This window comes from Abrus precatorius, unplaced genomic scaffold (genome assembly GCF_003935025.1).
Source record: "Abrus precatorius isolate BTA unplaced genomic scaffold, Abrus_2018 Scaffold2, whole genome shotgun sequence".
Lineage (NCBI taxonomy): Eukaryota > Viridiplantae > Streptophyta > Magnoliopsida > Fabales > Fabaceae > Abrus > Abrus precatorius.
This window is the reverse complement of record NW_020874362.1, coordinates 7,040,021-7,112,109: the sequence shown is the minus strand read 5'-3', so window position 1 is coordinate 7,112,109 and position 72,089 is coordinate 7,040,021. Positions and strand designations below refer to the sequence as shown.

Genomic DNA, 72,089 nt, shown 5'->3' with positions numbered 1-72,089 from the left:
AAAAATTAATTTTATAAATTAAGATTTAAAACTTTCACTTCCCGCTATTCAATCTGTAAAGATTTAGTAATATTAAAAATAATGGGATTTAAAAACACAGTTAAATGTTTCTCATTGCAATGCAACTTGTTAATTAAAATGAAATTTAAACAACAGTGAATAGTTAATATATTTAATATTACTAAAATACTCCAGTTCAATATTTATAAGTCATAATCAAAATATATTAAGATTTAATTTAAATAATTACTAAATTAAAATACATCAAGTCATAATGAGAAGATTGTTTTCACACCAAAAATCCTGAAAATATAATCTAAGTCTGGATCAGTCTTCATCAAACCAGCCTTCTATTTCTTCCATTTATTCTTATGTCAAGTCATCATCGTGATGATCTCTAGTGTCAGTTATGACTTTTTGTGCCAGTTATTTACTCTCGACTAAAACTAACTAATTTTTCCAAATGATCGTGGTTATGGATGTGTAAACATAATTTATCGCAGCTGGTATTCTATCAGTTCCTTTATATATGTTCAAATTAAGGATATGATGGATCTTACCACTAATAGGTTAATTAAAAGCAATATTGTACCCTAGTGCGATCTCTACAATAATAATTTCATTGGATTCATTTGCACTAGTTATAATAAACTTACAATGACAAATTCTCTATTATTTCCTAAATATATTAAGTCTTCTCCACTCAATTAACCTAACTAGTTTTTGAGGGGTGGTCATTTTTATTTTCTAAAAATATAAGTAAGGATAAGTCTTCTCCCACCATTAAAACATGACTAAAAATAATCAATTTGAATTTTACAACAAACACAATGATAAATATATTAGCAATACCATAACACATATACTTTAATCACATAGTGCAATGTATCACTCTCTCATTACGCAATTCTTCATGCATTGTAATCACAGTCAATTGTTGTCTCCTATATTCCATAAGGTTTTACACATGTAGTTGAATAGTCGCCGATTAGCTCATATACATGGATACAAAGTATACAATACTGAACCCTCTAGCAAAAGTATAGTCAAGAGTTTAATTAGGAAATAAGTGTGTGGCCTATGATACTTTCGCTCTCATTAAATTACGCATAACCATAAATAACATTCACCACCCTGTATTTCTCCTAGATTTTCAAAATCGTCTCTATCTTCCATACTCAAAGTGTATCTCTGTAACTATCCACACTAATTCCTTTCATCATCATATTTGTTGATAATATATTTTTCCTCTATTTATTTCCCATCTTACATTTAAACAAGTCATGTGGAAAGTCAGACACTTCTGAACTCAATCAAAAATGTATATTTTTAATGAATCATATTTTAGTCATTCAATAAGCAATAAAATGCATTTCATCTAATTCATCAACTCAAAGAATCTATTTTAAACTTGTACAAGATAATAAAATTTCGCTAACATTTACTAAGTTATACAAGATAAACACAATTATTACACATAGCTATTAGGAGACCTTAGAGCCCTAATTAGCTTCATTTCCTTACATTTCAACAAATAGAAATTACAGATACAAGAATTACCTTGGTTGCTTGTATTAGTTAACACATTGTTCATTGAGCAACTTATTAGTGCTTGTTTCTGGCCAACCCAACTATTCAATCAACACCTCTTTTGGATAGCACCTTGTTTTGATTGGTCAATGATATAACAAGATCATAGTAACTTTTATAAAAGTAAGCATTACTAGAACACAATATATCAATTTTATAGAGACAATGAGTTATAACTACTAGTTAATTACTGTTAAATTTATAGGATTAAATATTTAAGATAAATGTTAAGAAATCAAAATTGGGCCGCAAAAAGCTCGCAGTTTTTTTGGATTTAACTCATTTAAAATTATGACTCATTTAAAATACATAGTACATAAAATAAGAAAATAAAAATTTATTTATTGTTAGTTTAAAATTAATTATATCTAAAAAAATATTTTTAGTGAAATTAATATTAAATCAACCCTTTTATATGTCTTTCAACTTTAAGATGCAAAATCTCAAGTTATTGGCCGTCAGAGGAGACTTGGGCCAATTTCAACATTATTAGCTCTTCAATATTCAATTGTAATATTTTTTTATTCAGAATATAATTCATATTTTTATAAAATTAATCAATTAATATTTTTTTAATTTAATACAATAATAAAAAATTTAATTAACATTACATTAAAGGATAAATTATCCTTTAATTAAGATCAAAGTAAATATTGTATAAACTAAAATTACGTAATAATAATTTAAATTCTATAATGTTGTTTTAGTGGACAATAGCTCCTATTGTGATCCTTGATTTGGTATAATTCACATTTTTAATTTAGCTTGACTAACTGTATCCAATTCATTGTGAACATGTGATGTTTTTGGTGGTTCACATGTATATTATCTTTTAGAAGGATATGATAGATAAATAGGTCTTAAGTATTGAGGTCAATATTTTTATTTCTGTGGATGAAACTCTGATAAACCTTGAATATATTTTTCAATTTATAAACAAGATTTATGTATTGTGAAATACCCAAGCTATTAAATTGACAACATACAATTATATGAGAGCATGAATATTCATTAATTTAAAATTGTCCACAATCCCACCACCATTCGTTCAATTTTATGAGGGTTGGTTGAAAGACGACGTTATTCTATCATAATAGTTGTCAATTCTTCACAATATATATATATATATATATATATATATCACACTTATCCTGTTCATTGTGCTCTTTAGAACTAAAGCGACTATTGAAAAATCTCATATTCCTTCAAGATTGAATTTAAACGTTCAACAAGATTAGTGGTCATATAATTGTATCACATTCATCCATCAACTGCTTGCATCAACTTGTCTTTCAAAAAAGAAATTTCTAGCCATCCTACAACATGGAAACATTCTATATGTAAAGCAAGATGGTTTGTTCCTCATCTTTAGTTGCCTTTAGTCATATGCTGTTGAGTAAAAAAAAAAGAGTTAAAAATGTTACAGTGAAAATATCTAATTTAGAGTAATATAGAAAAATATACAAAACTAAATACTATATAATTTAAAAACAATAACAATTTACCCATGTTATAATATATTTCTTAAGTTCATTGTTTCCAAACTCTTTAAAATTGCTAGCTATTGTCTAATGCAATACATAGAATGTGCATGTGATTTCACCCATCTAACTTGTTTGTTCTGCAATGCTGTAAACAAAAATATTTTCTTGTCTAAAAAATTATGCAGAGATTCGGTTATGTTGTCACATATCTACGTAAATTATATAAAAATCAAGCCTTTGAACTTTGTTATGAATCTTTTGCAAACAAAACAAAATGATTATTTATTATTATTTCAATCATGGGCATGTTACAATTCATAATTTACTTTGATGTATTTTCTATCTTTTTATGACAATATCACATAAAGCATGTCTTTTTCTTAGTGTCTAAGTACAAATTTTTTATGATTTTATCCAATTATAAATTAATTTTCCAGTTTTTTTACTATTCAAGTTATTTGAACTTTTAATGTTACCTTAATTATTTGTTAACAAATGCTCTTGAGGTTTAACTACAATTGATAGTGTGGTCATGCTTATAAAATTATTTGTTTAAATATTGACCATTTAAAAATAAATGAAGTATTCTCAAATAATTTGTACAATAAATTATATATAATACGAGTATTAAAACAATTTCTTCAACTTTACTCATATTCATTGTTTAAGTAGTTTATTTGTAGACTATATGATACACTTCAAATAGTATGATTGAATCTTCTTAATGTCTCTCCTATAGGTTATACAATAGTGCCATTTGAGACGACCCTGTTATTATTAAAAATTTCATTCTAATTATTATATTATTAGGTCAAACTTAGAGATTAAAATAAATTTAATTTGCTAAATAGATAGATAAAGGCATATATCACACTCATAATATGTATCTGCATACATATAGCGTTATTCTTTAGCAGTAGAAAATATGATACAGACCTCCTATCTTTTCTAAATTATTAAGGTATTTTACAAACTAAAGAAAAATGAAGGCCAGGTGAAAAGATCCTAAGCACTCATAATTTACATATACCCCTATTTTAACAAACAAATCATTTTTATCTAGTTCTCGAGCGCATTCAAAGGAGGATCAACATGAAAGCCCAAGTAAGCTGCTACACAGTACATGGGATATGGTATCTCAACTCTAACAAGGCTCTGCATAATTATGGGAGCAACATGGGGTTATTAACGGTAGTAATAGTTAGCATCACATGTAACACCCTCAATTTTGTGGCTCTTGTATAGAAAAATATGAGTTTTGGGTACAGAGTATCTCGCTGTAGCGAGATATCTCTTGCTGTAGCGAGAAAGATGCGTCCAGAATCAGGCATTCTGATGCTTTCTAGCTATAGTGAGGATGCTCTCGTTATAACTAGAATGACAGATAGCAAAGAAAAATTTTGATTTTTTTTGCTGTAGCAAAAAGAGAGCTCACTGTAGCGAGAATCTCTCTCGCTGTAGTAAGAATTAGCTCATTGTAGCGAGAATATCGCGAGTTAAGGGATATATAAGGGCCTTCAACTAAGAAAACTTATATTACAATCCAAAATTTTGACCTTCCCGTCTCTGATTTCTCACCCTCTCTTCTTAAAAATCTTCCTCTAAACTTCAATCTTGCTTCAACTCCGAGCTTGAGAGCTCAACCATTCAGATCTAAGTAAGTTTCTTTGAGTTTGATTCTTCAACTTTATTCTTATTTCTCCTTTTTTATCTGATCTAAAGGTTTGTACTTTGTGATACTCAAGGAAACCTTAACTCCTAAGATGATATCCTTTACCAGGATGTTGTGCCTCTCCCTTAGATCTCTAGGAAAGCTCGATCTAAGAGACCCATTTTCAGTTAAGGGGAGTTGATTCCAAACTTTAACTCCTTATTGGTATTTTGGTTCAAAAATGCTAAGTTTCTTGGGACCCTAAAATACTAAGATCTTCTTACAAATCTAATGTGTAGGATAGAAAGTTTGATACAAAAATCCCTTTTGAACACTAACTTCAGTATTTTGTTTTGGATAATAGAATTCCAATAATTCTCTAAATTGTATTACTACAAATGAAATTTTGGGTACGAGGAACCAATAATTTAATCCAAAGATCATCTAGACAAAATTATATGGTAAAAAGATGAATAACTAAGCTTCTATGAATTTTTTAAGATTTTACTATTATTTATGTATAAACAACTGATATTGAACTTTAGGATATACCACTTTATTATTACTGAGAAAGTGTGTATGTTGGGTTGTACGATTGGGCTGAGTCTAGAGGTGTCCAACCTCTGGCACATTGTATTGATTTGTATGGTGTGAAATTATTTGAAGATCTTTTGTGTTAGATGAATGTTTGTTGATGACTGAGGTATGTTGAAATGGATGAAATTAGGTTATTGATGAAAAGTGTTATATTGTTCTCAAAAGAAGAAAGAGTTTTATGTATAAAAGTAAATGATATGACATGATGAAGAAATTATGAGAGATGTGGTTGTAATACGTGAGTTGGATAGATTGATGATTGTTATTAGGATACAAGTGTTGTCATACATCGAAAGATATACTCATAATACATGTATTGTAATACATTAAGTTGTGTAATCAAGATTCACGTATTATGACACGTTGATATATGAGAAGGACTTAGAGAAGAATGAGAATAAAATGAGAAATGTTGAGAAAGAGAAAGAGAAATGGAACAAGTATAGATAGCCATAGAGATACACTGGGGGTGTGGGAGAAGGGGCGATTGAGAGATCTGAGAGAAATAAGGGTCGTGGATGTCTTTCCATGATTGCACAAAAGTTAATCAAAATAGAGTGAAAAGACATCATAGACCTCACACTCATTTCTTAACATAAACCCCTGACTACACCTTTGCTAAAAGGGGCCGGGTCGACACATGTGTGTATCTGTGTTACTGCAGCTAACCAGCAGCTATCTATGCTATGAAGTCCTCAAGGGATCTCAGGGGCAATGAATATGAAAGTGTAATGAATGTAAAATTGTGATGAACATGAAGTTGTATAGAGATTGTATGATTATAATATATGCATTGTAACATATCGATTAATGTTGTCATGATATATGTGTTACAGTACATCGACGAGCGCGATTAGGACACACGTATTATGACATATTGATTGATGTGATAGAATACATGTATTATGACATATAGGTTAGTGTAGCAAATGTATGTCATAAATAATTACAAAAATGATTGATTTGTTAGATGTGTGCTCTGCTCTGATGATGATTTGTGTGTTTTGATTGTTATTGTTAATTGATGTGTGTTAGAAATGTATTAGCCAATATTTTCTGTATTATATAAATTTTGTGTCGAGCAAAAAGATTTAGTGGGGCGGGAGATACTCATTCTTATTAATATTGTTAGGTAATGAAAGTGAAGAGATAAAGATGACTGGTCCATTTTAGAATCATAATCCAGTGGCATTGGAAAGAAGGCTGCTCTGTAGGGACTAGAACAGTTTGAGAAATTATAATATTTTATCCAAATTACATTTCATGTTGACTAAGTTATGTAAATATTTCTTTAATGTCAAATTTTAGAATTTATAATGTTTTGGTGAATTTTGTTGTAATAAATACTTTTGGAGATGTAAATTTAAGTTTTATTTATTACTTTAAAGTCTCACATTTATTCCTTTGAAGTTTTAAATACTTTAGAATCTTATAAATTTTTCATGAGAGAAATATAAGTTTTGTTTTTATTTAATCCTTAAATTTATAAAATAGAACAAAAGTTCTTCTATTTTTCTCTTTTGCTATAAAATTTATTTATTTTGAAATAAGAAATTAAAGATGTTACATTACACAACTCGTAAAGATAATAGTTTGATTAGCATTATTATGACTCCATGTTCAAGACCTTATACTAAAAGTCATGTTTTGCTCATAAATAGGGATATTTCCAGTACTCATTTGGTATCTATAACATAGTTAATAGATACAAAATAGAAAAAGGTAAGTAAATCATTCATAAATTATATTATAAAGCAATATTAATTACTTAATAAACATAATAAACCAATAGATATAATTTATGGATTGAAGATTGAGAGTTTTGTGCTCGTAATTCAGATTGTTGCCATAGGTACAACATCCTAAATAAGGAACTAAGTAACAATGTACAAATCTAATATAGTCACTCGCAGTGGTTCACACTCTAACCAAACATGGTATGCTATAGTGTTTGTCAGGATAATTTAGCATAATTTTTTACTGCATGTGAAATAAACTAGCTAGGTTTGATCTCTTAGTAAGACTTGATTACTTTGTTTTCCCTTATGGTAAAACCAACATTATTTGTCTCTCGCTTGTACATGACATTTTCAACTTTGTTATCCCTTATGGTAAAACCAACATTATTTATCTCTCGCTTATACCTAACGTTTTCAACTACTATCCTTATGAATTATTTCATAATCACAACACAAATTCTAGCTATTAATCTTTTCATTGGGTATGTATTTATCATAATCATTCATCCCTCAAAACGAGAGAATCATCCATTTTATGGATATGGCTATTTTTAGATTTTTTCAGATTTTATGCACCAACTTATAAAATTCATAACTAAATCAATACAAATCCAAAAATTATTAAATAACTTGGTCTTCTTTATTTACATGTCTATTTTCATATAAAAATATAAGAATAAATCATTCAATTATAGATAGCCCTTCAAAACTTAATTTTCCTCTATTGTGCTCAAAATACCATTCCCAGCATCGGAATAATAAACAAATTGTAATTAAATTATTATAAATTAAAATATCATGAAATCAATGTGATTTTCCTTATTTAAGTATCTACTTTTCAACCAAAATACACACATAAATCATTCTTCCATTGAAAGTAAAACTTAACTTAATTTCTCTTTACTGTTCACATAATGTCATTTTTAAAACCCAGCAAATGGAAAAATTCATAACTAATTTATAACACCAAAAGTAATAGAATTTCATCAAAAATAATAAAATTCATGAAATTCTATTACTATAAGTATCTACTATAATGAAAAGATACATTCTCAGGACACATCATTACATATTCTAATTTGAAATCTATTTTCTGTAAGCAAGTCACAAGTTACTTTATTTCAATAATCGATTCTTAGAAAAATTATAACTTATTCATTTTAAATAAAAATATGATGAAATTAATGGAATTTTTCTCCTATATATATCTATTTTCAAGGAAAAATACCTGATCAAATTTAAGGCTCTCAAGTTAATCTGTTGAGAACAAATTTCCTCTGTAGATCACAAGACTTTATTTTTCACCCAACATTGGGTTAGAAATTTCATATCTTACTCATTTTTAGTCCAAAAAAAATAAAACAAGTGAGGATATTCTCCTCTATGTGTCTATCTTTAAAAAAATAATAATAAAAATTTAAACACTTACAAAGCCTTGCATGTGACAAAATTTTCCTCTATAGGTCATATAGTTTACTTTTATCTATCAATAACTTAGTTTAACAATCATCATTAATTCAATATAAATCAAACTTTAGTGAAAAAATTGGTAAATTATTCCTAATAAAATCTTCTATCTAAATAAAGTACTTCTATTAATTTTTACAAAACATTCCCTATAATTTTTAGAATTTGTAGTTTAGTCTCTACTTTAATTTATTTATAAAAAGGTCCTTTTACCAAAACTTGAAGATTTTTAAGTTATTCAGCACATTTTTCCCTTACCTTTAAGTCATTGTCCAAGTTTTAATATGGTTAAAATCATTCCTTTAGTCCTACCATTCGTGTAATTAATTATTTTAAATTTTTTAAGTCTACTTATGGCCAATTCATAGTATTTTCTTATTTAAAGGTCTAATCTTTCAAATTTAATTCAATAACTTAGTTAAATTCACATACTTCTCGTACTCCAGAGGTTCCAAAAGTTTCCATGAGTCCAAAAATTCATTTCTTAGTTATTTTTCATTTTTAGATCATTTTTTTTAACTCTTTTACTCAAAATTTTCAAAAATACATTCAAAATATTATTTAAATTCAAAATAACTCCAAAATAATAAAATCATGTTTGCTAGCCTTCAGGAAATTTGTTTGTGATTTTTATAATTTTATAAAATAAAAAGTAACATAAAAGAGTTCTAACTATTTCTCTTTTATGTTTTACCAAAGCCCAGTCACAAATTTTTCACTAAGGTTGGTGTATTTATGCCATATAAAAGTCAAACAAAGAAATACAACTCATATTATGTATCAAAAAGGATATTTATAGAAACAACAAATAATTTATATCAAAAAATGTCCAATTTTTGCAAAAAAATTTAGAAGAATGTTCAAACAATTCTAACACATAGATTCACTTGTAATCATCATAATATCATGATAATAATAATACATAGAAAGCAAAGTCATTAACAAAATACCCATTTATAGTTTGTTAAGATTTTTTTTGCTGAATTTGTTGTTTTTACTGTTTTTAATAATTTATTTGGATTTTCTTCTTTCAAATCAATTTTATTTTCATGTATCAACTAGACCTACAAAATTTTCATTTAATATAAAGGGTCAAGGGTCACCTTGACTCAAAAATCAATTAGCAAAATTATTCTCCCAATTTATGAATTATACTCTCCTCCCTTACTTGACTTTGTTTTGTCCTTTTGGTGGGATTGCAAGTGTATGTTATCTCCTCTTCCTCCTCTTTTCCTTGGTTTGGTTTGAGCCTCTTTACTGTCTTTCCAAGTCATCTTTGAGTGTGCCCAAAAAGATCCTCAAATATTGAGTTCTTTTGCTCAGTTTTAGTAGTGAGGTTATTAATATTTTTAGAGTTTCTCCTATTTTTTTTTGGCCTGGAGGATGATATGGCTGAGTGGTGGGGTTTATTTTTGGTATGTTTTGGATGTGATCAAGTGTTTAAAAGATATTGGCTTGGCTGGATTTAGAATTTTTGGTTAAGTCTTCAAGTTTTGCTATATTTCACATATGAAATTGGCCTTGTCTTTGTGGGTATTTTTCAATTTTTTTTTCTTGGCTTTTATGGGGCAAGGAGTTTACGATCAGCTAGAGAGGTCTAATTGGAGTAACTTTGTTTCTAAACTCTCCCAAATTTAGATTTTATCATTGTGAAAAGTGGTCCCCAAAAATCATGCTCAATGTGTAAAATTTGACCCTTACGATGTCATCTAGTTTGTCTAAGTGTACTTGCTTAGTTTGCCTTTAATTATTTCTTGTTCACTTCAAAATTTTTTCTCGTATAATAATATTTGTTGGCTGAGTTTGGTTGACATTTGGTTACACTTCTTAGTTAGGGATTGAATCATTGACTCAAGGTCATTTTCAATGAGTTTTAGTAAATCAAACTTTCTTCCCTGTTGGTCTTCTTCACTTTAGCTTATCCCTTGCTTAATTATTGATAAAATTAGGTCTTTTTTTGTGCCAAAAACCGTGCCAATTGGGTTGGGTAAGATAAGATTACAAAATTAAAAATTTTGTCCAATTTGTCTAGCCCTTTCACACTACTTTGAATGCTAAATTTGAAAATATTTTTTTGAATTTTCTATTTGAGGTTGGGGTCTAGTTCTTGAACAACTGTAACCTCATCTGGCCCAATAATTTTTCATAAAAATTTCATAATTTTTTATGATCATTTTCTTGTCTAATTTGTGTCATCATTTTAGGCCTATTATAGGAGTATTTTAGTCTTTTTAACTAATTTTACAACCAATATTTAATTTTCTATTTTTATTTCTTCCTAATTTATTATAATTTTTGTAATCCCTAAACAATTGCTCTTATCCTACGACAGTAGGAACGATTACTTTTAGATGGTCTAAAATCATTTAGAAAAATTTGATAATTAATCTATATTAAAATTGAGTTACTCTATAATTATTTTACCTGATTTTTTTTTAATTTTCTTATTTTTGGATAAATTTTGTTAAGTGTGTTTAGTTTCTACTTTTTTATATATGATCTAATTCTAATTTATTTACATTGATATAATTAGTAATTATTTTAGAAGTAGTAAAATTTTAGAGTGTTACACCATTGATTCTTTTGTAATGACCAAATCACATTCAATTGATCGTGTTATGTGCCAATTTGAAATTTAACAAAATATACTAAGAGGCTTATGAAATTTTGATCAGTTTCACAATGTTGACATGAGAGGAAAATCTAATGTATATTGGCCTCATCAATGTTAGTAATGGATTGAACCGTGGAATAATAGTTGCAATTGAGTATAGATAGATGAAGCATACACCTAAATTTTAACTAACTAATATGTGTATATGTAGTGATTCATTCATTACACCTGACGTTATATACAGCGTTATAAGCTAGCGTGGTATAACCCTTTCATAACATTTTCATTTTTTCCATTCTTTTAATTTAATTATACCAAACTAACTTACATTCATATTATTTTGTGTGGTTGTTTGTACACTTAATATGTAATTATATTGAGTCTCCAACTATTCTTTACAATGATATCCAATGCATACATTATGTTAAACTGGAAATACAATGATATATGAACAACATGACTGATTACCAAGCTTGAATGTAGAAACCAATGCCTTTTCAATACCTCACTACAAACATTATCCTCGTATGCACCTCAATTTTCTTTCTAAAATATGTCTCCTTCAACTTCACATGCTTTTGAATTACAAGTTAGCGTCCTACCATTGACTTCTATGCAAGAATCAATCACTCCATATTATTTTCCATCAATGTCTTTACACAGCACTAATGGAGATGATAATAATATTGATGAATATGAAAACAACGACAATAGTGTTGCTTAAAAGTTTGAATAATACTTTTTTCTCAAAGATGTCAAAGCTGAGAACTAAACGTAAAACACAACAAATGTTGAAAAAAAGAAAAATTCAACCATCAATAACTAGGGCTTTTTTATTTTAATATTGTAATTTAAAAAACTATTTATCAAAATATATTAAATTTAAAATTATTTTTCTATTTGGGGTGAATCTGCCAACGTGGCAAAGGGTTTCGTCAAAAAGACTGGCGAAAGTAATTGATTTATAATTATTTTATATATTATTTTGCCAGAAAAAGCAAAAAACTTAAAGATGAAAACACATGTCAAACTATGATTAGTTTCGCCATTTGACTGACAAAATGAAGACAAATTTTTGTCACCACCAGCACGAAAACAATTGGAAACAACATGTGGTGGTAGACAACAGTTTTGCCACTCGAATGGCGAAAGTCACTAAGTAAAAATTCTAAAAAGAGAAAAAATCATGTAATGAACAACTAGGGAGTTTATAGGACACGTGGCATAATCCTAGCCATTTTGCATTTCTTATGGCGAATGAGTGTTTCGCCAGAACAGTGGCGAAACCAATGATGTGCTGACACGTGTCCTGCCACAGTAACCGTCTATGCCCTTCTTCCTCTTCTCCTCCTCCATTTCTATTTTCGTTTTGCCTTCTTTGTTTTCTTGGGTCGTCTGCTGAAAATCTCATTCCCTTGTCCAAAAATTTCATTTGTGATTTGCATTTTTTGTCTCAAAATTTTCAAAATTTACACGTATTTTAAAGGTATATATGTATTTGTATATTGATATTCTATTTATAAATTGATTTTTGTTATTTAAAAAATTTAAGAAATGATAAAAATTGAATTTTAAATGTTTATAAATTTTCTGCAGGTAATTAAGTGGGTGGTAAGTACTAAAATAATTGGCCTGAAGGTTTATTGAGGTTAGTAAAAAAAATTTACAGATTTAAATATTTTTATATTATTTGTAGATATTAATATGTTGTATAAAAAATTTAGTTGTATTTTAGGGTAGTAAATTAAACTGTAAAATTATAATTAACTGTTAAAAAAATTTTGCTTAAATTTCATTTCATATAATACGTTAGCATAATATTATTAATATTATATATATTATATTAGTTATATAATTGTAAAAATAAAGAATAATAAAAAATTAGTTAATTAAATTATTTTAATAATTATTTATATTCTGTTTTTTGTAATACATAATTTTTACACCTATATATGAATTTAAATAAAATTAAGAAAATATAAATTTTTATATTCAGTAATAATATAAAATGTTATGACATATTTAATTATTTATATAAATTGTATTAAGAACATTTTTAGGAGAATATTTATTTATAAAATAAAATTGATATTACATAAATTATAATTTATAATGAGATTGATATTGATGTGATTATAGTTGATATTAATGTTTAGAATATATTCCATTGAATATATATTCATGTCATTACAATGTTCTAATATTTAGTTTGTAAATGTGTTTAACTATTATAAAATATGTAATATTAATTATGTTAGTAAAATATAAAGGCATTATTATAGAATGAAATTTTATTCGTTATAGTAATTTTGTTGTATAGATGGCATCATCTTAACGACAAAGTAGGATTATTAATCCCGGGCCAGAAGATCTATCACTCCTTCGGTTTCAGAGTATTCATATTTCTGAACATACGTGGGATGGACGTGATCACCCGATATTGAGGGTCAAGAAGAGTCAGAATTCCCGGTGGAATAGAGGGTGTTCCAGAAGAAATTATTCTGCATTTGGAGTTAGTAGGTTTTATTGGAGTGGCAAACTTGTCCTAGTTTTCCCTAGATATGGGATTGATTACTGCTTTAGTAGAGAGGTGGAGGCCCGAGACGCACACCTTCCACATGCCCCCTAGAGAGTGTATTATTACTCTTCAGGATGTTGCTATCCTCTTAGGATTATTACGTATAGATGGGAAACTAGTTATAGCACCCACTAGAGGTGATTGGGCGCAAATTGTGGAAGACAGTCTAGGTATCAGACCAGGACCTGAGCATTTTGTAGGGAGTTTCTTAAAGATGAGCTGATTGGATGAGCACTTCACTCATATTGCCATGCATAATCATACTCCACTACAAATTACTTGATTTGCTAGGGCATATATATTGAGGCTTATTGGAGGGTTTATGCTTCCTGATCACTCCAGCAGTAGAGTATCTGTGAGATACTTGCCTTTGTATGAAGATTTTGAGTTGACCGGTCAATATAGTTGGGGTTCTGTAGTTCTAAGTTATTTGTACTGAGAGCTATGCATGGCCACCAACATTGATCGTGTTGCTATTGGAGGACTTGCTACGTTGATTGTGATATGGGCTTGGGATAGATTTCCCCAAATAGCACCTATGAATCCCTCCCATACACGTCCGTATCTTCCCTATGGTGTTAGGTAAGTTGTTATTATCAGTTTTTTCTGCGTATTAGGAGTGTATGTATAATGTTATTTGTTTGAATTAATATTTTTATGGTCAAAATTATTTGCAGATGGTTATCGCAGGGTATAAGAAAGGGAAAGAAAGATGTGCAGTACTATAGATATATTTTTTATCGTCTAGCACGTGATGAGGTATTATAGTCTACTTTTATACTTTAGTTTTGATTACAATATAGAACTTTGATTCGTTATTAATCATATTTTTATGTCATGATACAGATTGTATGGGTGTCATACAATATGGAACTCATCAACATTCTTTCACCTATCTGTAGAGACGATATGGATTTATGGAGGGCGATAGTGCCACTGATATGTTTTTAGGTATGTGAAGTGGCATCAACCTGATCGAGTAATGCGTCAATTTGGTATGGTACAACACATACCTCCGGCTCCTTACTAGCCTGACTAGCTACATGACCTTACCCTTAGAGGAAAGACTGGAGAAGATTGGTCATCAAAGTTTAGTTCTATGTTAGAGATTTGGGAGAGTAAACGACTTTGGGTAATGACTAATGAGCCTCAGTATGATTTTCTGAGTTCAAATTCAGAATACATGCGATGGTATATTAGTCACACTCATCGTTGGATGACCAGGGATGCAGCTATATCAGCTTTATCGGTATGTTGAAATTTGACTCACTCTTTTCACTATTATGTTTTTTTATTAGCAACATTTAAAAGGAAACATTTTTGTCATTTTAAGGTGATGTAATGGAGAGATTGCACTACTTGAGCACTGATGGACAAGATTGCTTTACCTTTCATGAATTAAAGGACTTGTCTGAGACGCTCCTATCACTTAAGAAAGAGCAAGATCGCATATTAGAGCCTATGTCATCTTCAGATCCTCCTGTACAGAGTGGTAATCCTGTCCAACCAGACTTACATATAGACCAGCCACAACAATGAAGAGAAGGAAGGGGTTTGGGACGTCGACGAAGACAAGTACAGGCAGCAGAGTGGGTTGTCTCGCCTATGCCAGAGCGACCTGATGGTGTCTTCCCTGTACCATCACAGTTTCCCTTTCAGTCTAGTCATTTGCTGATTGGTCCCACTTATTTCCATTCATCACAGGGTAACTCACCAGGCATCACAACCCCCATCTTCACCATTTACAGGGACAGAAGATTACAGCCCACGACCTGATTTCTTTATGACACCTCCTCATGAGCACCATTCTCTTTTGACACCAGGTGCCCCATACCTCCAAGCTGAGCCTGTACCATCATTCATGCATTGTATAGAGTCAAGTATTGATCTTAATGCAGAGTTTGGTGCGGCTGCTGATTTAGGAGAGGTTCGTCGGAATCCCCATCAAGGAGCTTGAGATAGACAGAGACAATGCATCTTGACTCAAGAGGATCACGATCATCATGTACATCGGGGGGGACCAGGGATGACATGATTATATATTGTATGTTATTTTAGAAGGAATTTTACCTTTTGCTGACTTGTAAAGAATTTACTTTAGTTATTAAAAATATTCTCTTTTCATTGATACAAGATTTTGATCGTCATTGCATATCAAGTGATAATTACGATAAATTACATTCCAAATAAACATTAAAACATTATGAAGGAACACATATTGTATGCATTTAAAGTTAAAACTACAAGTTGCCAACATATTTAACGGACATTGTTATGTTGAGGACAATGGCGTCGATTATGACCTACTTTGTTACATTTGGAACACATTTGTCTTATTTGTGACTCAACCCAGTCCACTTCAGTCCTAATACGAGTTGACTTTAGTCGGCCCTTACCTCTTGCTCTGTCCACATCAGGCACCAACTTCCATTCACTATTTGTAACAATATTGCATTCATTTCCAAGGGAGAACCACTGTGGCCAGTACGCATTTACAACATATTACAGGGATTACACTGGGTCAACATATTGCCAAAAGTCAATACTCACAGCTATACAGGCCGCTATCACATGTGAACCAGGAATTTAGTAAGACTGGAATCTTCCATATTCACAATATCTCTTATCCAAGATAAATGTCCATTTGTGTCCACCCCTTTGAGTTATTGGATTAAATGCTTCTTCAACCTCAAAACTTTTTCTTTGTATATCATACTGACGAACTTGGTGTGATGAAGCTTCTTGTTAATTTTTTTGAATTTGCAAAATGACTTTACGACAAAACATCCTTCCATTATGAAAGTCAGACATGGCCTCTTCCCCACGCTTCACAAAATATTCAACCAATCGTCCATACGTGACTTTAACTAGTGCAGTAATGGGCAGGTTTCTAGAACTTTTCAATACCTTATTGACTACTTCTGAGAGATTTGTGGTCATGTGTCCATAACGTCGTCCTTCGTCATCATAAGATAATGCTCATTTCTCTTTTGATATGTAGTCAATCCACCTTTGTATATCTTCAGATTCATTACGAAATCTAGTTAACTTTTGCTCAAATATGACTTTCAATGGTGTATAGCCTACATATGTAACAAAACCAACATTAAAACCATGTGAAATAAATGTGACATGACGAATAATTAGGTAAAACAAAACAATACATACCCAATTTGATGAGGTCTTTCTTCATTCCTATATTTTTAAAATGGTGATTAAAGTTGCTGGTAATATGACGAATGCAATATATATGATACGCATTTGGAGGTTGTCACCCAATGTGTGGATTTGATATAGCCCTTTTGATACTTTGATGCCTATCTGATATCAAACAAATTCCCGATCTATTCATAACATGCAAATGAATCAATGCTAAGAACCATTCCCATGCTGACAAGGTTTCTCCTTCAACAATTGCAAAAGCTATTGGAAGGACACAATTATTTGCATCTTGAGTTGTTGCAATGAGCAATGTATGACGATACTTATCGTATAAGAACGTCCCATCCACTTGTAATAAAGGTTTGCAGAATTTAAAAGCTTCATGACATTGTTTGAATGACCAGAATAACCGTTCAAATACTTTAAACATGTTATCCACTTGATGACCAGCCACATACTCTTTTGTTTTCAATTTTATAAACAAATCCAGGAGCATGTAATTGCATGTATTCTAACCAATGTGGCAACATAGCGTATGATTCATCCCAATCACCAAATACTTTAACAATAACTTTTTCTTTTGCCTTCCAAGCTTTTTTATATGAAATTTTATATTCAAACTGAGCACATATTCGCTCTTATATCAATGAAATATGTATGGATAGTTCTTCGCTCACCATTCCTACATAAAATAAAATTGGGCTAGTTAATAAGGATAAATATGTAAAAAAAAAAAAATTAATGTTGTCTTACCATGCATGAACAAATTAAATCAGAATCTAACTTTTGATGATCTTGAGAAATTCTTATATTAACACATGTATGTGAACCATCCCACCTAGTAATTTTTCACTTGTTTGAATTCTTCAACAACAAAGTCCTCATTTTCCATGGACAACCACTGCTATGGTTTAAGCATTTAACATACAAACATGTTGGTTTAGACTTGACCACAAAATAACTTTGATGAATCTTCATTGAGTAATGTTTTAATGCATTCTTCACATCTTCTTTACTGTCAAATAACAAGCCAATGAATAATGGATCTCCTTGAACCCATGAATTCACTTCTTGACAATGTTCTTCATTCATTTCTTGATCAGGATATTCCCAATTAATATACTTATACTGTGGAGTATCATTCCAGAAAGGAATTATAGTATTCCTGCACTATATTTTCCATAAATCTTTGGCATTAATATTTAAATAAATAACTAAAAACAACTGATTTTTAAAATTATTCTACATTACCTCCTATATTTTCGGTTACTTGTATATTTAAGTTGAAATGAAACTCGCCTTCAACATCAATAGAAAAATTGCTTAACGAAATTTCTGCTTCATCATCTTCATCACTGCAACTCTCGTAATCTGAGCCTTCATTATCTTCATCAACATCATTTCTAACTCCTTTATTGCAACAAATTTATCATTTTTAATTCCAACAATTAAATATATTACTAAAAGATATTACAACATAATTATTTTTACCTCCACTATAATAACGACTAACATCAGTTCTATCATTTTGCTGTGAAAGTGATAAATTTAAATTCATCATCTGCAAGGGGACAGATGAACTTCTACCAACAGCAATATCTACATATAACTCAATAACATTTCTACTAGATTGTTGTTGAAATGCACTTATCATACCATCAATATCTTCATCATCACATATATCTAAAGGTGTATCCTGTCTAATATTTTCATCAATCAAAAAACGAGAAATTAATCTAGAAATAACTTCATTCTGATTGAGATTAAGTTTCAAATGAATTTTTCTCTTCAAAACTCACTCCTCACTTTATCTTAATTACTTTCTTACTTCCTTCAAAACTCACTCCTTCATTTCCTTCATAGATTCTACCATTCCAATACATAATAATAACAATTCCACTCATCCTACATTTTTACAAATAAACTTTAATTAATTTTTAATTTTTAACAAAATATAATTTAAAAATACAATGCTCATTCATTTACTCAATAATTTATTTAATTATAACTAACCAAATTCATAATTAAAATTAAAATTAAAATAAATCATAAATTTATTAAATTATACTGATTTGAATTTCTTTTAATTTCCTCTTATTCAATGATAAATGAGACGTTCAATGGGATATATATAGACGTCAAGTTAGCCACATTATTTGTGAACTTCTTCACATTGGAGCCATGTGGCAAGTGCCTATCTGTTTCGCAATTTAGGTAGCGAAATAGTAATATTATTTCGCCATTTATAGTGCAAAATTATGTAGATGTCAACACGTGTCAAGCCCCCACAAGTTTTGCCAATCTTGTGGCAAAAATATATTACAATTTCGCCATCACCTTTGCAAAATTAATTAGAATGAGACACGTGACATCCTTATTAATTTTGTTGTTCTTTTAGCGAAACTTGATAACATTTCGCCAGCCATTTTGATGAAACTTGATAACATTTCGCTAGACATTTTGGCGAAACCCTAGGCAGATTCACCCCAAACAAGGAAATAGTTTCAAAGTTAATATATTTTGATAAATAATTTTTTAAATTACAATATTAAAATAAATAAAGCCAATAACTAGAGGTCTAATTATGAAACATGGCCATACATTTGTCATGTTTAATGTAGTAATATAAATTATTATTTATAAATGAACTATTTTTTTTTATGTATACTTGTTTTATTTAATAATAACTAATTTTACTTAATTAGCCTTGTTATTTTTCTCATAAACAAACAAGAACACTCTTTTCTAAATTAACCAACATCACTATTTTTTTTAAAAAAAATTTAGCTACACTATTACTATAAATAGAAAAAAAATTAAGAAATTAAAAATTGACCATTTTAACATAATATTTAGTTATTTTATGCTTATAAAAAAAATAAATGCAAATGAGTTATTCTATTAAAATAAAAAATTAATTATTTTTTCATACATTTAGAATAAAAAAATATAATTGAATAAAAATAAAATACTATTTCATTATTTTTAAATAAATACAAAATTCATGTATTCCTTATATGACTTTATTTAATTTATATATGTATATATAGATGTGTGTATTAAAAAATATATTTTATAAAGATATTTTGTAATAATTTAAAAAAATGTCATATATATTTACAACCTATACTATTTCTGTAACGAAATTAAAAGTTACGCTGAATTAAAAATACAATATTTTTGTTAAAAAGGTAATGCTATAAAATAGTTGTATACCCCACTCAAATCTAATGAGACACGTGAAAGCAAACAAATAATTAAAATATTCATAAAAGTATGACCCATCATTACCGTCTCCTATGTAACAAAGTTAATCATGCATTACTTTCTTGCGTTTAAAAAGGAGTGGTGGTGTCCCAATTTTGAAGGCAGATAAGATAAGTAATGGCCGCTGATCACGAAATTGACGCACCACTGCGTATGCACTTCCACTACAACTCTAACTTCCTTTCTTTCTTCCAATTCACACTTCTTCGCTAAAAACACTAAAACGCTTCGTTTTTGTCATCATTTCCAGTTCAAAACAAACACGACGGCGACGATTCTCCGATTGAGCAGGTGGCGCTGACGGTTCCAGTCACCGACGATCCATCACTGCCTGTGTTCACTTTCCGAACATGGATACTTGGAACCCTAGCGTGCGCTCTTCTCTCATTCCTCAACCAGTTTTTCTGGTACCGCCGGGAGCCAATATCCATGACCGCGATCTCGGCGCAGATCGCGGTGGTTCCGATGGGGCACTTGATGGCGGCAACGGTGACGAAGCGAGTGTTCATGAAGGGGACGAAGTTGGAGTTCACGCTGAATCCGGGGAACTTCAACGTGAAGGAGCACGTGCTCATCACCATCTTCGCCAATTCTGGAGCCGCTAGTGTTTACGCCATCCATTTCGTCAGCATCGTTAAAGTCTTTTACAAGAGAGAGATGTCCATTTTTGTGGCGTGGCTTGTTGTGATAACTACGCACTTATTGGGCTTCTGTTGGGCCGGGCTTTTTCGCCGTTACTTGGTTGAGCCCGCTGCCATGTGGTGGCCACAATATCTTGTTCAGGTCTCGCTCTTCAGGTGCGCAACATACGTAAAGTTGAAAATGCTATTTATTTATCTCAATATTTTATTTATTTTATAATTTCTTTTGGTTACTTTACCTCTTTTATGATTTTATTTAATAACCTTTTACATAAGTTATTTTAAGATCTACCCAATATTTCAAATTTTATTAATTTTTAATTTATTATTTTATAAATTATTTTTATTATGAGTATAAAATGTGAGTAAAAATTAAAGATTTTATTTGATATCTAAATTAAGTTATAATTTTATGTAATTAAATTAGAAAATTGACTACAATTAATTAGTTTATTAAAATTGTAAATTCTAAAAAATTAATTGTTATTGGTCATTACCATGTAAGCTCAAATATATATCACTCTTATCATTATTAATACATAAGTTAGCACAAATTAGTTTAATTTTTATTAGTTATTAGTATTTAAGCTCAAATAAATATTTGTCTGAAAATTAAGTGTTTATAATTTTTTTAAAAAATCTAAAAGTTATCGTAATTTTAAAAAAGTGATTGATTTGTACATTTAAGAGAGTTATAAAATCCTAAAAATTTAAATAAAAAAGGGGAAAAAAGTTAAAAGAATCTAATCTAACTTTATAATGAAGTTTTTGTTGGCCTATCACCCAAAACCACCGCCAAATTTGCATCTAATTTTTAAAACCAAATAAATCAAAGTTATATGGGATTATATTAGAGGTATAAATTAAGATAAAAATAAGAATTTAAAAAAGATAAAAATTAAAAATCTCAAGGATTAAACAATAATACACAATCAACAATAAATGTGGAAGAGAGATTTCCTTTTATAGAGATTAATTTATTAGTTTGTGCAATGCATATATTTTTTAATAATAAATGAACATATATGTGGTAAAAATATTTTAAATAATAATTTTTTAGGCTTAATGTGTCAAAATCTTAGTCATTAAACAAGTTTTGATTTTGTTTGGGGTTGAAAGATGATGAATTAGAGTTAAATATAAGAGAGACAAGGGAGAAAGAACAAGAAGTGTCACGTTATTATATAATTACCCTAGTTAACCATTACTTGGTTCTATAACAATATTTTTGTATGATTATCATTAACTAGTTTTATAGATCTAATTATTGTGGACTTTTTTTTTTTTATAACAATATAATTTTTTTTTTACCATAACTCACAACTCTTATGGTCTTTTATTTCTTTTAAACGAAACATCATTGAATCAGACTTATTACCCTTCACCAACAGGACTCACTACTACAACTTCAATAAAAAATAATATAAAAGCAATTTTAAGTATTTTTGATTTTGAAATTGAGTATTTTAAAGACACTTCAAACTCTCTTCCTGACTACCTCACTCATGAATATTTACAGGACAAATAATATGCCTAGAAAGGCAATCACAAACCCCTCGAGGGGTGGTAAGACAAATAAAGGATGAGTCAGACTTGCTCTAACTCTAAAAAAATCAAAATCTGCCTCGGCAAAATCAAAACCAACATCTTCAGGGTCATCCATTCTAACTGGGTCATTCACCAAAAAAGCTATCTAGATTGTGGAGTCATCAACCCAACAGTTTATGATTCCAAAAATAGAGTCATCCAAAAAGAATGATTATTCTTCCCAATCTAAAACAGTAAAACAAACCAAAGCAGATTATGTTTTACCAATCAATACCCTCCTAGCTATCTAACAAGGAAGTCTAAGCCAATTACCAAAAAAATCATGGGTAGACAGGTCTCTAAAGATGAAATTGATTTAAATTTAGCAAGCTTAAACATTATTATCCAATTTTTAAACTAACCCAAAAAACTATCAGTTTTTTAAGAGAAACCAATGAGGCTATCAATTTATTACAAGAAAAACAAATCATCAACACTTCATCAAACCTTTCCCATAACATTACAAAAGAAAATTTTTCCTCAGTTATCCAAATGGAATCAAAATTCTAGGACAAAAATTCCTACAAAGCCATAGTAAAAGTCTTCCTACCGAGATTTCATTTTAGACCAACAGCTTTAAACAAAACAAGACAATTCTATGAATTCATTCTAGTGGATTTATAATATCCTCAATTTTTTATTTCAAAATAAATAAATTTTATAGCAAAAGAGAAAAATAAAAGAACTTTCATTCTATTTTATAAATTTAAGGATTGAATAAAAACAAAACTCACATTTTTCTTATGAAAATTTTATAAGATTCTAAAGTATTTAAAACTTCAAAAGAATAAATTCGAGACTCTAAAGTAATAAATAAAACTTAAATTTACATCTAACACATTATCTGGTTCACGTGGTATATATATAAGTTCAGAATATCATTAAGAACATCTCCAAAAGTATTTATTACAACAAAATTCACCAAAACATTATAAATTCTAAAATTTGACATTAAAGAAATATTTGCATAACTTAGTCAACATGAAATGTAATTAGGATAAAATATTATAATTTATTAAACTGTTCTAATCCCTACAAAGCAACCTTCCTTCAAATACCACTGGATTATGATCCTAAAACTGACCAGTCATCTTTATCTCTTCGTTTTCATTACCTGAAAATATTAGTAAGGGTGAGTATCTTCCGCTCCACTAAATCTCTTTGCTCGACATAAAATTTATATAATACAAAAAACATTGGCTAATATATTTCTAACACACATCAATTAACAATAACACTCAAAACATACAAATCATCATCAAAGCAAAGCACACATCCAACAAATCAATCATTTTTGTAATTATTTATGACATATTTTCTACACTAATCTATATGTCATAATACATGTATTCTATCACATCAATCAATATGTTACAATAAGTGTGTCCTAATTGCACCCGTCAATGTATTACGACCCATATATCATAACAGCACTAAATCAATATGTTATAATGTATATATTATAATCATACAATCTCTATACTACTTCATGTTCATCACAATTTTACATTCATTACACTTTCATATTCATTGCCCCTGAGATCCCTTGAGGACTTCATAGCATAGATAGCTGCTAGTTAGCCGCAGTAACACGGATACACGTGTGCCGACCTGGCCCCTTTTAGCAAAAGTATAGTCAAGGGTCTCTTTAAGAAATGAGTGTGTGGCCTGTGAATGTTTTCACTTTCAGCAAATCATTGTGCACCCGTTTACGATTAGCATTCACTATCCTCATTTTCCCAAGATTTTCCAAATCTTCTCTAGATTCTATACTCCTAGTGTATCTCTGTAACTATCTATACTTACTCTCAACTATTCTTATTCTTTTTCATATCCTTCTCATAGATCAACATATCATAATACGTGAGTCTTGATCATATAACTTAATGTATTATTATACACGTATTGTAAGTACACCTTTTGATGTACCACAATACCTGTATCATAATCATATCCATCAATCTATTCTGGCTCACACATTATAATCACATTTCTCACAATTCCATTATCATGTCATATCATTTCATTTTATACATAAAACTTTTTCTTCTTTTGAGAACAATACGACATTTTTCATTAATAACCTATCTCTACCCATTTCAACATACCTTAATCATCAACAAACATTCATCTAACATAGAAGATTCTCAAACAATTTCATACCACACAAATCAATACAATGTGCCGGAGGTCGGACACCTTCAGACTCAGCCCAAGCATACAATCCAGCATACACACTTTCTCATTAAAAACAAAGTGGTCTATCCTAAAGTTCAATATCACTTGTTCATACATAAATAATAGTAAAATCTTAAAAATTTCTCAGAAGTTTAGTTACTCTTCTTTTCACTAGAAAATTTTATCTAGATGATCTTTGCATTAAATTATTAGTTTCTCATACCTAAAATTTTATTTTTAGTAATACAATTTAGAGAATTATTGGGGTTCTATTACCCAAAACAAAATACTGAATTTAGGGTTCATAAGGGACTTTTCATGTCAAACTCTATCCTACACATTAGATTTTTAAGAAAACTTAGTATTTTAGGGTTCCAATAGAAACTTAGTATTTTCGAGCCAAAATACGAAGAAGGAGTTAGGGTTTGGGATCAATTCTCCTTACTTGGAAATGGGTCTCTCAAGTCAAGCTTTCCTAAAGATCCAAGGGAGAGGCACAACATCCTAGTAGAGGATATCGTCTTAGGGGTTAAGGTTTCCTTGAGTATTAAAAAGTAGAAACCTTTAGATCGTATAAAATTGAGAAATAAGAATGAAGTTAAAGAATTAAACTCAAAGAAACTTACTTGGATCTGAATGGTTGAGTTTCCAAGCTCGGATTCAAAGGAAGATTGAAGTTTAGATGATGATTTCTGAGAAGAGAGGGTGAGAGATAAGAGAGAACAGAGGGAAGGTCAAAATTTTGGATTGTAATCTAAGTTTTATAGGTTGAAGGCCCTTAAATACCCCTTAACTCGTGATATTCTCGCTACAGCGAGCCCTTCTCTCGCTGTAGCGAAAAAATCAGATAAAATTTTTCTTTGTTGTCTATCATTCTAGCTATAGCGAGAGCTCTTCGCTGTAGTGAAAGAATCCTCGCTACAGCGAGAGGGCATTAGAATGTCTGATTCTAGACGTGTCTTTCTCGTTACAGTAAGAGATATCTCGTTACAACAAGATACCTTGTACCTAAAACTCATATTTTTCTATACAAGGGTCACAAAATTAAGGGTGTTACAGGATTCAGATTCAGTTTTAATAAAACACTATAAGGATAAAAAAAAGATCCTAATACAATCACCTATTCTACGATCTAAATCCTTAAAATCCTAACTCCAAAAGACTTCAGGAAAAACTTGAACTCTTATAAAAAAAATTTCCAACCATTTGACCCAGTAGGATATAATTACTGGAATTACATAGATGCTTGGACTAGACTATTTTGGCATTAAAATAAACTTAACTAACATTCTTGGTTAATTTATTTTAAGAAAAAATAAACTTTACAATTTATAAATTTATAAATTGCTTTTTCCAATAGTGAGACTTCTTTGGACCTATAGAAGCAATCTTTCTGTCTCAGGTAAAAGAAGGATATGATCACTTCAAGAAAAGATATGCTTCTGAATCAAGAATTCAAACAGATCTCAAATATTTTTTTGTCTTTAGGTATTCTCATGGCAATATAGATACAACAAGACAGAAAATCAAGACATTCTTCTAATACTACAAAGGCATACTTTTGTTGAATGGTGAAACCAGTTTGATGCATTTTATGCTGGATTGCTTGGTGTAAACAACTAGTTTTGTGTGAATCCCTAATTTTTCAAAGTATCTGATCCATATACCTCACAATTTCTCAATCAAAAATCTTAAATTGCAGCCTTTCTAACAGGATGTAATTTCAAAGATAATCTAAAGAACAACTTAAAAGAAGTTTTCCATCTCCTTCAAAAAGAAAAAGAAGTAGAATCATCAAAGAAAGAATCAAAAGATCTTTGTCAGAATGAAAATGATTGTTTTGGTATAGATCTAGAAAACTTGTAATAGGTACTGTAGAAATAGTTCCTGTTAATTAATCAGAACTGTAGAAATAGTAATCTTAAGAATTATATATAAGAAATCCTCGACCATGTTTGAGGTACCTTTTCATTTAGCAATTCAGTTAGTGTTTTAAGAGAGAGAAGTTATGATGAGATAGTCTCTTGTAAGCTTTTCTTTCGAGGTTTTTAAATAAAAGTTACTGTCCTCCAACTTGCTTTCTTCCTTCCTCCCTTCACCAGTCCTGAGCTGGTTCTACCGTCGCTCCAGTGTTCTATGTTTTAACATTTCATTTATATTTCTGTATATTTATATTTTACATTCCATTTAGTAGTCCTATTACTACCTACTTTTCTTTCAGTTTTTATTTTTTCTTGATTCAACTTTAGGTTCTCTGGTATATATATATATGTATATGTATGTATATATTCCTATTCTCCACGAGGTCTATATTGACTAGAGGTTATAGGTAGGTTTAGGGTTATCTAGAAACAAGTAATCTACCAAAACTACTATAATTTAGAACATGAAATGTAGAAGTATATGTAAGAATAAAGTAATACCAAAACTAGAAATGCAGAAAGTAAAACATTTAAAGCATAGACACCATAGTGATGATAGAACCAAGTCATGACCAATGGAAGGAGAAATAAAATAAAGTTGTAACGACGATAATCTGAGCAAAACTAGCTAGAGGGAGAAGAGAAATAATAAATTATAGAAAGATACTTTATTAAAAGTAAGAAAACTTTACAAGATTATCTCAAAGTCTCTCTCACTAAAGTCTCTCTTTAAAATTTGTAAAATGAAAAAGTGTTTTATAATATGGTCGATGACTCCTTATATAGAGATTGAATATATTACTTCTACACTTTAGGTATGTCTATTGAAAATATTTTTAAAGTACAGGTAAAATTTTTAATCTTCATCTAAGTTAATTCCAAAATAATCATCTTTGTTCTAGTAAAAATCATCTGATAGGAGTTTTGAAGATGAAGTTTCATCATAAATTACTTTCGAGTATTCTTTAAGTTGTTTGTCTTTCTAGATTACTTGAAGAACATCCTTCAAATTTTTGGCAAGAACTTCTTTTGAGCTACTTCCTACGAGTAAAGCTGCTAGTCTTTCCTTCTAGTTGAAGAGTAGACAAGTATCTAAATCTACAACCTTTAAGAATTGGGAGTTTGATATAAACTAATTATTGACTTGGTAGCAAATAATTTTAAGTGCTTTTGATTTTCAAATTGAGTATCTCAAGGGCCCTACCAATTCTCTCCCTAACTACCTTACCTATAAATATTAATAAGAAAAGTAGGATGCTTAAAATGGAAATTTTAGCCCTTTTCAAAGGAGGCAAAAGTAGATGGGTCAGAATAGTTCTGAACTTCCCAAGTCCAATAAAAACAAGATTTGGGTCATTCACTCTGATTAGGTCATCCACCTAGAAATTAATCGAGTATGAAGAGTCATATACTCAAAATACTGAGGATAAACTTAAAGTTGATTCATCCACTCAAAAACTTATTTCAATTGAAACCTTCAATTTTTGAAGGTTATAGATCTAGATACTTGTCTGTTCCTCAACCAAAAGGCCAAACTAGTAGCTTTCCTAGTAGAAAGTAGCCCTAAAGAAGCTCTTACTAAAATTTCAAGGATGTTCTTCAAGTAATCCAGAAAGAGAAATAATTCAAAGAACTTTTGAAAGTAATTTATGATGAAATTTTATCTTTAAAACTTTTATCAGACGAGTCCTACTAGAATGAAGATAATTATTTTGAAATTAATTTAGATGAAGATTAAAAATTTTACTTGTACTATAGAAATAGTTCCAATAGACATAACTTGAATTGTAGAAATAGTATATTCAATCTCAACATAAGGAGTAATCAACCATATTGAGGCATCCTTTCATTCTACAAATTTTAGAGAAAGACTTTAGTGAAAGAAGCTCTGAGATAATTTTGTAAATTTTTCTTACTTTTAATAAAATCTCTTTCTATAATTTATTATCTCTCTTTTGCGTCTAGCTAATTCTACTCAAACTACCATCATTCTAGCTTTATTTTATTCTTCTTTTCACTAGTCCTAACCTAGTTCTATCACCGCTCTGGTGTTTTATGCTTTAAGTTTTTACTTTCTGCATTTCTATTTCTCTTATTACTTTATTCCTATATATACTTTTGCATTTCATGTTATAAATTATAGTGGTTCTTCTATTGTTTACTTTTTGTTAAGATAACCCTAAACTCTCTATAACCTTTGGTCAATTTATGCATGATGAAGAAAATATATATATTATATACCTTGGGTAGTTGGATCAACAAATAAAAAGACTGAAAAGAAAGTAAGCAGTAACAAGACTACTAAATGAAATATAGAATGTAAATATGTAGAAATATAAAAATATTAAAACATAGAACACTAGAGTGGCGGTATAACCAACATAGGACTAGTGAAGGGAGAAATGAAGAAAGCTGGACGACAGTAGTTCAAAAAACTAAACCAACTCAGAGGGATATCTATACTAATTTTTAAATATAGACCTGACAGTAGGACTATAATTATCTTCATTAATATTTTCTTGTATTACAGATTTATAAACTAGTATAGATATTCCTAGTCTAAATGTATTATCTATCCCTCTTAAATCTACATTTATTGTGGAATTTTCTATCAAATGTCTTGATATCTCTCTCATTATTTGAGGATTTTGTATTTTTATAGATGAAGATCTATTCATTCTAAGTCTTACTATTCCATTGAGTTCTTCTATGATATTTCTTATTTCAGTATTATATATTTTTCTAGATTCTTGTTCTTCTTGTATAATCCATTCTTTTGGGATTTTTAATTTTGTATGTTTTAATTTTTTAGAAACTTGAACCATACTCCTATTAAGATTGGCTTATATTACTATGGTTTCATCACTAGGGTTTTTTTTTAGCCTGAAATCCACCGTTTACTTTTGTGATTTTGTAATATACCTTATATATTAAATAGAAATGATTGTAAGAACTATCTACTATGATCTAGTGATTTTATAAATATCTTTACAACTTTTAAAGTTTTTTCATTATTTAGACTCAAAAAAGTTTGAAAAGAAATTAAAGAAAGTTTGTTCATCATAGAGGTTACTTTTTAAGGCTGCAATTATTGAATATCTCATTCTTAATAATTTCATATCTCTTAAGAGTACTAAGATAGCTTATAGTTTGGTTTAATGCTGATTGAATCAAACCTAAATGAATAAAATTAAATCCATTTTTTTTGTTTTTGTAATATATGATATTCTAATAATTGTATATTTTTTTTCCCTTAAATTCTTGGGTAGGAATACTCAATTTTATAAAATTTTTTATTATAATTAAAAAACCATAATAATCTTTGTTGATATATATCTTTTGTCTTTTATAATTGGTATTGACTAATTATATAAAGAGTTTTTATATCACCTATTATAATTTATTGTGAAATTATTCCTGACAAAGGTGAGACTCCATCCTCTGTCATATGTCATATGGGACCACTATTCTAGTTGTCCAATGCTTAACCAACTCTTACTACCATACCTGAGTTTAAACTTAAAATACTCTTTCTACTAAGTTTAATTCGTAAACTAAACTTAAAATTAATTTCTCTCTCCCCTCTTAAAATCAAAATCTGTTAGGCTTTGATACTAACTACTAATTTTAAAATTTTGTTTAACAAAATAAAACACACACACACACACACACACACACACATATATATATATATATATATATATATATAACAATGATATTAATATAAAATTTTTGTATTTTGACCTTGTTGATCAAACACATAAAGGTTTCTTCTGGATTATCAGAATCAACCTTTACAGAATCATTATCTTCAGGAAGTTCTACTTTCTCAATGCCAGAATCATTATCTAACTGAGAAAGAATAACTTGATAAATTTGTTGTTGATCTTTGATTTCTCTGATCTCTTTCTTGAGATTATTTATCTCAATCTGGAGATCTCAGATATAGCTCGAAGTGGATTAAAGAAAATAAAAAAACACTTCTTAAAAGACTGAAAGGAAAGTAGGCAGTAGCAGGACTACTAAATGATATGCAGAAATTAAAAGTGCAGTATGTAAAACAGTTAACACATAAAGAAACTAGAACGGTGGTATAACCAACCCAGATCTAGTGAAGGGAGAAGAGAAAAATGCCGGAGCGACGGTAGTCCGAACAGGACCGGCTAAGAGGGAGAAGAGAGGAAAGTAATTTGAAACAGCAAATTTTATTGAAAGATCTCAAAGAAGAAGAAGGCTTACAAGAAGTTTTTCTCTCAGAGCTTCTCTCTCTTAAATCTCTCTTATGTTGCTAAATGAAAGGGTACCTCACAATGTGGTCGAGGCCTCCTTATAAAGGAAATTAAAAAGTACTATTTCTACAGTTTCGGTTGGTAACTGGAACTATTAACTATAGTACCGGTTTCTAAAGATCATGGATGTCAATACCGAAACAATCATCTTCATTTTGATTTTCTTCAATATTGGCATCTTGGTTAGAAGATTCTCCTTCTTCTTGGCTTTGCAATAACAGGAGAACGTCTTGAACATTTTTCTTCATTTTTTCTTTGGTATCGCATCCTGATAAGAATGCTGCAATTTTGGATTTCTGATTAAGGAATTGAAATGTTGCTGGGTCAGCTAGATTTAATAATTTGGGATTTTTCCCAAAATATTCAGCAACTCCTTCTGGTCTGGCATGTTCCGCATTGAATTGATTCCACCATTTTACAAAGGAATACCTGTGCAACAAAGGGAGAGTGTCTTCATTTTCTGTCTTGCCATATCTGTATTGCCATGAGAATACCCATGCTAGGGCAAAGTCAGAGAAGTATTTAAGATCTGCTGGAATTCTTGATTCTCGCAGATATCTGCCTTTGTAAATTTTGTATCCTTCTTTGACAGGTGTGGGAAGGATGTCTTCAATTGGCCCAAAATAATCCCACCATTGGAGGAACCAATTTGGAAAGTCATAATTCTGATTCCTTTTAAAATATATTAACCAAGAATGTCGGTTAAGTTTATTTTGGAACCAGAAAGTTCTTGTCCATGCGTCAATGTAATCCCAATAATTATAACCTACTGGATCGAATGGTTGGGAAAACTTTTTATAAGAATTCAGATTTTTTCCAAAAGCCTTTGGAGTTAAGACTTTCAGGATCTGGATTGTTGAATGGGTTGTAATTGAAGGATCTTTATGGTCTTTGTAGTGTTTAATGGAAACAGAATCTGAATCCACTAAAATAAACTCATAAAACTGCCTAGTTTTATTAGCCTGGTATGGTCTGAAATGAAATCCTGGTGGAAAGACTTTAGTAATTGCCTTGTATGGGTTTTTGTCCCAAAATTCAGGTTCCATTTGTATAACTGAGGAGAATTTTCCTTTAGCTACATAATGGTTAGGATTTGAAGTTTTTTGTTTTCCTTTTTGAAGGTCAAGTGTCCCTTCTATTTTATTGGTTATTGTTTTCTGGGATTGGTTGAAGGACTGGAGTATAGTGTTTAGGCTGGCTAAATCTATTTCCATATCTTCTTCAGAGGCAATGTCTGCCCATGATTTATTTGGTAGGCTACTCAAGCTTCCTTGTTGGACAGCTAAGAGTGTACTAATTGGGAGAGCATAATCTGCTTTGGTTTGTTTTGTGGTTTTGACAATAGAATTAGTCTTTTTGGAAGATTCTTTTGGAGTTCCAGATTGCTGAGTTGATGACTCAACAATTTGGATGGCTTTTTGAGTCGATGACTCAATGGGGGTAGATGACCCAGAAGAAGAGGTTTTTGAATCTGCTGAAGCAGATTGTGGTTTTGATTTGTTTAGAGTCAAGGCCAACCTGACTTTGCCTCCTCTGGTGGTTCCTCCCTTGGAAGGGGTAATTGCCTTTCTAGGCATCTTACTTATCCTATAAATATTCACGGGTAAGGTAATCAGGAAGAGAGTTTGAAGTGCCTTTGAGATACTCAATGTCAAAATCAAAAACACTTAAGATTGCTTGCCATCTTGCAAAAATTTGTTTTGAGGCAAGATTTTTAACATCCTTTTGTAAGATTTCTTTGGCAGACTTACAGTCTACTCTAATTAAAATTTTTTGATTTAATAAATCAGATTGAAATTTTGAAACGCATAAAACTATTGCTAAAACTTCCTTTTTAACAGTAGAATAATTCTGTTGTGCAGAATTCCAATGTTTTGAAGTGTATGCAATGATATGCTCATGAGACTCGATTTTTTGTTTAAGGATACCTCCATAACCTATGTCTGAGGCATCAGTTTCAACGATTTTGAAGGCTTGAGGAATGGGAAGATACAGACAATTTATCTTCCTAACTTTGTTTTTGATTTCTTTGACGACATTAGTATGGACATCAGTCCAAGGGGGAGGATTCTTTCTAAGCCTATCATGTAAAGGCTTGATGATGTTATTTAGGTGGGGGATGAAATCCCCTACGTAATTGAGGCATCCCAAAAATCTCTGTAATTGGGTTTTATCAAGAATCCTGTCAGGAAATCTATCAGCAAATTCAATGGACCTACTGATAGGGATAATGGTACCTTGGTGGATATTATGTCCAAGGAATCTGATATTGGTTTGAAAGAGACTAATTTTTGATTTTGAAACGGCAAGACCGTTTTGTTTAATAACATTGATAAAAACATTTATATGTTTAAAATGTTGATCAATGGATTGGGAAAAAAATTAAAACATCGTCAATGTAGACAATGACAAATTTTGAATAAGGATTGAAAATGTCATTCATGATTTTTTGAAATTCAGAAGGAGCATTTTTTAGACCAAAGGGCATAACATTCCATTCGTAATGCCCAAAGGGAACAGTAAAGACAGTTTTGTACCTATCATTTTCGCAAATTTGGATTTGCCAAAATCCAGATTTCATATCGAATTTTGAAAAGATCTTAGCAGAATTAAGTCTGTTAAGAAGATCTTTTTTATTGGGGATAGGATGCCTAATCCATTGAAGGGCTTGATTGAGGGGTTTGTAATTGATGACAAGTCTGGGAGTACCTCTCTCAATCTCAGCAGGTTTATTAACATAAAAAGTGGAGCAAGACCAAGGACTCTTGCTCTTCCTAATAAGATTTTTGTCTAAGAGATCTGTAATCTCTTTCTGACAATAATGAAGGAGTTCTTCATTCATCTGTATTGGTCTTGCTTTAGTAGGAATCTGGCTATCCCTAAAACCTGACTCATAAGGAAGACTGACAATATGTTTTTTCCTATTCCAGAAGGCGCTGGGTAGGTCAGAACATATAGAAGCTTGGATGTTTCTTAAAAGGGATTGGATTTTCTTCTGGAGAGAAGGACCTTGTAATTGTTTTTCAATGTTGGCAAAAGAAACTTCTTCTTTTAGAAAATTAATTTGATTAATTTTGTTTTGAATAGAATTAATATTTTTTGTAAATGGTTTGTTAGAAAACTTGAAAATTACCTGTTTTCCTAAATGACGAGTGGAAATACCATCTTTCGAAATTTGTAGAGGGAAAAGAGTTTTTATAAAAGGTGTTCCCAAAATAACTTCATTTTTTAAATTTTTTACAAGAAGAAAATTTGTCTCAATCTTAAGCCCTTGATTTTCAATCACGGCTTTAGAAAGTTTGTAGTTAATTTTCAGTTTTGAACCACTAGCAGTGCTGAGTTTTTCAGAGGTTTTTTCAAAATATTTTGTAGGAATTAATCCTTCTAAAATACAGTTTGAATCAGCACCTGTATCAAAGAGGGCCAAAGTATCAAGAAAAAAATCATCAATAACGATTCTGATATTAATATAAAATTTTTGTATTTTGACCTTGTTGATCAAACACATAAAGGTTTCTTCTGGATTATCAGAATCAACCTTTACAGAATCATTATCTTCAGGAAGTTCTACTTTCTCAATGTCAGAATCATTATCTAACTGAGAAAGAATAACTTGATGAATTTGTTGTTGATCTTTGATTTCTCTGATCTCTTTCTTGAGATTATTTATCTCAATCTGGAGATCTTGTATAGTGGTTGGTTTAATACTAGAATTCTTTTCTAATCTTTTGAAAATATTTGTAATGTCAAATTTGTTTGAAGTAAAATATTCTTTGGGTTTAGGTTTATTTTCTAAAACCTCTTTGAATTTATTTAAAAATTCTTTTCTATCTTGAGAATCCGAAATAGAGCTTATAGCTTCAAAAAGAAGATCTTGTTCTTTTGTCAAAACATTGCTGTATTCAAAAGAAACAAAGAACATAAGAAGCTGGTGGCTATAGTAAAAGAATTTTCAGAATTTTGTAAAAAAAAAAAAAAAAAAAAAAAAAAAGTTCACAAATAACCAGATCCAGTTGAATAAGTTATAATTAATTAACAGATGTATTGTTATGGAACCAAATGAGGGTGATGAGCCAGATGTTTTTTATATCATGTCTAGACTCTTACGCTCTTTCTCTCGCATTTCCTTCCGTTCTGGCTCCAGTTCCTCCTCCTCCTCTCCAACTAAAACCAATCTCTTTGATGACCAGGAGAAACATTCTCCTGAAATCACACCCAAACACAATCTCTTTGACGAAGAAGTTTGTTTTGAAGAGATAAATCAGAGTATGGACGACTGGACTATCCCAGTCATTCCTCAGGATACATTATATGTTCCTGAAGACCAACCCAAGAAAAACAGTTCTGATTATATTATCAAAACTGTTGAAAATAATATCCCTTTAGGAAAAGGTATAGGGGAAGAATTTCATCTCCTGTCTAAATCCTCTCTCAACGATCATAAAAGAAAATACAAATACCTTCACATAGGATGTGTTCAGGTAGCAATTAAACCTTTGATAGACATAGGCATAGATGCTGCTGTCTTAATTTGTCTAAGAGATATTCGTCATAATAAGTTTGATGATTCTCTTATAGGAACAGTTGAAACCAGTCTCGGTCAGGGTCCGATTTATTTTAACTGTTTTCCCAACAAAACTGTGAGTCTTATGGATGAACACATCCTAGACTCCTTGTTTCTCAATATTTGCTTTCATGGGTTAGACATGAAAGAGGGATCTATTCTCGCAGCCTTAATCTATAGGATTCAGTACAAGGTCATGAACTCTTGTGCTTCTAGAGTCCTTCTTAAACCTCAAAAAGGAGAAACTACTTTGTTTATTACTGATATGACAAAGGCCAATGTTTCTCTACCTAGAATTATCAAATGGGATGAGGTTACTCTCCCAGAAAAATGGGTGATGGATAAAGCCTCACCCAGTGTTCCTCGTCCTGCTCCTCAAATTCAGGACATTTCACAGGACAATTCTGGAAAGGTTGAAATAACCTTTGATAGGAGAAACTCTTTCTCCTCAAGGATCGATGCTTATAGTAATCGATCTGACTTTGTCTCTGCTAAAAGATCTTTCTCTTCTAGATCTTATATTAGACCTGATATTCCTAGGTCTGTTAATCTTGACCCCTCTCTAAATCTTCAAGGTTTAGACACTTCTTCTAGGATTCCTAGAAATGTTTATCAGACTTCTGAAAAAGAAGACGAAAATCAGAGTATCCAATCTCCAACTTACTCTTCCCTTAATGAGTCTTATGATGTTATCTCATAAATTCATTATAGATAAGGAAACCCTTAGGAAAGATTTCTACTCTGAGGAATGGAAACCTCAAAGAGAGTGGTTCTTTCAAAAATATAGGGGAAAAGATAGGACTGCTATCCAAGAGAAATTCTATCAATTTCTCGAAAAAGTCAAACAAAATATTCCATTCTTTGATTGGTATCATGCTTATACCATTCATAACAATATTGATTATCCATGGCAAGAGGATGTTATTAGTATCTCCTCTGCTAATGTTATATCTTGGCAAATCAAAGACGGACAAATTGTCCAAAGTGATTTACCACCCACATCTCAATACCAATTACCCAATTTGAAAGACAAAAGCGGTAACCCTGATACTGCCACTCCTTTTAAGTCAAAAAACCTTGAAGAGTCTATCACTCCTCATGATATCCAAGGCCTTATGGAACAGGCCAATTATACTAATAAATACCTTCAGGTTTTGGGAGAAAAAATCTCTGTTAATACTGTCAAACCCAAAATTGAAGAAGTAGCTTCTTCATCCTCCCAACCACAATTAGAAAAACCTCTGTTTAAACCTTTTAAGATTAGTGCCAAAGCTAAGCAGAAAATCTTAGAACTCAGGCAAAAGGAAAAAGCCAAGGTAAACGAGGAAAACCAAAACGAGTTGCTTAGTAAAATCACTAGCCTCCTCACTACCATTCCAGACACTCCTCAACCCTCTGAAAAATCTAGTGCTAAACCCAGGACTAGGTCTCTTGCCAAAACTGTCAATGCCATTTCCAAGGCTGATTCAGAACATTGTTCTGAAACAGATTCTGTCTTAGCTATCAATCCAATCAATAATTGGAAAAATTCCTCCAAGCTTTATTATAATAGAGTTACTGCTCCTGATCTTATTTTAGAAGAAAAACAAGATTTTATTCAAAGTTTTAATTCTAATGATATTTATATTTGGAATATCGATGGATTATCTGAATATAATATCATTGCCAAACTTCAAAATATGTCGGTTGTAGCTATGGGCTATTTTACTAATCAAAATATGCCTAAAGATACCATTGTCTATATTCTCGTTGCCGGTTTTACTGGCCAACTCAAAGGTTGGTGGGATAATTATCTCACTGAAACTGATAGAGATAACATCCTCTCTGCAGTTAAAATTGATGATAAAGGAAAAACCATTGTTAATGACAATGAGCGTCTCCCTGATGCTGTGTATACGTTGTTATACACTATATCCCAACATTTTCTTGGTGATCCTTCTCTTTGGAGAGAAAGATCAGGAGAACTTCTTTCAAATCTCAAATGTGATTCCTTGGAACATTTCAAGTGGTATAAAGATACCTTTATGTCTAGGGTCCTTACTAGGGAAGATTGTAACCAAGCCTATTGGAAAGAAAAATATCTTGATGGTCTTCCTAAAGCATTCGGAGATCTTATTAGAAGTAAACTCCGAAGTCGTTCTCCTACTGGAGAAATCAATTATGATAATTATGATTATGGACAGCTTACTGCTATTATTATCCATAGTGGTATTAAAGCTTGCCAGAAAGATAAACTCCAAAAACAACTTGTTAAAGAAAAAGGTTTGAGCAAGAAAGAATTAGGTTCATTCTGCGAACAGTTTGGTCTTCCATCCTGCTCTCCCAAAAAGAAGAAACATGCCCCTAAGAAAGAGGCTGTAGAACCTTACAAAAAGCCCTACAAACGCAGGTACAATAGAAAACCCAGTCCTAAGAAACAAGGGGATAATGTCATCCCCACCAATATTCCCAAAAAACCTAGAACAGGCATAACCTGTTACAATTGTGGTAAACTTGGCCATATTAGTAAATACTGCAGGTTAAAAAAGAAAATTAGTAGTCTTAATTTGGATCCTTCTTTAGAAGACCAGATTAACCATCTTTTGGCTGATTCCTCTAGTGAAGACGCTGATAAAGAATCTGAAGAGGATGTTAACCAAATTCAAAATGATGACCAAGCTTCTTCTTCTGACAGTGATGAAACTCCAGAAATCAATGTTTTGATAAAAGAACAAGATCTTCTTTTTGAAACTATAAGCTCTATTTCGGATTCTCAAGATAGAAAAGAATTTTTAAATAAATTCAAAGAGGTTTTAGAAAATAAACCTAAACCCAAAGAATATTTTACTTCAAACAAATTTGACATTACAAATATTTTCAAAAGATTAGAAAAGAATTCTAGTATTAAACCAACCACTATACAAGATCTCCAGATTGAGATAAATAATCTCAAGAAAGAGATCAGAGAAATCAAAGATCAACAACAAATTCATCAAGTTATTCTTTCTCAGTTAGATAATGATTCTGACATTGAGAAAGTAGAACTTCCTGAAGATAATGATTCTGTAAAGGTTGATTCTGATAATCCAGAAGAAACCTTTATGTGTTTGATCAACAAGGTCAAAATACAAAAATTTTATATTAATATCAGAATCGTTATTGATGATTTTTTTCTTGATACTTTGGCCCTCTTTGATACAGGTGCTGATTCAAACTGTATTTTAGAAGGATTAATTCCTACAAAATATTTTGAAAAAACCTCTGAAAAACTCAGCACTGCTAGTGGTTCAAAACTGAAAATTAACTACAAACTTTCTAAAGCCGTGATTGAAAATCAAGGGCTTAAGATTGAGACAAATTTTCTTCTTGTAAAAAATTTAAAAAATGAAGTTATTTTGGGAACACCTTTTATAAAAACTCTTTTCCCTCTACAAATTTCGAAAGATGGTATTTCCACTCGTCATTTAGGAAAACAGGTAATTTTCAAGTTTTCTAACAAACCATTTACAAAAAATATTAATTCTATTCAAAACAAAATTAATCAAATTAATTTTCTAAAAGAAGAAGTTTCTTTTGCCAACATTGAAAAACAATTACAAGGTCCTTCTCTCCAGAAGAAAATCCAATCCCTTTTAAGAAACATCCAAGCTTCTATATGTTCTGACCTACCCAGCGCCTTCTGGAATAGGAAAAAACATATTGTCAGTCTTCCTTATGAGTCAGGTTTTAGGGATAGCCAGATTCCTACTAAAGCAAGACCAATACAGATGAATGAAGAACTCCTTCATTATTGTCAGAAAGAGATTACAGATCTCTTAGACAAAAATCTTATTAGGAAGAGCAAGAGTCCTTGGTCTTGCTCCGCTTTTTATGTTAATAAACCTGCTGAGATTGAGAGAGGTACTCCCAGACTTGTCATCAATTACAAACCCCTCAATCAAGCCCTTCAATGGATTAGGCATCCTATCCCCAATAAAAAAGATCTTCTTAACAGACTTAATTCTGCTAAGATCTTTTCAAAATTCGATATGAAATCTGGATTTTGGCAAATCCAAATTTGCGAAAATGATAGGTACAAAACTGTCTTTACTGTTCCCTTTGGGCATTACGAATGGAATGTTATGCCCTTTGGTCTAAAAAATGCTCCTTCTGAATTTCAAAAAATCATGAATGACATTTTCAATCCTTATTCAAAATTTGTCATTGTCTACATTGACGATGTTTTAATTTTTTTCCCAATCCATTGATCAACATTTTAAACATATAAATGTTTTTATCAATGTTATTAAACAAAACGGTCTTGCCGTTTCAAAATCAAAAATTAGTCTCTTTCAAACCAATATCAGATTCCTTGGACATAATATCCACCAAGGTACCATTATCCCTATCAGTAGGTCCATTGAATTTGCTGATAGATTTCCTGACAGGATTCTTGATAAAACCCAATTACAGAGATTTTTGGGATGCCTCAATTACGTAGGGGATTTCATCCCCCACCTAAATAACATCATCAAGCCTTTACATGATAGGCTTAGAAAGAATCCTCCCCCTTGGACTGATGTCCATACTAATGTCGTCAAAGAAATCAAAAACAAAGTTAGGAAGATAAATTGTCTGTATCTTCCCATTCCTCAAGCCTTCAAAATCGTTGAAACTGATGCCTCAGACATAGGTTATGGAGGTATCCTTAAACAAAAAATCGAGTCTCATGAGCATATCATTGCATACACTTCAAAACATTGGAATTCTGCACAACAGAATTATTCTACTGTTAAAAAGGAAGTTTTAGCAATAGTTTTATGCGTTTCAAAATTTCAATCTGATTTATTAAATCAAAAAATTTTAATTAGAGTAGACTGTAAGTCTGCCAAAGAAATCTTACAAAAGGATGTTAAAAATCTTGCCTCAAAACAAATTTTTGCAAGATGGCAAGCAATCTTAAGTGTTTTTGATTTTGACATTGAGTATCTCAAAGGCACTTCAAACTCTCTTCCTGATTACCTTACCCGTGAATATTTATAGGATAAGTAAGATGCCTAGAAAGGCAATTACCCCTTCCAAGGGAGGAACCACCAGAGGAGGCAAAGTCAGGTTGGCCCTGACTCTAAACAAATCAAAACCACAATCTGCTTCAGCAGATTCAAAAACCTCTTCTTCTGGGTCATCTACCCCCATTGAGTCATCGACTCAAAAAGCCATCCAAATTGTTGAGTCATCAACTCAGCAATCTGGAACTCCAAAAGAATCTTCCAAAAAGACTGATTCTATTATCAAAACCACAAAACAAACCAAAGCAGATTATGCTCTCCCAATTAGTACACTCTTAGCTGTCCAACAAGGAAGCTTGAGTAGCCTACCAAATAAATCATGGGCAGACATTGCCTCTGAAGAAGATATGGAAATAGATTTAGCCAGCCTAAACACTATACTCCAGTCCTTCAACCAATCCCAGAAAACAATAACCAATAAAATAGAAGGGACACTTGACCTTCAAAAAGGAAAACAAAAAACTTCAAATCCTAACCATTATGTAGCTAAAGGAAAATTCTCCTCAGTTATACAAATGGAACTTGAATTTTGGGACAAAAACCCATACAAGGCAATTACTAAAGTCTTTCCACCAGGATTTCATTTCAGACCATACCAGGCTAATAAAACTAGGCAGTTTTATGAGTTTATTTTAGTGGATTCAGATTCTGTTTCCATTAAACACTACAAAGACCATAAAGATCCTTCAATTACAACCCATTCAACAATCCAGATCCTGAAAGTCTTAACTCCAAAGGCTTTTGGAAAAAATCTGAATTCTTATAAAAAGTTTTCCCAACCATTCGATCCAGTAGGTTATAATTATTGGGATTACATTGACGCATGGACAAGAACTTTCTGGTTCCAAAATAAACTTAACCGACATTCTTGGTTAATATATTTTAAAAGGAATCAGAATTATGACTTTCCAAATTGGTTCCTCCAATGGTGGGATTATTTTGGGCCAATTGAAGACATCCTTCCCACACCTGTCAAAGAAGGATACAAAATTTACAAAGGCAGATATCTGCGAGAATCAAGAATTCCAGCAGATCTTAAATACTTCTCTGACTTTGCCCTAGCATGGGTATTCTCATGGCAATACAGATATGGCAAGACAGAAAATGAAGACACTCTCCCTTTGTTGTACAGGTATTCCTTTGTAAAATGGTGGAATCAATTCAATGCGGAACATGCCGGACCAGAAGGAGTTGCTGAATATTTTGGGAAAAATCCCAAATTATTAAATCTAGTTGACCCAGTAACATTTCAATTCCTTAATCAGAAATCCAAAATTGCAGCATTCTTATCAGGATGCGATACCAAAGAAAAAATGAAGAAAAATCTTCAAGACGTTCTCCTGTTATTGCAAAGCCAAGAAGAAGGAGAATCTTCTAACCAAGATGCCAATATTGAAGAAAATCAAAATGAAGATGATTGTTTCGGTATTGACATCCATGATCTTTAGAAACCGGTACTATAGTTAATAGTTCCAGTTACCAACCGAAACTGTAGAAATAGTACTTTTTAATTTCCTTTATAAGGAGGCCTCGACCACATTGTGAGGTACCCTTTCATTTAGCAACATAAGAGAGATTTAAGAGAGAGAAGCTCTGAGAGAAAAACTTCTTGTAAGCCTTCTTCTTCTTTGAGATCTTTCAATAAAATTTGCTGTTTCAAATTACTTTCCTCTCTTCTCCCTCTTAGCCGGTCCTGTTCGGACTACCGTCGCTCCGGCATTTTTCTCTTCTCCCTTCACTAGATCTGGGTTGGTTATACCACCGTTCTAGTTTCTTTATGTGTTAACTGTTTTACATACTGCACTTTTAATAACCAATGAAAGTTAAGCTATTGGAATGAAAAATTTTAATAAAGCAATTTTAATCGATTTTTATTCTAATTTAATTCTATAGAATTTATAATTTAGATATCAAATAAAGTTTTGAATTCTCACTCACACTTTATACTCATAAATAAAATAATTTATATAATAATCAGTTAAAACTCAATAAAATTTAAGATGTTAAATCCTTGCTTATCGTATGATTTTGAGAGCTGCATATCTAAATAAACAAAAGTATTACTTTACATTTTTTATATAACAATATTATTGATCTTTTATATTTATCTGTTTGTGTTAGATTATTTAAATATTTTAAAATAATACGTTTACTGCAATATAAATTATTATTTAAAAATACAATTGATAAATAAAAATTTCAAAAATAAGTTACATTTTATGTATTTTATGAATCATCCTTTAAATATTATACTAATTATATATTATTTTAAAGTTTTCACATCTGTTATTCGTATATTAATATATTTTTTATAATTTTTTATTTAACATGATGTATATATACAATGTTTCTATTTCTTTTAAAAATAAAGTTAAAAATTTTGAATTGGACGAATAGTGTAAGAAAGGAGTGAAATAATTGGATGAAATATTAAAAAAGTGGAGGATAAAAATATATTTATAGCTTAACAAATAGTACTTCTTGAAGTTGTGCTCTGTGTCCTGTATAGATATAGATCACCGAGGGTGGCAATGTTTTAGAGACTCAAGTTAAGAAAAGGTAAAAACGTAGGAAAATACACTAAAAGTAAAAATTACCAATTAGAAATAATTATAATTTACTAAAATGTACTTTTGTTTCGATTTATGTTCTTTTTATATTCTTCTCTTACCAAATAACTTAAAATTTACCTATTTTTTTAAACACTTTCTTCTTATCCAAGTTTTTTTTTTCTCTTTCTCAAATCAAATAAATTGTAAGAAATTTTTTTTAACGGCCGTTTGCTTTTGAGAAAATATATTTTATACTGATTTTTTATTTTTACTTTTAATTATTATAATATCAATTTATTTTAGTATAGAAAATAGTAAAATAATAAAAAATTTACTTTTTATACACAATTTTAAAGACAAGACATAAACTAAAAATAAGATAACATTTTTATAACTAAAAATAAATTTTTCTTTTTTATAACTAAACACCTTAATTTTCAAATTTTATATCTCAACTTGTTCTCTAATTTTGAAATTATTTCAAATTTAAAAATTTTCACCCACGTTGAAATGTTGTTCCACTATAGTTGAGTGCATCTTTTTCTGTTTTTGAACATTATTTAAACAATCATGTCACTATAATTGCTAGAGTAATGATGTCACACACATATTTGAGAATAACTATCATGCTCACTGAATGATGTGATTATACCTAAATAATGCTTCTAGCTTGATATTAGTTCATTTCTTTAATATCAAATTTATACAACTTAAAGGACTTTGTACTGAGCACAGTAACTGACAGAATGGAGAACATTTCTCATGGTGACAATATTCATTTTATGTATTAATGAACATGTTTTAGTGGTAGAAATTTATTTAAAATACACTAAATAAGGTTGCGACTCATATATTATTGAGACTTTATGTACATTTTACTCGATAATAAAGATGAAGGACATGTTGTAGCATTCTTTTATTGAGAAATTTACATTTGTGAAGATAAATGAATATTATTTTGTGGTCTTTTATTTCTAATTCCATGCTTTGCAATCAATTTGATAATTTTTGCACAAAATAATGGATGCCAGGGCACTACACGAGAAAGAAGAGAGGCCAAAGGGCGGGTTAACTCGGAATCAGTTCTTTCTCATAGCATTTGTTTGTAGTTTTGCTTATTATGTGTTTCCAGGCTACTTGTTCCCTATGTTAACATCACTTTCCTGGATCTGTTGGGTGTTTCCCACTTCTATTATAGCACAACAGTTAGGTTCAGGGCTGCATGGACTTGGACTTGGAGTTGTTGGTTTCGATTGGTCCACTATAAGTGCTTATCTTGGTAGCCCTTTGGCTAGTCCTTGGTTTGCTACGGTTAATGTCGCTGTTGGTTTTGTTATTTTCATATATGTACTTACACCCATTGCTTATTGGCTGAATATCTATGAGGCAAGAAGATTTCCTATATTTTCAGATGATCTATTCATGTCCAATGGCAAAAAATACAACATCTCAGATATTATAGACTCCAATTTTCACCTTGACTTAGAAACTTATGAGCGACATGGCCCTCTTTATCTTAGCATCAACTTTGCTATGGCATATGGGTTTGGTTTTGCTTGCCTTTCAGCAACCCTTGTACATGTGTTGCTCTTCCATGGAAGGTACAAGTTTCACATTTCTTTTTATCTTGAACATTGATTAATCCATCTACTTTGTCAATGTGGTTGAAATAAGTGATCCAATGGTGCAGTGAAATATTGAAACTTAGCAAGTCTGCTTTCCAAGAGAAGATAGATATACACACAAAGCTTATGAGAAAGCATTATAAGCAAGTTCCTGAATGGTGGTTTGTTTGCATTCTTTTGTTCAACATCACGGTAATTATGTTTATGTGTGAGTATTTTGACGACAAACTCCAGCTGCCATGGTGGGGTGTGCTATTAGCTTGTGCTGTTGCCATGTTGTTCACACTTCCAATTGGAATAATAAGAGCCACAACAAATCAGGTACTGGTCTATGCTATAACATACACGTTCTGGTTTTGATTATTTAATGACAAATTCTTATGATGCTATTACAAAGGTTAACTTTGAAAGGCTTAAAAAATAAAGGTGTTACGTTGCCTCTCATGATTGGAAGTAGTTTAATATTGTCCCTTGTATTATCAAATGGGTAACGTCAACATTTTTCTCCATTCCTGGGAAGGCTCCAGCTTTGAATGTGATAACAGAGTATATAATTGGATACATCTACCCGGGATATCCTATTGCTAACATCCTGTTTAAAGTGTATGGGAACGGAAGTATGAGACAGGGGATTTCTTTTTTACAAGACTTCAAGCTTGGCCATTACATGAAGATTCCTCCTAGAGTGATGTTCATAGCACAGGTTCGCAATCCTAATCTCCTTGTGAATTTTTTAGGTTGAGTAACGATACTTGCATAATTTCTCACTTACATATTCGTAAGTAGTCAGATGCAAGTCATTGAATATTGCTTGGTCCCACTGAAACTTGTTGCTAAATAGTCCACACTCCACATTATGCACATCTCACGTAGCTTTTGAAAGTATCTATTTTCCTTTTTTATTTCCAATTGAGTCCTAATTGTAATCACTCTAGTATGTAATATCATTCCTTCACTTGCATTACTCCTTTTTAGATTCTTGGGACCACTATATCTGCATTGATGCATTTAGGAACAGCTTGGTGGCTCATTAACACTATTCCAAATATATGCAATAGAGAGTTGCTTCCAGTGGGTAGCCCATGGACATGCCCAAGTGATCATGTATTCTATGATGCGTCTGTGATATGGGGCTTGATAGGGCCTCGTAGAATTTTTGGAGATATTGGACATTACACGGCCATCAATTGGTTCTTTTTAGTTGGGGCTATTGCTCCTACCTTAGTTTGGGTAGCACATAAGGCCTTTCCAAATAGACAATGGATTAGACTAGTCAATATTCCTGTGCTATTGGCAGCAGTTGCTGAAATGCCTCCAGGTACACCAGTGAACTACACTAGTTGGGTTCTTGTTGGATTTGCCTCAGGGTTTATTGCTTACCGCTACTATCGTGGATGGTGGAGCCGACATAACTATGCTTTATCTGGAGGACTTGATGCTGGATTAGCCTTCATGGGAGTGCTACTTTACTTGTGTTTAGGGATGGAGCAGATCAACCTAAACTGGTGGGGCAATGACTCGGATGGATGTCCATTAGCTTCATGTCCTACCGCTCAAGAGATCATAATTGAGGGGTGTCCTCTTTACTGAATTATAAGTGTCAGTTATGTAGCTGTAATAGTAGCATAGTCATTCATATATGTGAAAGAAAAAGGTTTTTTATGCACACCTACATAATTCTTGATTCTTCAATGTCTGTAGAGATTGAGGATTGAATTTGGATAATTTTTCATATCAATGTAATGAAATGTTAAATGACTGTGGGAATTTGTGTAAATTTGCATTCTATTTCATGCCTAGCAATTCACTTTTGTGGTACATACTCTCCTACAAAAAATAACTTAATGATGCAGAACAAATATAAAAAATAAATGTTGGACTATGGAAATGGAATTTGATTTTCAAATTGTCATCGTTTTGGATTTCGTTGCTATGGACATGTGTCTTGCACGGATCAATTTGCATTGGTTCTTTCTTTTCTTTTTTTCGTCATGGCATTGGTTCAGTCCTTGCTAGAATAGTGAAATGCCTTAAGAAGGTTGTCTTACTATAACATCAACAACTTCAAAACTACTTGGTTTCACATATATCATGTGGTTGGAGGTTTAAATTGGAAATTATATTATATTATGAAGATTTCTTGAGTACCTCGTTAAATTGGAGGGTTTTGGAATCCCTGACTAAAATCTAATGCCCTAACCACAAGTGTGCTTGCTATGCTATACCATTGTAACGATGAAATTTTTAACATTGTAATATAGTCCTCACATATAATCTAATTTTTAATTTTTAGTTTGATTCTAATTAGGTGATAGAATCCCAAATTCTCCTGTTGTGTATTCTAAGCTTGAACAAACTTAACACACCCCTTAAATAATTACTTTCCCTTAAAAAAGTTATGAGACCTATTATATTCTGCCACTTAGCAGAGGATATTAATACTCTTCAAATTTTAAAGGCATCAGAATAGTGTCCTCCAAATTTACATAATTAGGATTGATTCTACGTTACCGTGAAAAAATTAATAAAAATGTTATTTATATAATATAAATTCAGTGATTAAAATGAAGAAAAACATTCAAAATTATTTATGATGTAAAGTTCTTATCAAACAAAATTTCTTTTATCATATTCTAATACAATCAACTATCCTATAAGATAGTGCACTATTTTTGTAAGAACATTATTAAATGATACAAAGTAAATTTAATAAAAAAAAGTGATAAATTACTAGTTTAAACTTTGTTGGTTAATTGATAAATTAAAAATAAGTAAAATATGTGGTGTCCTAAAAATTGAGAGGGAATACAAAGTCATTCTTAAGTGTATTAAAAATAATTTTATATTTAAATAATTACTAAATTTTTATTTGCTCACCAATCCTAAAAGATGCGTTCGTATTTCTTGCTATAGACACCCTATACATTGCATATTCTTACAATAAAAGAAAGTATCGTTGGACAATAACTCGTAAGAGAAAAGAGAGACGTGGAACTGTGCATTGCAGAAAAAATAAAGTAGGGGCAGCAAGATAAGGTTATCCTTTTTTAGGGTTTTTAAATTTTTTTATTTTATATGCACTATTCGGTTGGATATAGTTACCACTGAGTTTACTTTCAAAACGTAAATGGAACCACAAAAACCCATTTTTAACCTATTTTTAAGTGTTGTTTAAACGTAACCCATTTACAACCATCCCAAAATATCACTCCGCTTTCTAGATTAATAGGTTTTGGTCACTTACGATGGAATTGCCTAGGCTTAGTTCTAAAGCTGTTAAGGAAGCTGTGTGGTAGCGAAACAAAAGACTTCACTCCCTTTTTCTCGTTATGAAACTTTTACTTCATCAACGTGCTAGTTGTTAATGTCACGTGAAACGTGAAACCCTTTACTGCCTATTCAATAAAAAAACTAAGGGAGACGCATTTTATTGCATATTGGATCAAGGTGTCGCATTTTAAAATATTTTTTATTTACATTTAATTTATGAAGATTAAATGTAAATTAAATGAAAGGTTTAAATTGAGTATAAGAGTTTTTAAATTTATACTAACGTGAGAAGATAATTTATATATATATATATATATGTGGAGATAAAAATAGGTCAAACCGTCTAATAAGAGCTTACAACTTAACCTTTTTAAAACCTAACCCGACCTAATTTATTTAATTGATAGGCTTAATTTAGGCTTTTTAAAAAATTTAATTAATTAAATAGGTCAAACTTGAGTTTAAGAAAAAGTCTATTAAACCTATCAGAATGACCTATTTAAAATTTATAATAATATATTAAATAATTTTATATAAAAGTTCTAATATAATAATATATTAAATCAATTAAATTTTAAAATATAAAATCTTAAACTAAAAGTCATAATCCTTTACATTAGAGTTGAAGAAAGTATTTTTTACATATTTTCTAATAGTTTATTTAGATATAAACCTTATAAATTTTTAAAAAAAATATGCCTATTTAGATGGTTTAATAGCTTATTTACAAAGAAGTTTAATGATCTATTGAATATAGCAATACAAAGTAAGCTGTTAAATAGGCTAATAAGCCAAATCAATCTTTTAAAAATGTCAGGCTAGGCTCAATAAAAAGCTTATGACAGGTAATAGGACAGGCTTAAGCTTTAAAATTATTAAACAGATAAGGCCTATTTCTATCTCTATATATATGAGTGTGTTTTATAATCATTTTGTTTTATAAATTTTTATTTTTAGTTTATAATGCCAATGTGATTAAATCAAAAACCAACCCATGACAATATTTTAACAGATCAAATCAGTATTAAAAATTAAAAATAAAAATTTATAAAAAGTAGAAATTAAAAAAATGTTTAAAGAGATTAAAATTAAAATTTTACTAAAATGTGCAAAGTAAAAACATATTTAAACTTTGAGAGTATATAATAAACTTTTAAATTCCTTAAAATATAGTATCTCAACTTGGGCCTAAATTTAAGTATTTAATAATAGTAAATTATTTTAAAAAATATTGATCACAGTTTTATATCTTTAATGTAATAAATATAACATTTTCTAATAAAAACAATAAAATTTGAGATTTATAGAACCGCTTTTCTTATGCTTTATTTCTCTCTCCCTCCCTCCGGGTGTTTTTTTCACAACAGAAACAAGGGATTAGATAAAGGTATGTATTTTTAAAGAAAAGAAATATGTCCACCATTATATCTTTCCCTTTTTTAATTTTTTATATGATTGCATCTCCACCAAGAATGCAAGTAACATCAACCATGGTAACAGTCATAAGGTAAGGTAAGGTTCTTACCCGAATTTAATCTGTTAAAAAAAATCAAAGGTGCTGCATGTGTAAAAACTAAGACGACATTAAGAATTTTAGGCTAAAACTCGAATTTCACACCACAGAACAAAAGGAAAAATATACCTTCTCCATTTGAGAAACTTGATCAATGGTCATCTTTTGTTGACTTCTGAAACCAACCACAGAAGTACCTAATAATCAGGGACCATTTCAGCTATGATTGCAATTTTTGTAACAATGATTATAATGGAGAAACTGGTATAAGAAGAAGAATATATCATGGAAGAGATTATCAATGTACGAAAAACCCTCTTAAATAAGAGTCAGGACTTCTTGCTTCCCATCCCATTTTTCTTCTCTAGTTCTTCACTTATCTGAATAATTTTCCTAACACCAGTAAGGATATCGGAATGAAGAAGTGGGTATATCTATTCTTTCTAATAATAATAATAATGTTTAAGTAATTTAGCTTGTAAATGTAACACAAAAATAAGAACCTTACTCCACTTATTTTCAAATAAAATAACAATAGCAATGTATGTAAAACTGATTATATTAAGAGGTTTGTGACTGTGACTCTTAGTAAGCTAATTAGTAGCAAAACATCATTGAAGAATTTGAAACTTTGGCATGCAATGAGTGGAGACTCAACAGGAAGGAAAATCTTCTTGGGGAGGGAGCAGCAAGCAACTACTTAGATATTACTCGACCAACTTTCTCAATGATAGCAATGGCAAAACCTCTCGAGATGAAAATGTATAAGCACACTGCATTTCTCTCTTAATGATCAACAATGTTATAATTTGTTTGGTTCTTGTTAATATTTTAGGTAGCAAATCTCTCTGCCATCAATGAAGTAGTTGTAACAATGAATATGAATTGGATGATCTTCAACGCTAAGGAAACCACTTAAAAATCTCTAAACTTGGTTATGTATGTCCATGCCAAAAGCTGTGTCAAATTATGTGTTCATGTTATAGGTTAATGTGCTCACATTATTATTTGCTAATCAGGAACTTGGTTACAAGTGAGAACAACATTGGATGTCAGGGCCAGTGGCTAGGAGCAACCATGGTTGCTATGGTTTAAAATGGTTTTGTAAATGTTGCATCAAGTTCAAAAACTGTGAAGGTGGGATTAGCAACAGCAAATTAGTGGTCATCACTGAGAATAGGATTGAAGATTCAAAGCAACTACTAAGTTTTACACTCACGACAATATAGATGAAAGTATGCACAGGAATAAGATTTGGAAGGAACAAAAATATCAGGCGTTGTCAAATACAAGCAGAAGAGAAGATTTCTAACCTCAAGATTTTGAAATATTCTTATGTTGTTTTATCACTGAATGGAGGTAATCCAGGAGGAACTTGTTGATAATTAACCAATTAACTAAATGCCTTTGTCAAGAAAAGCCACACACACACACACACAGAGATGCAGAGAGACAGTGAGAGAAAGATGGCTATACAGCTTTTCCCTTCTGTCCTTGAGCCACAATAGCTAATCATACAATAAACTCATACTGTTTCCAAGAAAATAAGCTATATAAAACACACCTACAAAGCTGTGGAATAACTTTTAATAATGTGACATGTGACCAAACAATTACTAGCCTCCCAACTTATATGAACATGCATACAGAGGACCATGCAAAACACATATGGAAGCACTAGAAAAACTATTAGGCCAGCTTCCATACTTCACCATGCAGTTTTGCCCATTCATCATATATTAATCTTCTTTGCACTTATTGAGCATCTAAAAACTGCTGTGTTTCTACTTTGAATCTCATACATGGTAGGTACTGTCTGGAGTAACTGCATACATTATGTCTTTAGCATTTGTTTGTTCACCTCAAGTAACAAGTAACTCCACCCTAGTTGCTGATACAAAAGAATAAAGTACTTTATTACATCAAAATAAAACTATATGAAAAAAGAGTAAACTAAAGTTTCATTAAACCAGGTGACATCGACAGTCAATATTCACATCATATTTATATTTTAATTCTGAATTTCTGACAGAGTGGATTAGGTATCCAATAAATGATCATAAGTAAAATAGGAAAAAAAATAAAATTCCAAGCTCCAACTAATTTTGCAGCAATGACCTCGAGGAAAATATAAACAGCTGTAACACCTAAGACAACTCAGAGGATGCAAACAAAATATACTTGTGTTTTTAACTTTTACCTTTGTCAAGAAATGATCAAAAGAAATAAAAAGCAAATTAAAAGTTCCATTGATACTTCCAATATGGGTAGGGGTAATAGAGTCAACTATAAGAGATACAGCATTTGAACTACTCATGTTAGGTTGAGCATGGTTTGTTATCTGAAGCACTAACTATTTAGCAGTGATTGAACAAATTCTTCAAATTATACACAGCAGATGAACTGTAAATTGGGCAGATAAATGATATTTATGTCAAGACTCATATATCAAAGATTGTTATTGTACAAAAAGAAAATATACACAACAAAATATGACTTTTAAACAAAAGTAATGCGAAAGTGAGCCCATCATGCAGTAAGTGTAACTGTCCAAAAGAATTGATGGTCATTATCATAATTCAAAATAATGTGAAAATAGAAAGCATTTGACCTAGACTTAATCTACAAGAGGCCTCTAGCAACCATTTCATGTAGAAGTTTCTCTGCCTTATCATCCTCATTCTTTTCAAAGAGAACAATTATTTCAAAAGTTACAGTGGAAGGCAACAAATGTGTTCCATTTTTTACTTCAAACCCAATGCTTCATCAAGCAAGCCTTCTTTACAAAGTCCACTAATCATAACAGACATCAAGACGATAGCCTTTAATCAAAATATCCTGAGAAACATGTTGTGCATTCCTAAGTCTTCCACCCTTGCAAAGTCCATCGATAAGTGTGTGTATGTATATGCATCTGGATGAATGCCCTCATCTTGAACTTTATTGAATTATGCAATTGCCCTGTCAAGATCATGTTTTTTGAATAATGCAATTGTAGGTAATTATATCAGCAGGTTGACCCCTATTATGTATCTCATCATCAATAAGCTTCCAAACATAAGAAATTCTCCCTAATTTACACAAACCATCAATAAGGGAGTTGTAAGTTACTCTACGGGGAATCATATTTTTTGTGATGCATTTCTTCAAAGAGATTCATGCCTTCATGCACTTTTTTAATCTTAAAAAATCATGTTGTTGAATACATATTTTGCATTCTGTATGTCATTGAAGTGTTAAAAGTAACAACATTTAGTTTCACCTCATCTTTTATCATCACAGCTAACACATCTTCAGCTTCTCTCACTTTTCCTTCTTTACACAGTGCATCTACCGATATGTTGTAGGTGTTGCGTTCCCTCTCTTCACACAGATTTCTTATATTCATGGCATCCAAACCTCAAGCGTCCATCAAATTGCAGAGTCCAATTTTCAGAGAGCCGCAGAGAGGGGAAGAACCATGGCCTCGGCTACAGCCCCAGCCACTGAACCCGCAATGAAAGACGTTTTTACTAAATATGCCGGATATCTCGATGACCTTAATGACAAACGGGAAAGAGTGGTCAAAGCCAGTCGTGATGTAACAATGAATAGCAAAAAAGTCATATTTCAAGTGCACAGGATGAGCAAATATAATAAAGTGGAAGTCCTTGAGAAAGCAGAAAAGGATTTAGCTGCTGTGACAGATCAGTACATGTCGCGACTAGTTAAAGAATTGCAGGGAACCGATTTTTGGAAGCTAAGACGAGCATACTCACCTGGGATACAGGAGTATGTTGAAGCAGCTACATTCTGTAGTTTCTGTAAAAATGGAACTCTTTTGACGCTTGATGAGATGAACAAAACATTGTTACCACTTAGTGATTCATGAAAATAGAGATCGCTTGCTTTAGTGTTCATGTAAGAGGATCAGAGTATATTCCACTTCTTGAATCTAATGATCCAAGTTCTTTCTTATTGGGTGTTCCAGATATTGAACTATGAGTTATCCATTGGACGCTTTGTAAGATCCATATCAGTGAGGGAATAGTCTGCTACAAGGTTTGGAAGGTTGATATCGCCGCATGGACCAATATCAACAATATTTTTATAAGTTGCTCATGATCTTTGACGAGGAAATTTGAGCTGAAAATGTGACAATGTACAGTTCTCATTTAACTTGAGATAGTTGGTCATTTCACATAATGTTATTGAACTTGCACTAAATCTTATTCGATATTAAGAAAAAATTGACAGTTTTGACTTATGCTATTATATGAACATTCTAGTTTATCGATAAAAAAAATAAAATGTTGAAATATAGTGTAAATTAATTAATGAGATACAAAAAAGTTAGTAGTTTATAAAAAAATAGATAATATATTTTTAATTTAAAATTTTTGAGTTGTATCATAATGTTCTAATTACGAGACTTTTTATTTAAAAATTTTGTCTACGAAATTTTTAAAATTTAAATTTTTTTTTTAACTCTTCTTGTAATATTTAATTAACTTTTAAATAAGATTTAGTAATCACTAATTTTGATATATATATATATATGAAAAAACTCTCACACTTAATTTAAATTTTTTATTTAATTTATATTTAAATGGTTAACATAATAAATTATAACAGAAAATGAAAGATCGAAGATAATTTTTTTAAATTTATACTAATGATAAAAAAAATCTATCATATTTATATTATATTATATCAAATGACCAATCAAATTAATTGATATATACTTTTCTGTCTATTGCCAAACACCTTAAAAACAATATAAAAAAAAGGTGTTCGATCAAAATCATGGAAGACAATTGTATAACAATTTTTCTCAATTTCGTCTCGTATTATTTTATATATTTTTAAAATTAAATTCCAAGATTTTATACAAAGAGAAATGCATAAATACAAAAGTTTCTGAAATAAGATCTCAAATTATTTTTGACCGGTCAATGAAAATAAACACCCAAAATCGACACTTCCCAGTTTTCACGGGAAATGAAAAAGAAACGCTGCCATGGAAAACAGAACGAACGAGAAAGCTTCCTCTTTGAGATGGAAGATCCTCCGTCGCGCGCTTCTCTATCACTCGTCTCCGCCAAACTCAGGTAATTTCGTTTTCACAGACGTCAAAATGCTTCGAATTCGTCGTCATAATGCTTCTACTAATACTTTAATTTTATTTTATTTGCAGATGAGCAATCACAAATGATCATGAAGCGCATTTCAAGAAGGACCAGTCATGGATTCAACTTGATTCCCTCTCATGTAATCGACGATGAACCTGATTTGAATAAACGCGATGGTTCTTCCATCAGAGGCGCTCGCGTTTGTTACACTTTACCCATCCCTGCCGCTCCTCAACTGCTTTTGACGTCAGTTTTATATTTTCGTTTTAGTTCTCCACTGATTGCGGCATGACAGTAGAATTTTCTGATTTTCTTAAATTGATTTTAACCTCAGTCCTTCATATTGAGTTTAAACTTAGCCCTTAAAGAGTGAGGTATGAGGTTAACTAAACTCGCTTTTTTTAAAATAGAATTCTTAGCAAAAGAAACCAAGGTTGCTTTTGGGGTTTTATTGTACATTTGACTAATTGCTTCCAGTTTCCACTAAGCAATAGAAATTACGAAAAAATAGTTTTCAGAAAGTAAATTCTGTCAAAACAGACATACTCAAAATTAAATTGATTCTGATTTTCCTGTCACCATTCCTTACGTTTAGCTTTTGTACTAGTTAATGATAATTGCAATTCATGAAAGATTCTGGGTTGAACACTTATATTTGCCTTTGAATCGTTTTCTATTTGGTCTATTTTGTTCTGCAGACAAAGAGTGGACAACCGTGCTGACCTCGGTGATTTTGAGATGTGCAACAGATACAACGTTGACAACACTGGGCTTGTGTGTAAGTTTCTTTTATCATCCTCACACAACTCACAAGTACGTCTTAGATTCTTTTATTCTTTTTTATTCTAAGCTTGTAAGGACTGATGATATTTGCATAAAATATTATTTTTGGTGTTTGGCTGATTTTCTGTGAAAGATTTACACTCGTATATTGCCTACCTGGTGAAAATACAAGGTTTAATAACACATGTCAGAAGAAATGACGCATGAGCTACAAGCTCGTTATATATTCTATATTGAAGGGAAGTGTTTCTTTTAGGACTTGAACCAATTTCATTTGATTATCAATATAAGCTACAATTTGGTGCATTTGGTTGCAGCATAACCATTTATTTTTAAGAAGTTCTCTGTCTTAGTAGCTGATTTGGTATAAGATTCGGGGATTGGTTTCTATTCAGTGTAAGCATGATCCTTTTAGGAAGTTCTATGTATTCTCTTCTTCTGTTTTTTTTTTTTTTTTTGGGGGGGGGGGAGGAGAGGGTGGTTCATGGGAGATGGGACATGGACGTCTCCCTAGTTACTTGTCAACTTTTGTGGAAAAAAAAAAGAGAATAGAAAGTATAATGCCTAAGATGCTCTTTGGAAATACCTCATGTAAACCAAATTTTATGCCAAAATAAATAAGATTTTATCTGCTGTTGATGTACTTTTTCATTTTATTCTCTACAAGAAACATTGTTATTTTCCCAAATGTTCTGGAATTTGATGTGATAGTGTTTCTAGTACATTTTTGTTTAACTTTTAAAGCATTTTTAAAAGAAAATTAATAAGCCTTGGCACAATGGTAAGACTGTTGCTTGTGACCTGGAGGTCGGAGGTCACAAATTCAAATCCTAGAAACAACCTCTCCCCTTAAGCAGGTAAGGCAGCACGCACCTACCCTTCCTATTCCCTAGTATGTCGGAGCTTTGTGCATTGGATCACCTTTTTCATTTAAAAGAAAATGAATTGGATCTCAACTGTTCCTACTTTTTGGATGAAACTCCGTAGTTGACAATTTCAATGACTTACTATTTTCATAGTCTTCTGAATATTGATTCTGGACTTCTTCTTTTTGCAGTTTATGCTTATAAATTCTTGATATATTTTGCAGGTAATTGGCCATCAGAAGATGTTCTTGCTCACTATTGCTTGTCACATGCAGATACATTCAGGTTTGAAAAACTGTATTTTGTTTCTTTCCTGAAGATCTTATTCTGTATATTGCTAGCATCTTTTCCACTGTTATTTTTCTGTTACCTTCTCCATCTAATTTTTTTTTTTTTTTGTATGCATTTAAATTCATATAGGTCTAAAAAAGTTATCGAGCTTGGTTCTGGCTATGGCTTGGCTGGATTTGTTATTGCAACTGCTACTGAGGCATCCCAAGTTGTAATCTCAGATGGGAATCCACAAGTAGTTGATTGTATCCTTTTGGTATAAACTGGGGAAGGATATTGTTAACAAGTGATTAAACTGATTATTCAAATATGATATTTTGACACATTGCATCTGAAGATCAATATATAATGTATTAGTAGAACCATTTATAGCTGGAAGGGAGTAGTGACACATTTAAGTATAGTCACTAATCAACTATCAAATTATAGATATTTTTTTTCAAAGCACTCATGTAGTCTGTTGGTATTAATCCGCTCTTTTGTGCTTCAGTGTCCTTTACAGTTCTTTTGGGTTGAGCACTCCTGTACATGATTAATGTTTGTCACTTTCTACTTAATCTAAAGTTCTTTTTCCATGTAATCAACACAATGGCCTAGGCTCTTTATAAAAAAAATGCTTTGAAAAATATCCCTTTTTAGAATATACTGTTGTCATTAAATATTTTCTTGTTGAATGGGATTGCTCTTCCATGACTATCAGATACACAGCGTAACATTGAAGCCAATTCTGGAGCATTTGGGGATACAGTTGTGAAGTCTATGATGCTTCACTGGAATCAAGAAGATACTTCCAATGTTGCAGACACATTTGATATCATTATTGCAAGTGATTGGTAAGATTTTCTTTGAATTTTCAAGTGTCTATGCTTTTTTCCATCCTTAGATGAAAATATTATCTGCAGTTGTAGTGATATGGCTATAAGCCTGCATCCGCTTAATGGAAAATGTCATTTCACGTCAATAGCATTTTTTCCCCTAGATAATTTGGATAAAGATCAAAGCTGGAACAAGTTTTCAGTATTTGGTAGTCGTGTGTTAAGTTCACCAAACACAAGTGTAGCAAATAAATATAAAGAACAGAAGAAATCAGAAATGAAGTAATGTAAATGTATATGAAATGTGTGATATCTGAAAGAAGGTATAAGAGTAGCACTCTCAGTTCACAGAGAACCAAGAGCCTCCCTCTCTAGGCACAAACTGCCTCCCTAATTATTTTCTTCCATAACTAACTTCTCCCTTTTCCTTTCCCATATAACTGACTCTCCTTACACATGTGCCCCCTTTCCCTTCCTGGTGTACACACAGCTAGATTTTAGGCCTTGCTACTTGATTCACTAATGGGCCTATATCAGTCACTGTAACATTGTCTTCTCCTTCAAACTCAGTCTTGTCCTCAAGACTGAATCTGGGAATTGACTTCGAATTAGAACTCATCTTCCCACACAGCCTCTTCACTTGGTTTTCCTTTCCAATGAATCAACAGCTGCTGAATTCTTTCACCTTGCTTAGTTAACACTCTACTCGCTAACACAGCTCTGGAGCATAATGCTCATTCACTTCCACTTCCACCAAACCAGCGGAAAATGTTGTCTACACTAAGTGATTAGTTGCAGCTTTTTGTAACTGTGACACATGGAAAATAAGAAGAATTCATGAGGTCTCAGGTAGTTTCAACCTGTAAGCCACTTCCCCCACCTTTTCCACCACTACAAATGGTCCAAAATAACATGTGACAACTTTTGATTAATTCATTTGGCCACTGATTGCTGCCTATGAGGTCTCAGCTTTTCAAACACCATATCCCCCACTTCAAACACATTTACTTTTGTTAGCATGTTTCTGCATCAGGTTCTGAGCCTTCAGTAAATGAAACTTGAGTTGCCTAAGAGCCTCATCATGATCAACTAATTTCCTTGCTACAACCTCAACCTTCACCTCACTTGGAATGAAACACGTCACAGCAGGAGGCCTTCTACCATATACCACTTCAAAAGGAGTTGTATTGGTAGAACTATGATATGTTGTATTGTATCATAGCTCTGCCCAAGGCAACCACAGAACCCAATGTTGAGGTTATTGCACTGCAAAGCACCTTAAATATGTCTCCAAACACCTATTAATCACTTCTGTTTGCTCATCAGTCCCCAGATGATATGCAATGCTCATTTTTAACTTGGTGCCCTATAACTTAAACAACTCTTGCCAAAAATAGCTCACAAACACAGGGTCAATCACTCACAATAGATTTGGGGCAGCCATGTAGCCGGATGATTTCCTATATCTCAATGGCAATACAAGCCATGAAGGGGTGCTTCATAGGAATAAAATGGCTATATTTTGTCAAATGATCCACCACTACCAAAATAGCCTCATAACCTTTTGACCTTGGTAGCCCTGCTATAAAATCCATGGACAATTCCTCCCACACCCTTTCTGAAATTTCCAGAGGTTGTAACAATCCTCTTGGAGCAATAGTTGAATATTTTTGCTGTTGACAAATGTCACAAGTTTGAACAAATTCCTGAACTCTTTTCCTCATTCCCACCCAATACAAATTTGCTGTAATTTGCTTGTATGTTCTATAGAATCCTGAATGACCCCCTTCAGCAGAAGAATGGTATTCTTCTAGTAATTTAGGAATATGAATTGATTGTGAAGGAATCACCAACCTCCCTTTGTGAATTAGTACTCCATGAACTTTATGGAAATCCAGGATGAGCTAGCAGATCATGCTGTAAATCTACAATCAGTTTTTGTAAGTGTGGATCTTCTTGCACCTCTTGCAACAATTCTTGTCCTTCTTGCCAAACCAGTTACGACAACAAGCTGCAAAATTCACCCCTTTCATCCACCTGAGATAAAGCATCAGCCACTCTATTATCCTTTCCCAGTTTATAACAAATTTCAAAATTGTACCCCATCAGGTTGGCCACCCAATTCTGCTGGCTAGGAGTTGTAAGTTGTAACTCATTGTTGCAGTAGAAACTTTTAAACTTTTCTGGTCAGTAAATACCTTGAATGGCCTGCCAAGTAAATAGGGCCGCCAGTGAGCAATAGCAGGAGCCAAAGCCATGATCTCCTTCTCGTAGGCTGACCTTGGGTAGCTAGACCAATGGTTTTCTTAAGGAGTGAGACATGAAAAAGCCCTGGATTTAAAGATATTGAATGATCACAACTCATTTTTGGTGGAAACTCTTGAGGCTTGTGAAACACTCCTGAAAAGCTTCTAACAGATGATTAAGTTCCTTTCGTTGCTCTTCGAACCACACCCAATCTAATTCCCCTACAATTTTCCTAGATGAGCAATTTAACTTTTGCAAACTAGTCACTTGGGTTCCCACAAGCTTTTGAAGGACAAACTCATTATCACTATGCTGTCACAGCCCCTGAATTCCACCCATTTCCCATCATTACAGAACTTCATGATCAATTGATCCCAATTGAACATGAACATCTCCTAAGGTTTTCAGCCACACAACTCCTAGAATCAAATCAATTCCTCCCAAGTCTAACACCCAAGCATCAACATTACAGTGGTAATCTCCTACCACAACTTCCACTCCAGCACATTTCCCTTTTGCTAGCAGCTTACAACCGTCGCCTAAATGAACCCCCTTAGATTCACAATGCCCATGACAATTGAGCCTAAGGGATGACACCAATTTAGGAGAAATAAAATTGTCTGTAGCATCACTATCAATCAAAATTCGACCCCTGCTAATTTTAGAAGTTTTTAAGGCACAGCTGCCTGCATTTGTCATTTCAAAGAATTCTAGAATTGGACTAGTAGCCAGCACCCTACATTCTGCCTCTACCACTTCTTGCTCCACTTTATCATCCTCCACCTTTCCTTCTCCTTCGTTCGATAACCATTCATCCTCTCCCCAATATCAGCACTCTCAATTTGGCATTAGGACATTTGTGTAATGTCAATAACGTTGACAACATTAAAAAGAGAGGCCTTTTTTTCTTCGTTCTTCCCACACTTTGTTGGTCAGATTACTTACACCACACTCACTCTGTTTCTTAGAGTCGAAAACACAGTGTTCTCTTTGATTGGGTTGAGGAATAGCAGCAGCACCTTCCCTAAGCTTCACAGCACCCCAGCCGCTTTGGTTCCACTGTCCTGCACTCACCTGTGGAATTGTGCTTTGGGTAATACGATCACCTTGTTTGTACAACGCCAATTCCAAATTACAGGCTAACTGCATTGCCTTCAAGCATGTCGTAGGGTTATGAACCCATGAACGTATGTCCTCCTTCAAGCCATTCAGAAAATAGCCTCCATTGTTGCTCTGGTTAATGAGGAACTAATGCAGCTAATACTTCAAACTTCTCATATATTCCTGCATTGGACCACGTTGAGTGAGTGTAGCAAGTTCTTCAAAAGGATTCTGCACCTCAAACCCACTGAACCTCTCCATTAGCTCATCCTTGAATTGGTCCCATTGTAGATCAGGATAGACTTCCAAGAGAATGATGAACCAACAAATCACTGACCCATCCATACACAATCTGTGCCATTGGGATTCGTGATTCTGCTGCAATTTGATTGATTTGAAAATATGTTTCTACCTTTGTAAGCCATCCATGAGGATTTGCTCCATCAAAAGCCAGCAACTCAACTCTTTTGGCAATAATCTGAGCATCGTTATCAACCCTGAAGCAATCATAATTCCAACCAGTGGATTCATCAACCTTGTTACCCAACACACAACAACCATTTTCCTTGAGTGATTTCGCAATAAGCGCGTGAAATTTGGACTGCTCTTGTTGCTCCTTTGATATCGTGTCTTGTAAACCCTCAATCATCTTTAGCAAATTCGGCACTGTAGCTTCTACTGATTCCAAACATGACTCATTTGCTTCGACACGAGCTTGAAGACGGGTCACCATTTGCATCTGGCAGGTCAGACCAATGTTAAGTTCACCAACACAAGTATAGCAAATAATTGTAAAGCACAGAAGAGATTAGAAATGGAGTAATGTAAATGTATATGAAATGTATGATATATGAAAGAAGGTATAAAAGTAGCACTCTCAGTTTACAGAGAACCAAGAGCCTCCCCCTCTAGGCACAAACTGCCTCCCTAATTATTTTCTTTCATAACAAACTTCTCTCTCTTCCTTTCCTATATAACTAACTCCCTTACACGTGTCTCCTTGCCCTTCCCAGTGTACACACACACTAGATTTTGGGTCTTACTAGATGATTCACTAATGGGCCTATATCAGTCACCCTAACATCATGGTACTCTAAATCTTGGTTTATCTGGTCAAAACTTTTTTTTTTCAGATGAACAAATTTTTGCAATCATATCAGTTGGCAAATGAGTTACTTTTCTGTGTTTTCTTTCGGTAACTATTTTTTATCAGTTTCAATTTTAAAGTCGGATATGTCCAGATATTTATTCTCAAGTGGACAAAAGGAAGTATTATGTTGTACGAAATGCATCAGCAGATTCACATGCATGCGGCTTGACTTGCCTTTGTTTTGGTTTTCATGCTAGTCTTATCTTTATATTTATGAAATTGATTGGATCATTTTGACAGCACTTTCTTTAAGGATTTCCACAGAGGCCTTGCTCGTATTGTCAAACATTTATTATCAAAAGCAGGATCATCTGAGGCTATATTTTTAAGTCCGAAAAGAGGCAACTCATTGGATCTGTTTTTGGAGGTGGCTAAGGAAAATGGCCTGCGTTTCAGTGTAACAGAGAACTATGACAAAGAAGTCTGGAAACGTCATGAGGAATTCTTGAATGAAAATAGGGACTCTTGGCCCAGTTATGAGAAAGGTCACAGCTATCCACTCTTAATCAGAATTACCCTTTGAACTTTCTTTCTGTTATTCTCCTGAGACCTCGTTCACTTGTTGGTTGACTCTTGTTAGATAAAGTACAGATCTATTACAAGAAAGGAACTGCCCTAGTACAGACATTAACCGATTGCATGCTTTAATTGCGCAATATTTTGTTTTGTTGGGGTCACATCTTTAGTAGACAGCACTATTCTCATCCACGAAGGTTCAAATGAATATGTAGTGATTCACCTCTAAAGTGAAGATTAAAATTTCGGTCCTAAAAGTATACAAGATATTAAACTTTTTCTTTTTGTTAATCCACTTGGTTATAGCAACCTGCAAAAAGGGAAAAATAAAATAAAAGTTCTTCATCTTGTAGATAATAGTGTGTTAATAGTGATTAAAATGTTTGCTCAACTGTGTCCCATTTATGATTAAAAATTGACAGGCTAGATAAATCGTGTGAATTTGTTATGGTTTTATTATATCTAGGATTTGCTATTGGTTTCTGCATCGCAACTTTTGACAGAAAAAGGTTCCTTATCTTCGTTGAAGCATCATACTAACAAGTATAAGACTTTTAGAAGAGCAGTCCATTGAGTAAACAAAGCAGTTCCACCAGTGGGATGAAGCTGCCCTGTGTCAAAAGCTAGCAATTGGCTCAATTAAACTAGAATTTAATCCGAGTGGAGAGTTCATGCTTTCTTTCTCTTGTTGTAACAGTAATGGGATGTGCTTTGTGTCTGTAGTGAGATTGTGTATGGACATGACTCGGGATTCTTAGCTATTACGGAAGCAGCTGCTAGTATTAATTTCCATTTATTGCTTTGTCGATTGGACTTGTCTGAATGTCTCCTTGGACCCTTCTCAAATTTTCCCACTGCTTTCTAAAAAGGGATGATCCTGTGATGGTTGCTGTCTCTGGTGGAAAAAGAGTGGGGGCCAGAGACAAGCTGGAAACAGTTCAGGCTTAGTTATAATAGTTTAAGATAAGGTGCTATTTTAATCAATATTAAAGAAAGGTAGCCAAATTATTGAAGCTAAGGGTTCCTCCCCCAGCCACCCTATGGGGCTCTTATTATTAATGCTAGATTATATTTCATAATCTGTTATTGCCTAGTTGGCTTATCCGTGAAACATGTCAAACACTGAAATATTCTAACTTGTAAAGCCAAAATAACAAAGTTTGACATCAAGAAATTGTAAACTACCAACGATCTATCAGCTTTGAACTTTAAGATTTTGTTTGTAATGTGTTCATGTTTACTAATAAAATGGGGCGGAAAGTTGACATTAAAAAACATTACTGCTGAAAGTAGGCAATTTTTCGTTGCACTTGTACTACAGTGTGGTGTGTTGCGCCGGAGGTTCCGTAGTTGGCGTTAGTTGAGAAGAGTAGACATAGAAATGCATTCCCTAAAATTAGGTTGATCTTCATCTTATTCATCACGGTCAATCTTTATCTTGTGTTTTGTTAGATCAAAATAAAGAACCCAAATGACGATGGTTGATGGTTACTCCGTCCTACATTGGATCTAAAGAAAACCTAAAGTGTTAGTCAAGCTGACACAAGTCTTGAATATATTTTGCCCTCTAGGCTGGTTAAAGCTATTTAGCAACATCCCCTCCAAAGTGTGGGTTTTTTTTGCTTAAATGGGGTGAATGGAGAATCTATTTCTCCATATAGGGTGACTGGCAAACAATTATGTTGAGTGATATTTGAGTAATAAAGTGTTAGAAAAATATATTGTCGACACACTAAATTTTTTCTTTTGGTAGTGTTGTTTAACGAAATGATGACACAAATAGTATTGGCAAAGTAACAACTGACACTAACATAATCCGCTGTCACGTGGTAAGAGTGTCAGTTGAAAAGAGTACAATTCTTATATGTCGGTTTATAAAATTTTGACACTTGTGTCAGCACACTAATTTTTGACACTTAACTCATGCTCCACGCTTCCGAACACACCATTACCTTGCAGTAAAAGAATTAATACACTATTTTATCTATTAGTATTTACTCAATGTGTAAAGTATATATATATATATATATATACTAGCTGACATAATGATTGATTCACAAAATTTAAATGAAGAACCGTTAGACATTTGTGAATTAGTAGGTTAAGAAAAATTTACTATATTGAATAAGCTTATTTTGTAGTAGTCATTTAAAAGGTTAATTTTTTTAATTTTTGTAATTAAGATTTAGATTATATTATTAAATTTATTATAAATATATTGAAAAATTAATGATCTGTAATTATAATGAACATTTTGATGTGTTTATTAATTTATGAAATTAGCTTTGAAAATTTTTTTAGTATAAGTACAATATTGAAAATGTAAATTATTATCTCTTTTAATTTAATGTGTTTTTAATATTTTCTATTATTATTTGTTTAAATAGTTAATCTATTTTCCTAAGTCTTTTTAGTTCATTTTTATTTTGATATGCAAGATGACTAAAATTGTAGTCATTTTATATTGGAATGGAATTGTGTATGAAGGAAATAAGAGTATAATATTTGAATGGAATAAGAAGATGGTTAAGATAAAATGTGAAATTATTTTGAGATGTTAAAAAGAAAGATACATACAAAATTGAGACTGTTTAGTAATAATGTAATTTTTAAATTAATTTTACGAATTTTAGTTAATGCAAAGAGTGGAAACTACATAAATTGAGTTAGCTGAAGGGTATTTTGGTTGTGTAAGCCAAAATGGGAAAAATATTTGTCTAACCCATAAATGCTGAACTATGTGGTCTAATTTCCAGCAAAGTCTTAATGATCTGCATCTTGTCACCTCCATAGGGTAATAATTGACCTTCCATCAATATAAAGACTCATCTGAATAGCGATGTCTTCAAGAGTTATGGTACACTCTCCAAAAAGCATGTGAAACATATGGGTTTTTTTACCTCTATTTTTCCACCAAAGCTGTAATCAACTAGTGGTCAACAGGAATGCTCATCAACTGTGCAACTTCAGCAAATTCTGCTAATGTCAAATGAGGAAGAATTTCTACGAGAACTCCCTTCATGCTAGCAGGTATGAAGTAACATCTTCTCACTTTCAAAATTGGGTATTCACGACCATTCCAAATATACTCTAAAACATGAATAGACTGATAGCTCAATAATAAACCATCTTCAAGATCAGGATTTAACATCCTACTATGGGACGAAGATGATGTCATCTTAAATCTGTTCAAACAAATAAAACATAAATTTCATATTTTAAATGTAAGTAATGTAAAATTAACAAAAATAATTTTATTTTATTATTAAACAAATTCTACCTTAAATGGAGTCTATGAATTATTGTATTAACAAAAATGACTCTTTTACTAAATTTACCTCAATTAGCATTTCTACAACATAAAAATTGATTATTTTGAAATTTTCAATAATCAATGATTACACATTTATATATTTGATTTTATTATTATTAATCAAATTCATATAAATAACATTAATTTTAAGATTCAGATCTCTAAATTACTAATTATTTATTTTATTTTTAGTATTTTTATTTTAAATTAACATATTCAAATATATTTATTACTAATTTTGTGATGAATATATTACACCTTCATTATAATTTCCATTTTAATTTCATCAAATATTTAAGTATTATTCTTCCTTTTTAACATTTACTAATTATTTTTTCTATATTTATTAACAATTAACTTCTTATTCTAAACCATATATTTATATAAATTTTTAATTTTTATTATCATTTAACTACTTATATAACATATTATAATTACAATTTTATAATTTTAAATTTAAATAAATACGTATATTATAACTAAACTGTAATATTTTATAGATTCGTGTTTTTTTCACTTAGATTATTATTTTTTTTACTCTTTGATTTTTCTAAATAATCTAACTTATAATTAAATGATGACTAATTTTGTTTCTTAATTTCAGAATTATAAATTAGTTGCTATTTCTTAATTATGTGACAAATTATTTTTTATTATTCTTTTTACAAAATTAACAACTGCAGTTTATTTATCAATGTAAAATTATTAATTAACAAATTTCTTTTTTATCATTTCAATTTTATTTTCACAAATATTTTTTTATTTTATTAATCTAGCAACAATCACATGTAATTCTAATCCATATATTTATCTAATTTGATTATTTTACATTTCTCAATCTATTCATATTTATATATGTTTAAAATTCAGTTATTTTAACATAATAATATTTACAATACTAAATAATATAAGCATGAGTCTTACTTTTAAATAAAATTTTCTACCTAAAAAAACTAAAATAATATAAATATTGTAATATATATTTTAATTACATATCTTATAATTTTAATTTCAAAATATAAATTTCTATTTTTCTATTTTCTTATTTTAGACATGCAAAAAAATACAAAAAAATTATTATAATTTTAAATTTTACTAACTTTTGCTGTTGAAGTGTTAGATGAAATCAAGATCTTCCACTCTTACTCAGATTTTATGGTTTCCTTCAATTATTTTTCCTAAAACGTAAAATTATTTTAATATTTAAAAATATATTAATATTTATATTTAATACGAAATAGCTTTTTCCTACCTTCCAAATTCTCAAACCAACAAAATCATTGCTGTAAAATGATATATTTTTTTCACCAGTTTCTCTATATTTTTTTGATTTCTCTGACACTATAAATATGACTAAGGAAGAAGAAAAAGCGAAGGGAGAGTGGCTGACGGGAAATGGTGCAAAAGCTTCACCACGTGGACCAATTATAATGAGTATCGGTTCTGTCCATGCCAAGACACATGTCAACTAAAACCATGTCGAAACACAAGTCAGATCTAAGTTGTCTTATATTATAGGACACGTTCACGTGTTACGATTGTAGTTGTTGATGATTTTTTTTTAAAAAAATTATTATTGACACGATACGTGTTCAATTTTCTCTATTGTTAGTAGATATTTTGACGATTTATAATTAAAAAAATAAAAATAAATTTGTATCAAGTATGTTATGACACTTAGACCAAGTGAATTTTTCATTCTCATTCTACTTCCTTACCTTTCTTTTTAACTTAGTATTTGGTATCTTTGTTTTTCTTTGCTTTATAGCAACATTACTCATATTGAAAGCATACCTGAAGAAACACAAGAAGTGAAGTTGCATTGTGTTTCTTGAGTTCTTGATAAAAACAAAATGTTTTCTACAAACAAATATTCAAGGTAGGTTAGGTAAAAAGGATAGGTAGAATCTGACCACAAAAACAATGGTAAAGTTTCAGACGATACCCTTAAATGCATATTTTATCAAAAGCTATTTTCAAAAAGATTTGTTATAGCTTTTACATAAATAATCCTTGATCAAATAATAATAATAATAATAATAATAGTTCAAAAGAATACAGAGTATTTATCTTGGTTCATCCTCTAAGTACTTGAGGACCATGTCTTTGTTCCTAACATATACGTCAAGATTTTTAACTATAAAGCTTTTAAGTAAAAATGAACTTAAACCTTATATTTACTCTTCTTTTAAAGGTAATTTGGGTTTCTTTTAATGCATGCATTTTTATTTTTTTCTTCTTCTTAAATGCCTTATTAATATGATACCATGAAAGTGAATGTTGTGAACTGGGCAAAGATGGACGTTTCAATTTTTATTTGATGCATGGAGATGCTAGTCCTGTTACTTCTATGTTCAATTGCTCTATCCGTTGTATAAACTACTTTTCAGAGATTTGGGGTACTTGTATTATTAGCACATTTTTCTCTTTTTGTGCAAGCACAATATTGTTTCTTTAATTTTTATTTTATTTTTTACTTTTTTTACATTACCTTGCTCAAGGTGTATTTGCCTCATACTTTTGATTTCGAACAAGATAGTAAAAGAAAGAAAACTTCAGACAAACCAAAATTCGTTCAATTATTTAAAATTATGAAACCATAAAAAAATTTGGAGCTTATAAACATCGATTGTTGCTAAATTATTCATGTGTGCACACGTACACATATGTATAGTTAGAATCTCAACTTAAATTTGAACACCTATACTATTTAATAATTTTTTATACAATATGTGAGTAATCAATGTTAAAAGTTCTTATAAAGTAGATAAAATTTATAAAATTTTATAAAAAAAATTAATAAGTAATTCATAAATTACTTTATTCTGACAGGTAATATATTTTTAAATTATAGAAAAATATCAAGTTTTGGATAATATATTTACACATGTTCAAATTATATAAAATTTTGTATACATGATCATTAAGATGATTTAATAGTTGAATTTGACAATCTCATATTTTATATATAAAAAAAAAAAGTTATTAAGTAGTGTAAATGTTTAATTTGAACACACCTAATGTGAATTGATGCCAACTCATGTACGAGTGAGTGTTTAGTAGGTTATTCTAGTTTGTATACTTTAGAAGGAGGGGAGAAAACCCACTCCCAATCTGTCCTGACCTCATAAGTCACGACATATAAGAATGTTTGTACTTCAAGGAACAACATGGAGGAAGTGAAGTATCAAATTGCTTCTACAAATCCTTAGTATCATTGACATTTGAATAGATATCTAGCTTGTAGGCCATGATCTTGTTTGAGAAGGAATGGTTGAAGCACATATAGTGGATCCAACTTGGGACCCTTGGAGACATGAGGGTTTTGGAGGGTGGTTCCTTTCACACTCTTCCTTGCCATATTTGTAGTTCACTAAGAAAGAAGGTTTTGTTCAATGATCCTACACTTGATGGGGTGCGTGTTTGCCTTTTTTGCATCCATCTACAATCGTTCCATATAGCTTGAAAATCGTTTACGCTATTTCTTGATTTGCCTAATCACATCAATCAACTACAAGTAATTTGATGGGGGCATATTCAGTAGTCCTCTCTCACTGCATTGAATGATGTCTATGAATGCCATATATAAATTTTCCATGACACATTTCGTCAAGAAAATCTTCAAAGTTTAGAAGGCTTTCAAATCCAACAACAGTATCCATTCCTTAGATGCCACTTGGAAATAGACCTCATACAACTATCACAACTAGCTCAAAGGTCACAAATACTTTAAAAAAAATCATTTATTAATAAATATAAAATTGTCTAGTATGGTTTTCATTTAATAAAAACTAAATTTGCCAATAAAAACTTTGAATCTAATAATAAATATTCAGTTAAAGCTCACAAAATGAGCTACCCATAGCGGGTAGCAAGTTTTTTTTTATTAAATCAGGTTAAAAAAGTCTAAATATAATTTAGACTCCATAAAAATAGTGTCCAAAACGGATATAGTTTAATTTTCTACAAGCTTAACTCACATGGGTTTTGATCATATTATTTTATTAATACAAACTTAAACTAATTATACTAATAATTTAGTTTTTGTTTGAAAAAGTATACTAATTAATAATAATAATTTAATATTAAATGATTTTTTTTCAGAAGAAGTTGGAATGAGACAACCTTTTTCTTTTTCCTCTTCTCCTAGCCACCAAGATAAACTTTGAACACTCCTTAGAATTAGACGACATGGCTTGTGGGCATTCATCATAATCCCAACCCATTTGATACAGAAAAATCAGTAGGCAGGTCCCACTTTATACCAACCCAGAAGTCATATTAGATAAGTCCTCTTCCTAGTTCTAGCTCTACTTTTTGAGGTGGTTTCATTTTATTTTATTTTATTGGTTATATTTGATAGTGCAACTTTGGTGCACCTTATATATCTTTCTGAATGCTTCCCAAATAACCAACGGTGGGTATTGGCCTATTGAGTTTGTTCACATTGTCTTTCGTGTGTAGAAACATTATGGAAAAGTTGAAATTGGAAAGTAAATAACCATTGAGGAATGGACTTTAATTTTCATCTTATCTTTGGGGCTAAAAGCGGGTTCTTTTCTTTCTTTGTACTAGATTGTTGATCTTCTTTCACACAAACCCCCCAAGTTTATGAAGGAATCACGTGTACTCCTTTCCCTTGTATGCCAAATGTTCCTACATGAAACATAAAAAAGCTAACAAAACTACAACATTTCTCAATCATCTTCCATTTCATGTATATTTCACCCATAGAATGTGATACAATGACAAGTTTTGGAACGTGTATATAATATAAAATGTTTGATTATTTTCTGATACACAGATTATATGTTTGATTAACCTATTTACTGTACAAAGAAAACAAATAGTACAATGTTTACATGCAAATACAATTTATAATGATGGTGATATAGTCCCAATATATGTGGGATCAATAAATTTTATGTTAGTCTGAGATATTATTAAGTTTACCCATCATGAATCATGATCACTTTATCACACAAATAAGACCAAAATGAGGAGCTTTATTTGCTTTGCATTCACATAAAAAGGGAGTAATTATAGTGTTTGAAACTTTTGCTTAGCCTATCTCCGCCAAGTTGTCATCAATGACGAGAGAAAGGGAAAATTATTGACGTTTTCAAAATTTCAAAGTAGCATACAATTAAAGAACTACATAAGGAACAAGAATTTATTTGTCACCATGCTACATATTCAGTTTGTCAATTCTGTTTCTTTCTTTTTTTCAATTTTTTAGATGGTGGGTTCATTACGTTTGTCAATTATAGTCGGTACCAAACTTTACATCAAAACTTAAGATTGAATTATAGAATTATATTTTTTGAGAATTATAATTATTCCATGGTTCAAAATTGTTTCTGGCTAGCAGATTCTTTTTGGCTAACTTGTTATCATCTCTGGTCCTTTAAACAATAATTAGTCTAATTGTCTTAACGTTTTGAGCCTTAAAATCGATTGTGAGATAAAAAAAAACCAAATCTGCCAAACTCGTCTTATGATTAATGTTTATTAATTTCATTTTGTTTTCTGAACAAGAAAACAAACGGGGTAAAAGTGATTCCTTTTGATTTTTCGTTGACTTAAAATCAGTAACAGAAGAAGTGAACACTACAAATATGAAGTGAAACTTCCCAGTGAATTGGATGTCAATCTTGTGTGTGTGTGTGTTTTTTTTTTATTGATATCTTACCGTATTATTACAATTAAGTTAAAAATGAAATACACTATTATTTATATATATATAAAGTGTGAATATCTAATATATGTTTATTTTCAAATTTTATAAAAGTAACTTTAAATTATAAATGTAACTGAATTTGTGTCTAAAAGAATCTTAATTATAAATTAAACCTATGCATAATTTAATTTTGAAGCTCCGTTTGGACTTTGAGTGGAAAAAAAATCAATATTTCTCCTTTTCTACCAAAATCAAGGAGAAGCAAGTAAATAAGCAAATGGTTTTAGACTGATCACCTCGTCTTTTCAAGCTTTTAAATTCCTTTTCTTTAGTCTAATCAGATCTCAAAATAGAGATCCATAAACAAGAACATAGAGATTGGTTTGGATAGACTTCAAAATTCCTTTTAAAATAGGCATGTTAAAGAATTTTTTATAAGGCTTGTTTGAAACTTTCTTTTATCATATTTAAAAATAATTTTCTTTAAAAAAAAAATCACGTTGCATGTGCTTTGGAATTGGTGACACCCGATTATTACCACTGTCACGCAAACATGGTCTTATTTTTCTAGAAAGTTACATTCGGATATAAATTTTAGAATGAATTATTAATTTAATAATTGCTATTTTTCTATTTTATACTTATTTTTAGAATCTAGTTAGGATTATTATCTTAGATTCTAAAATAAACGGTTACTCCACTAATTTTTTTTTTAAAAAAAATGAAATATACCACTAAGTAAGGTTGATCCAACTTAACATGTAGTCTCAAATTCACAATAAAAATAAAGAGTTTATTGGTAACTTATTTTTAAGTAAATTAAATTTTATTTCACTAGTTGAAAATTTTATTTTTTAAAAATAAACTTATTTGAAATATATAATTTTTAATATTTTTTA

At 31.2% G+C, this 72,089-nt stretch overlaps 2 protein-coding genes and 1 pseudogene across 2 annotated transcripts; all 3 read left to right on the top strand.

The window, feature by feature from the left end:
* Positions 1 to 20,256: 20,256 nt before the first annotated feature.
* On the top strand, positions 20,257 to 46,170 carry LOC113858593 (oligopeptide transporter 7-like). The gene is made up of 6 exons (XM_027491296.1): positions 20,257 to 20,300; positions 20,400 to 20,946; positions 43,941 to 44,510; positions 44,600 to 44,855; positions 45,055 to 45,237; positions 45,510 to 46,170. The coding sequence occupies exons 1-6, from the start codon at positions 20,267 to 20,269 to the stop codon at positions 46,122 to 46,124; spliced, it is 2,205 nt and encodes a 734-aa protein (XP_027347097.1). The 5' UTR covers positions 20,257 to 20,266; the 3' UTR covers positions 46,125 to 46,170.
* A 3,124-nt stretch (positions 46,171 to 49,294) lies between these two features.
* Positions 49,295 to 53,188, top strand: LOC113859373 (annotated as a pseudogene).
* Positions 53,189 to 54,252: 1,064 nt separating this feature from the next.
* On the top strand, positions 54,253 to 62,498 carry LOC113858684 (calmodulin-lysine N-methyltransferase). Its single transcript, XM_027491410.1, has 7 exons — positions 54,253 to 54,407; positions 54,494 to 54,674; positions 55,127 to 55,206; positions 56,302 to 56,362; positions 56,498 to 56,613; positions 57,069 to 57,201; positions 61,922 to 62,498. Exons 1-7 carry the CDS (start codon positions 54,317 to 54,319, stop codon positions 62,202 to 62,204), a joined length of 945 nt encoding a protein of 314 aa, XP_027347211.1. The 5' UTR covers positions 54,253 to 54,316; the 3' UTR covers positions 62,205 to 62,498.
* The last annotated feature ends 9,591 nt before the right edge of the window (positions 62,499 to 72,089 follow it).

Excerpts from the sequence above, each read along its gene's own strand:
- LOC113858593 (XM_027491296.1), top strand. The coding sequence starts at position 20,267 with ATGGCCGCTGATCACGAAATTGACGCACCACTGC. Across the intron at positions 44,511-44,599 it reads GTGTTGCTCTTCCATGGAAG|TGAAATATTGAAACTTAGCA; the intron begins GTACAAGTTTCA and ends CCAATGGTGCAG. Across the intron at positions 44,856-45,054 it reads TAAGAGCCACAACAAATCAG|GCTCCAGCTTTGAATGTGAT; the intron begins GTACTGGTCTAT and ends ATTCCTGGGAAG.
- LOC113858684 (XM_027491410.1), top strand. The coding sequence starts at position 54,317 with ATGGAAAACAGAACGAACGAGAAAGCTTCCTCTTTGAGATGGAAGATC. Across the intron at positions 54,408-54,493 it reads CTCGTCTCCGCCAAACTCAG|ATGAGCAATCACAAATGATC; the intron begins GTAATTTCGTTT and ends TTTTATTTGCAG. Across the intron at positions 55,207-56,301 it reads TGACAACACTGGGCTTGTGT|GTAATTGGCCATCAGAAGAT; the intron begins GTAAGTTTCTTT and ends TATATTTTGCAG.